Source organism: Crinia signifera, chromosome 1, assembly GCF_055691185.1.
Source record: "Crinia signifera chromosome 1, ASM5569118v1, whole genome shotgun sequence".
NCBI lineage: Eukaryota > Metazoa > Chordata > Amphibia > Anura > Myobatrachidae > Crinia > Crinia signifera.
The window spans coordinates 137,321,044-137,373,046 of NC_139217.1; the positions used below are offsets into that span (position 1 = coordinate 137,321,044).

The window sequence follows — 52,003 nt, forward strand, 5'->3', positions numbered from 1 at the left end:
GTCAAGCGGTGTCCACCTATATATTGAGATACTTTAACTCTCCATATACTGAAATATAAGCACAAAATTTGTGTATTCAGACACACATAATACATGTTGTAATGATATTTCCCCCTACTGGTATAACAGTTACTATAATACTGTGTGAAGACATGCAAATGAGCAATTATACCAGTTTCCTCTTTTCAGTTTACACAGATTATAAATAATAAGATATCTGGCAGTGAGAAAAGGTCAGTGATCTCTTTAGAAAGGTATTTGCATTCACTATTGTTCAACTTCTTACCCAGTGTCACTGAATGTTTCTTAAGTATATCACCATAGCGATGTCTACTTGGCTAACTACACAATCTTTTCAGAGTAGGCAGTCTGCTGCTGGCACTAGCCTGTACAGCTGTCCTGGGCAATACTCAGTGCTGTTCATTCCGCTCTCTGTAAGCCTGTAAGTATTCTAAACACATGACCGGTATTAATTCTTTCACAAAGGAGAGAAGTTTGCTTGTGGGGATTAACACATTTTTCTGATATCTATCTATCTATCTATCTATCTATCTATCTATCTATCTATCTATCTATCTATCTATCTATTCTGAAAATATGTATAATATAGATAATATTTAAAAATAGAGGCCAGCATTTGATAGACCTAGGACTATTGCTGTTGAATGAATTTTATGCATGGTTCTTGGAAAGAGTTCTATTTCCCGATTGGTTATATACAGTAGCTGCATATACGGTAACTTTACATCTCCTCCAACCAATAAGGATATCGGAAGCAGTGCTAAGCTTCTGTCACCATATAAAGATGGTCATAGATTGGTTGCTTTTATATAGGGCATGGAAATCCATGGGATGTAATATATAATGTATAAATATAGAGCACATTATTTATTCAAATACCAATGCGTATATACATTATCAGAAACATTTTCATACTGTATAAAGGGAAGAAAGTTTTCCGGGGAAAGACAATTATTACAAACAAATGAGATACTGTACCAATTGTTTTAAGGTGTCAGAGATCATATCACAGATACTGTTCTACCTGTATAACACCAATTATACTAAATGGTCATCTAGCTGTTTGCTTTACAATTGAAGGACATGTAGGCTATAGACATGATGTTCCATTAGTATATGATTCAATGTAAGGATTAACATGGAATGGGATCATTCGTCAGACTGCATTTAGGTCTACAGTCATTAGGTCGACCCCACTAGGTCGACTGGCAGGAAGGTCGACCTGACTTAAGGTCGACATGGGCCAAGGTCGACATGACTTAAGGTCGAATTTGCATAAAGGTCGACATGAGGAAGGTCGACTGGTCATAAGGTCGACATGGGTTTTTCACTTTTTTTTTATCCGAATGTCAACACAGTCGACATGGACACAGTTGGCAATGAGTTGGCAATGAGTTGGCAATGCTTCGGGCACGGTGCCTCGCTGCGCTCGGCACACTATTTTATTCTCCCACCACGCCCTAGTGGATGGTAGGGCATGAAATACCGCCTGTCGGCACATGTCGGCTCAAAAAACAGTGAAAAACCCATGTCGACCTTATGACCAGTCGACCTTCCTCATGTCGACCTTTATGCAAATTTGACCTTAAGTCATGTCGACCTTGGCCCATGTCGACCTTCCTGCCAGTCGACCTAGTGGGGTCGACCTAATGACTGTAGACCTAAATGCAGTCTGACGAATGACCGCATCCCATTAACATAATAAGGGATAAATGTACTAAGATTCATGTTTTGCCTGAGATTAAACTGCAGATTGATTTGGTTTTTTTACTGGCAGGTTGGACACATGGAAGCCCAGGAGCCTCTGCAGCAGCATCTTCAGCAGCAAAAGAATAACAATGTCTCCTTCAACCTTCCTGCAATAATATCAGATACACCACACAGGGAGTCATTTATCCAGATATCTCCCATGCCGGATAATGCACTTCTGGCAGTAGGACAAGATGGTTTAGTCTCTGTTTGGACACAGGATCTTAAGCTGAAGAAAAGTCGCTGTATATTGGTGAGTCTGTAATGTGATGAATAACAGGTTAGGCATGTCCTGTGTTAAATACCTATTTATAAAAATACATTGGGGGTGGATATTTCCCAAAAGAACTCTCCATGATGTATTTAGTGGGCAGCAGATATCAGAGATAGTCCACATTTTTTCAATTGCACAAACAGCCCCACTGGGATTTATATATAGGGCAATTTGTGAGATTTACTAAGATCTGATATTCATCGCATTCCAGAACTTGGCCCCAGTAGCTAATGCCAGATTTTGCCATTGTAAGTTCCCTCCCATGAGGACCTCACATAGGCAGTAGCACAATGGGCCCCAAATAGCAAGTAAAGGGATTGATCACAGCAATTACTTTACTTTTATACATCACAAAGACAGATTACTATCAGGGCCAGATGATTAATAACTAGTAAGCACGCTCAAAGCAAATGCTTCGAAAGCTAGTCTGCTACCTTGGGATTGCCTCTGTGTTTGTTCATGTGTGAGAGAGAAAGATATGTAGTTTCACTCCCTGACAACAGATGGCAGTGTTTCAGAGACACACAAACGGACACTAGGCATATATAGACGATATGTCCCTTAGCCGTAAGGAGTTTTATTATCTCTAATTAATATGGGGACAGTTTGGGGTAAATTTACGAAGATGGGAGTTCTACTGAAGATGTGATGTTGCCCATAGCAACCAATCCGATTCTATCCATTAGAGAAAAGGTAGGTGAGGTGTGCAATTATCAGCAGCTGGCAAGGGATTCTATACATTATCTATTAGGAGGTGCTAAATAAATAAGAAGTAGAATCTGATTGGTTGCTGTAGGCAACAGCCGATATTCAATAGAACTCCTATTTTAGTATGTTCACCCCTGTGGTATGCAATAGTTCCCATTATTTCTGAGTTTTGGAAATAATGGGATTTGACTATTCAATCCCAGCAGTTTCTGTAAGAGAAACGGCAGGGATTGACGACTGCAGATCCAGCTTTTTGAAAAGCCAAGTCTGCATTTGTGAAATCGGACACTAACTTTTCGAATTAACTGACGTTTTTGCAGAAATGGATGTTGATTTGCGGCAAATACTACCATCGAAAGAAGTGGAAGGTGCACGAATATGTAAGGTTGCACTGAGCATCCTTCCATACAGTATGTGTGCACGCTCAGGGGTAAGTGGGTGGGCAGCTGACATCCGGATGTCTGTCATGGGTGCATTAGCATGAGAATGCTGGGCGTTCCCATATGCTAATACACCAAAGCCCGGCGCAACCTGCAATCAGTTGCAGGCACCCAGCGCAAAGCACAAACATCGGCCCCATGTGAACGCACGCGGGCCAACAAACTGACCTGAATAAGGTCCAATGACAGCTCTTCTCCCTTGGCTTGTTCCCGAAACCTTTATCCAGAATTAAGAGGTGTATAGAATAAGGTTTTCTTGCTATATATTTCTACAATAAGGTTGAAGGGCCGATAGAGAATTGAATATAATGGCGTCTGCTTTTTTTGCAAACCACATGTCTGTGACTTTATACAAGTAGAGCTACAAGGCCCTCAGTAGTGTACAGCCATCATCTGAGTGGACAAGGGCTAAGACAGCCATGTTGAGCATCTTTAGAGGCTCTCTGTACATCTGCTAAGCCACCTCGCTGTCACCAGGTAGAGATGCTCAATATATTTTCCAGACATTTCTGAGATTGTTCATCTCTGTGTGTCTCAGTAGTAACTGTGCTTCTGTGTGCATGTACTCTGGGTGCATGTGCAGTGTGACTTAGTAGTAGATGTATGAAGCACTGATAAGAGATGAGAAGTGATAAAGTGTCTGGTACTTTATCACTGGCCAATATGTATGTATGTATGTATGTATGTATGTATGTATGTATGTATGTATGCATGCTCTATGTGCATACCTCCCAACTTTCCTTGGTGGTCCAGCGGGACCTTCGCCACGCACCCTCATGGTGAGGGGGTGTGGCTTTCAAATAGCCCCCCCCCCTTTTGCCGCTGCTGCCCCTCTGCCTGCAGGGAATAGATGCTGTGCCCATGTCAAGCGGGTGGCAGCGGTGACTCCCAACTACCCCCCCCCCCCCACCACCACCACCGCGGGACACTGCTGGCTGTATGTATTATTTGTATGTATTTATGCAATCATTTTACTTTCAGGTTCAGGACCTCGCCGCACTACTGTCTGGTGTGCTATCTGTACAAGAGCTGGCTGTACTGGGGAGCGGTGGCACATTTTACTTTTGGGCTGCATGACTGCAGCCCACAGTCAAATTTGCCACCTCAGCGAAGCCAGATGCAATTTGTGTCTGCATTGCTATCCCTGTGACTGGCAGTGACTTCCTATTAGAAGTCATACCTGTCAGTCACATACACTACAGTCAGTCCCAGTGGAAGGTGTTTCCTTCCTCTCTGACTGCCAAAGTGGGCAGCTATAAGCAGAAAGCTGCATTCCCGTAGGAAGCTACTACCTGCCTGATCGTAAGTCCTTGCCATCTTTTGTGGGCTGTAACCAATGCAGTCCATACAGGCTGGGGTTTTGCGCAGACTTAGCATTGGTATCTGTGCATGCCACAACTATTGCACAGGTGCCGGCACCAAAGTCTGTCAGCTGTCTGCTCTCCTACTACTACTAATAAGTTAGGGACCATCGCTGCTGGGATCTCCCAGTAACTGTTGTGATGTGTACAACATAAATTATAATGGGAGTTGGGGGAGCTCCGGCCATCTCAGCAGAGCAGCCCCCCACCCCAGATGTGCTTAAGTATGCACACTGTACACCAATAGACTACAGATCGGCTAATACTTGAATTGTATATCTATTAGACAATATACACATTTGTGTGCAATGCTTAATGAATTAAAGGCATCACAGTTAACATGGAAAGTAATATACTGTATGAGACAAACATTATAATGTACCTAACACTACCGTACTCAGAGCCGGCCTTAGGCATAGGCAAACTAGGCAATTGCCTAGGGCATTTGGAATGCCTAGGGGCATCAGTAGCTTCTGCTGATTACAATGATATGCAGCATGCCTATATTTTGTGTGTGAGCGAGGCTGTATCTGCATATGAAATAGTGTATTCATGGAAATCACTGTAACATAGCATCCTATATGCAGGTACACCCACAGTCGCACACAGAATACATGCATGCCGCATATCATTTTAATCATCGGAAGCTCCTTGTGTGTGCTGGTCATAACAATGCAAATAAGACGAATTTTCAGCAAAAAAGGCACCCAACGTTAGCAGAACTGGCCAGGAGCTGCATGGCTTATTGAGTCAAGATGTATGAGGAAACATCTGTATCCAAGCAGAGGCAGAGGTCTGCGGGTGGGTTGGTTGTGCAATAGTGTTCGGCATATGTGTAAGGGGCATTATGTGTGTCATGTATAAATGCATTAATAATGTGCGACATGTGTAACAGGCATTATGTGTGTCATGTGTATAAGGGCATTAATAATGTGCAACATATGTGTAATGGGCATTATGTGTGTCATGTGTATAAGGGCATTAATAATGTGCAACATATGTGTAAGGGGCATTATGTGTGTCATTATGTGTATGAAGGGCATTAATAAAGGTTGGCATAATGTGTAAGGGGCATTATGGTTATAAGGACATTAATAATGTGTGTCATGTGTAAGGGGCATTACTGTGTGGTGCCGAGAGAAAGGGGTAGGGGGAACAAATTACCCAGGCCAAAGTCTGATGGAAGGGCCCAGTGGGCCCCCTCCCCTTAAGTGACAGCAGCAGCTGCAGCTCTTCTCCTCTGCCCAGCGCACACTACTTTGTGCTGGGTTGCAGTGTGGCCATGGAGGTGCTTAAAAATACAATATTTTCTCAGGATTTTTCTCTAATGTGAATAATGTGAGGAGTAATGTATATAAGGTAAAGTGGTACTACTGTGTGATGTAACGTGAATAAGGGACACCATCGCATGATATAATGTGAATAAAGTTGCACTACTGTATGGCATAATTTGAATTGGGGGTACTATTGGGTGGCCATGCCCCTTCCCAGCAAGATCACACCCCTATTTGGGCTGCGCACCGAATGTGTGCACTGTTTCTATTTAAAATATTGCGGGTAGGAGCACCAAAATGATGACTGCTATGATGAGGGTTGATGGTGCTGCGAAAGGGGAGCAGGGTCAGAGGCGGAACTAGTGGCGGTGCTAGGGGGCACCAGCCAAAATCTTGCCTAGGGCGTCATTTAGGCTAGGGCCGGCTCTGACCGTACTATATCTGGAGTAAACCACAACTTTGGCAATAACAAACAAGTTACACAGTATCAATAAAACTAGATTGAATGTTTACGTGGCAGTAATTCCTATGTACATATGTTTTACAGGATGAGAACAAACCACAAAACAGGACAATGAAATGGATTTCAGATTTCACACTAATGACTCAGTTTAATAAATTGGTTGTTGGAACATGGTAAGAATACCTTAGAATAATCTGTTGTGTAATTCAAAGACTATTACATTAGCCAGTACAGGTCTGCGATATCGATTGCACTACAGCATCAGACCTTCAGTAACTGACAGTGTGATGCCATGTAGGGCTGCGTTGGGGGAGGGAGGTGGTGCGTCTATAGACAAGGAATCACCTCAGGAATTAGTGTAGCTGATTTTTTAATGACTGGATCAGCAGTTGATGGTAATGTTACTTTTTTAATTACAATATTATTATTTTTTATAGTTCTTTTGTGCGCCCGATTTGTTTTTTCTCCTTTCTGTGTGTCAAAAGGATGTGTCAAAATATATTATACATACCCAGAGGCACACAGAAAAAGAGAAAAAATTGGGTACTTGTTTCCTAGCACGGCGCCACCGATTTTAATTGTATGCAATCAGGTTGCAAAAATTGGGTCAATCGCATACAATGCGATTGACCCGACCGATTTTTTACATTGGAACCAATGTTAAATGGTCCCTGAGACCCGATTTTACATTGGCTCCAATGTTAAATGCCCCCCAGACCCCAATTGTTAACTCCACGCCATGATCAACGTGAACCCGAAGCGTGTCGAGCGCAGTGAGCCCGCGAGGGGCGGCGGTATGCGTCCTCCGACCTTTTCATACCCCCACTATCCACATCGGCGCGGAGTTGATTTTATATAGTGTGGCGAGCACAGCGAGCTACCGAGCCCGAAGCATGGCGAGCGCAGCAAGCCCTGCGAGGGGACGCGCATTGCTTCACAGGTATTACGCGTCCCCACGCGGGGCTCGCTGCGCTCGCCGCGCTTCGGGCTCGGTGGCTCGCCACACTATATAAACTCAACTCCACGCCGACGTGGATAGTGGGGGTATGAAAAGGTCGGAGGACACGTACAGCCGCCACTCGTCACGCTTCGGGTTGGCGTTCATCTTGGGGTGGCGTTAACAATGGAGGGGCATTTGACATACAAATTACCCATCAGGGTGGGTATACAATCAAAAATTTAACATTGGTTCCTATGTAAAATCGGGTCCATCGCATTAGTCGCATTGTATGCCATTATAATGCCATACAATGGACCCGATTTTACATAGGAATTTAACATTACATACAATGCTTACAATGTAAAATCGGGTCGGTCGCATCACATGCCATTATAATGGCATGCGATGGACCCAATTTTACATTTGTCGGGAAACCTCAAAAAAAGCCCGAAATTGGGTCGGTTGGGTCCCATCGCATACCTTAAGTTAAGATATGCGATGGGACGCGATGGGACCGATGGGCGCCGTGCTAGGAAACAAGTACCAAAAATGGTATTAATTTTCTTAGGGTAATGTTTGTATCATTAAGTAAATGTAATGACATAAACATTTCAGTAATTGATGACTCCCAGAAAATATGGCAGACATTTTAAAGGTACCTTAAATACATCTCTTTCCAGTGACAGAGAGATACGACTTTACGAACTCTCCAACTTTGAACCATATTGCCAGATAGTGGGTTTGGAGACGATGCCTCTGCACCTAGGTTACAGGTAATCTTCATGTATTGTTTAACTACGGTAATAAGAACTATATGTAAGTCTACAGAGCTCCATATTTCTTTTCACCGATGTAGCCAGACACATTGAGCTCCATCATGTTGTAGGTGTGACATGCATACTAAAAGGTGCATATCTGCCATGCACATGCACCTTAGTTGCACCTGCGTCTTATTGAAAATACATTAGCTGGCAACTGAAAACAGCTCAGCATTTCTGAGGTGCTAGCAGCCGTATAGCAGCCACAATGAGCTTGGCTACATTTGTATTTCCTTTGAGACTGGATTTTTTTAATCCCTGCATTTTCAAGGAGAACATTTTGGGATTAACATCTTTTGTCTTTCATTTTTGTTTTAAAAAATATTTTTTATTATTAAGTAATTTTATTATAGCTCAGTGCAACTGTTAACTGAGAATAAACTGAAATTAGGAATAACCGTGATGAATGTTTAACCTAATTGAGGCTGTACAGGTACAAGATGGCATAAAGCTAAAGCCAGTCTGCTTGCCACTTCAGGAGACTGGGCGTGACTGTCAGCCGCTAGGCCCTGTCACCAAAATGTAGTCCTTTTTGGGTCTGCAAGGACGGTATAAGGGTAAATTATGCAAATTTGCGTAATTGAACCCTACCCCTAACATGGCATCGCATTTCCCCAGAAAATCTCACCATCCTTCCCACTTCACTAGGAAGCAGGTGGGATTTCAAGAGATCCGGCCTCTCTTGTGTGCGGGCACTGCCCAAAAAATCTTCAGTTTCCTGCAGTTTTCTGGATTGGAGGTTAGTATGAACTAAAGAGATACACGGGGATATACGTCAATGGAGAGACACAGATGGGACAAGAGGCTTCAGAGACACAGGAGATGGCATAATACTGGTGAGACCCAGGGGGTGGCATGATGTTATATAGAGAGACAAAAAGACAGGGGAGGGAAGATGCACAGGGCGGGCATGAAGCTGGAGAGAACATTAAGGGATTAGGCTAGAGGGGTACATTTGGGCTATATGATAGGCACAATAGCTAACAACCTCATAAATGATGGGTCAACAAATACTAAAATGCTAACATTTTATGACTAAAAATAAATGACAAATGGGCCTAGTTTTTTCAATTTTCACAATTTCTTTTGAGAAAAAACAATTCTTCAAAAGAAGGTACATGTGGAGGACCAGCTATTATTAACATTTTCTGTTGATTAAAAAACCACAAGATTGCCGTTTTTGAGATAGGGTTGCTCAGAAGCCCGGTGGTGCGGATGACGTCCACTCAATGGTGCACACCACAGCAGACTCCCTAATGCCTAGCATCTACATCTGATCAGGGCAAGAGTGATATTCCACAGGCAGATCCCAAATCCCTAATGTGGATGTGCCGCCAGGTGTGCATGAGGCAAATTAATAAGTGATTTTTGCAAATAGAATAGTTTTTTGTTTGTTTGATTTTTTTGATAGTATTATACCATTTTATTTGGAGCAGTTAATATTATATGTTTATCATTTCCCAATATTTCTATATTTATTTTTATTTTAGTCTTCGTGATAAAGACGAATGCATCATTTATTTTGGCGATGAGCAAGTAAGTCAGTACTTCTCCAAATGTTTTATTATATTTATAAATAACGGATGTTTTTAAAATTGATCTAGGTAAAAAGAACAAATGGTTTTGTTACATTGTATTATAATATTTCTTACTTTTGTCTTGTTAAATTACACGTGTGTGTGTGTGTGTGTTATGTAATGAAGAAAATAGCTTGTTTTATTAGTGTTCACTATTTACTAGTGCGAATAATTGTTGTATTGCAGGGATGTGTCAACATCATTCTTATTTCACACATGGCAGAAACACTTCGGTAGGTATAGCACAATTATCATTATACTTATATATATTTGTACATTTATCCAGTGGTGTAACTAGAAATTTTATGCCCTGACAAAAATAGTTTCTTACCCTACCCACCCCCATACATACATTTTCATTTTTTTACCTATATGCTTGTTACCAGGTGTTACATGCTCGTTGCCAGAGGTCTCTTGCATGTAGCCAGCGGCTTATACGCTCATTACCAGGAGATTACATGCACGTTGCCAGCGGTCTCTTGCATATTGCCAGCAGTTTACATACTCAGTTCCATGGGTTTCTTACTCATTGCCAGGGGATTACATGCTTGTTGCCAGGGAATTACATGCTCGTTGCCAGGGAATTATATGCTCATTGCCAGGGGTTCAGAGCTACTGAAATATGGCACTTCCAGATAGCGCTATATGCACTGAGCTCCAGTAAGACCTCCAGCGTCTGCCTTCTCCAAGACGGGCCATTTTTGGAGGGCCGTTTTCAGCAGAATCCATGCAGAAGGCCAGACTCCCCGCTACAGCTTGGACTGCGTTGCCATGGTTACACAGCTGCATTTGTCTCAGCGCAAGCTGCACTTCTCAGCAAACCCCGATCAGAACATGAATACTAATATGCACTCAACAAAGATATTTTCTCTTTCATGATGAAAAGTTATGATATTAATTGATGCAATATACATGAACAATAATTATATATCAGGGAAACAACAAAAATAGGTTAAAAATCAATATTCACCCAAACCATGATGCAAATAGCATCGCTCATAGGACAGCTTCAGTGAGATGTAACAATTCTAAGGTTCTATTTAAGGGAAATGGTTGCTAGGTCGACACTATGTAGGTCGACATCCATTTGGTCGACCACTAAAGGTCGCCAGGGCTAGAAGGGCAACACAAGCATTAGGTCGACAATAAAAAAGTTGACTGTCAAAAGGTTGACGTGACATTTTCATGTTTTTTTTTATTATGCGTGTGTCGACCTTACGACCCTGTCGACCTTAGCCATGTTGATCTTTTTCATGTGTTGACCTAAGCCCTGTCAACCTTTATTAGTCGACCTAATGTATGTTGACCTTCATAGTTTTGACCCTATGGCCCATACCACTATTTAAAGAGACTGTGATCTCAGCACTCTGCCCCTCTTCTGTCTCGCACAGGGGCTGCATATGTTACACCCACTTCTATTCTGTCCTGCCCACTGTCTGTTTTCCAGCTCTTCTTTGTTACTGTATATCTGTTTCCAGAACCGCCTATATCTCCAGTTACATCACACAGATTCTAATGTATTGTGTCTTATTATCACACATCAGTAATGTTCACAGTAGGGATCTTACAGTGTAAAATGGTTTATAGACAAGTCTGACTACTCTCGGGGAGATAATGCTCTGTTCCTGGACTTCCCTGGTAATGTATGATTGTCATCACCTGTGGTGAAAGCCCTTTCTTATCAATTACCTGGCTCCCCACAGGTGATGGCAATCATACATTACCAGGGAAGGCCAGGAACAGAGCATTTTCTCCCTGAAGGAGAGGGTAAGGTAGGCAACCATGCTATTAAATAGTAAATTAAATATATACAAATAAAATGTAATTAGGTTATTTCATCACATGTTGTACATTCATTCATTTATAATCAACAGGAACTGGACAAAATGCCAACTGGTAGATGAAATCCCCAGCATTGCAATAGAGAACATTGCAGAGCTAAACCACATGACATCTATACGTTGGAAGGTGCATAATGACTGGGTCACGCAGGTAGGATACCTCAACAACCTATTGCCACAGTAGTAGCCATTAATCCCTAGCCTAGGAGTACCACTGACCGCTACCACAGCCCTCATTGAGTATGGTGCCAAGAGGTTCAGCTGTACTAATTCAAATCATCTACTACACCTTTCCCTTTCACCTACATTTTCATCTATTCTGCCCATGTACACATACACAACACCAGTGTTATTATTAGTGTCCTTTATTTATATGGCACCACAAGGGATCCACAGCGCCCAATTACAAAGTACATAAATCAGTAAGCAAAACATTGACTTACTGTACAGTTGATTACAATAGAGTACAGTGTACATAACATAGCTGACCACACTAAAATAAATCAGGGTGGCAGAAAAACGCAAGATTTGGTGCCATTGAAGATGGTTTAAGTAAAAGACACAAACGCACATGAGGGCCCTGCTAATGAGAGCTTGCATTTATTTCAGGAGCCAGTATATCTCCCAGTATATTGTGGGATGAAACTTTTTTAAATTTCACCCCAGGACTGATAAGGCAGACTTAGCAGCCACCCATACATTATACTGCATGATTGGCTCACCCCTGGACTGATACAGCACCCCTGGTATGATATGGCACACTTAACAGCCCTTGCAGTTAAAAAACTAATAAAAAAAAAAAACTAATAAAAAATTGTGGGGCAGTTACCACAGTTATCCAAGTAACGGGGACGAGCGATCAAAGGAACCATAACTGATTTAATGACCCTTTCACAGTTTCACTGATACGGGACATTGGGTAGCACAGCTGTACTGATATGGGGCAGCACTGTACTAAAAATAAAATAACTTTTTTTAGAGAGAGCCCTTTAGTTTTCCCCAACAGCAATACCATATAACAGCACCCTTATTAGTGCCCCCATAATAGTAGCCTTAGTAATGCCCCCTTAGTAGTTGTACCTTAAGTAGTTCCCCCCTTAGTATAGTTTCCTCCACAGTAGTTCCCCCTTAGTAGTTGTACCCTGGCCTTTACTAGTTTGCGGCTCAGTAGTTACCCCTTAGTAGATGTACCCTTTAGTTTCCCCGTCAGTACAGTTGTCCCCCCTAACCCCTTCAGTGGTGGGGTTTTTTCTTTTCGGGAGCGCTCCTCACTGGGCAAGTTTTTTCTGGGGAGCGCTCCTTAAAAAAAGCCCCATCACTGTCACCCCAGGTCCGGGCAACGCAGCTGAACAGTCCATCAGCCGCTGTGTGTTGCCCCTAGCAACCAGGGGGAAGGAGGCAGGGCCAGGCAGCAGGAGCTGGGCAGCTGCTGAAGCCGAGTGCAGCGCTGATCTCAGCCCCTTAGACATTATGCCACTTACTGTAATGCTTATTACACATTATCCCACACCCCATAATGCCCCTGACACATTATGCCGCACATCGCAATGACCCTGACACAATATGCTGCACACTGTGTCCCACAGTAAGGTTTCAAATTCATTTTAAATTAACTGTTCATTGCCAGGGGTGCTATGCTCATTGCCAAGGGGTTGCCAAGCTTTTTTCCTTCTGCTCCGTGGAAGGTTTCTGTCCTCCCTGAGCTTGCCTTAGTGCAGTGCTCATTGTGAGGGGTCAATGCTCATTGGGGGTCTCCTGGTATAAGATGCAGCTTTGAAGAGAGCTGCATCTTTCTCCATGACAGGTGGCATCAGCGCTAAGCTCTCCCGGACCTGCAGGCAGCGCTGTGCTCCCTTTCAGATGCTTGAGTTCAATTATGACCTCTTGTGTCTGTCTCTTACGGGGCTGAAGAGTGTGGATGGGCAGGCGGAGGAAGGCTGTGGGCGGAGGAGCAGACAGTGAAGGCGGAGGTTGGGGGAAGGCGGCGGGCAGAGGAGTGGTCGAGCCACCTGGAATGCTGCGACGAGCTACCAGTAGCTCGTGAGCAAAGAGGTGGTGACCACAAAATATTCTAGAACATCATACATTGTATTGATTCCTTTCTTTACTCATCCTCAGATCAGATATGACCGATCAATTGAATCAATTCTCTCAAGCTCAAATGATGATTACACAGCTCTAATAATAGGTAGGTGACAGACCCTGCTGTAATATATAGCACCAGCCGGCATGTAGCATCTGAACCCAGGAATGCTGCCTTTGGTTTGGGCAATAGTGATATGCAGTATTTTTTTTTGTTTTTGAAATGTTCTTTTATGGAAGTATTATATAAATGTACAAAGTGTAATCTTTGTGTACATTAAACAAAATATGATTTTATATGCAATACAAAAATAAATATATACCATTGTACATTTAGAAAAGTGTATTTCATTACAATTATCTAATACAGTAGATTAAAGAAAAATTGGATAAGTCTGCCAGGATCTGCTCCCATCCCACCAGTCTTCGATATGTAGTATTTATCATCACACACAACTACAATGTTCTAGTGCAGCATTTCATGTTCTTCTTATGAGACCATGGATGTAGCTGCTCTAACCGCTATACATTTTTTATGTGTGATTTTTAGAATAGCGTGGCTTGTATTTTTGGCCAATTGATTCTACCTTGCACTTAAGTATGAAAATATAAAATGTTCCAATATCATCAATGTATGCACAACTATTACATAAAATACTCTACAATTAAAATAGATCCTTTTCTGTTTAGGAACTCACATTATAATGTGTTGGATTTTGGACAGGTTGTGTGGAGGGAACCAAAAATCTGCAGAAGCGCCTGAAGGAGATAATGGAATCTGGCAGTATGAAAAGCAAGCGCTCCGTGATGTCTGGAAGTGGCCCTCCCAAGAGGAATATCAGTGACGAATCTGTATTCAGGGTTAAAAGAGGCGTCAAGGCCTTTGATTTCTCCAAGGAAGCCAAACTCCTGGTAACAGGAGGACTAGACAGGATTGTTCGTATGTGGAATCCTTATGTGCCTGGGTAGGAAATATGTTATATACTTTGATAGCCCTGATTATTTGATGGTCTAATCATAAGAGGCAGTGTCGGAACCTGTGGGTGGTGTGCCCAGGTGCAAAAATATAATTTGGGCCTCCATCCTCCACCCCAACCCAATCTCACAATATTCAAAACAGCAGTGGGTGATAGGGAGAGACTGGGGCTGACAGAGAGGGTGGCATGGAAAACAGTGGATGACAGGAAGAGGATGACTAGTGCTCAGTGGGCCCCTTAGTCCTCAGGGCCCTGGTGCACTGCACCTGCTGCACCAATGGTAGTTCCGCCTCTGATAAGAGGCATGACTACACCCTTTTCATGGGTATAGATCATTGTATAGACAGCAACTAGGTCGACAAGCATTAGGTCAAACACTAGGTCAACATGACAGAAGGTCAACATGGGGTTAGGTCATCAGGGTCATTAGGTAGACATGGGGAAGGTCAACAGTCAAAAGGTCGACATGGTTTTTTTCACTTTTTCTTGTCCCGAATGTCGACACAGTCATCATTGATGCTAAAAAAAAATGCACCGCGTCCTTGCTACGCTCGGCACGCTATTTCATTCTTCCACCACGCCCTAGTGGATGGTAGGGCATGAAATACTGCCTGTCGGCACATGTCAGCTCAAAAGAAAAGTGAAAAACCATGTCGACCTAATGACCCTGTCGACCTAACCCCATGTCAACCTAGTTGTAGACCTAGTGACCATATCCCCTTTTCATAAACAATGCATGACAAACAGGTCATTGAGCAGGGTCGCTCCCTGTCATCCCAACCTTCCACCCACACACAGAGGCTGTTGCAGTTGCTCAGCAGCCTCACTGCAGTTCAGCACACACCAGTTGGACTGGGGAGAGAAGCTGTTACTGTGCCAGGTAGGGATGGCCATCAACCATCGATGATTTGAATCATTGATGTCTATGACCATTGTACCATATTTCCATTAGTTGGGGAGAACCAAATGGTTTGCCACCATCCAAAAACTTTTAAGTATAGGGACACAGAGGCTAGCTCCATCCCTGACACCTATGAAGCCCCGACAACAGACTCTGATTGACCCGCAGCTCACCTAACAGTAAAGCAGTGGTGACCATCGGTATGAAACCATTGATGATTCCTAGTGCCAGCTAATTGTGGCAGTAATTGTGTACTGAGGGGTATAAAGTATTGGCCAATCTGCTCCTAACTGCTGTTACAGGCTGTGTTTGAAAAATGGCATTTAGCAGTTGATTGGTTGGTAGTTTATCTCTCTTCACTTTATTGTAGTTTATCTCTCTTCACTAGAAGGCTTAGGGGGTATTCCATTTCGGCTGCTATTTCTGCCTGGGGAAATAGCGGCCGTCGTCTGTTTAATGCTGCCGTTTCTGACATTGAAGGCATATTCCAGACAAAGCATCTGACTTTAAAACAAGTCGGATCTGTTTTGTCGGAAACAGGCGCAGATTGTTGAATTAACAATAATACGGGGCCCCGACACGCCCACTTTACAACACCTGACAGGTGGAACATTGAATCCGGCTGTCTAGATTCAGACTGTCAGGGCATTCCGGCAGTCAGAAACTCGAATTGAATAACACCCTTGGAGGTCTATCCTATTAGGTGCGGAATCACCCGCGAATCATCACGGCGAAGGGCGCACTTTATGGCAGACTGAATTTGCTTAAAAGTGCCCGCACCTCCATAGGGGTGCAAGCAATTTTAAGCAAATTCAGCTCTGTGAAGGGTGCAAGTTCGGCTTAATTCCGGAGCCGTTTTCAGCGGCACCGGAACGGCAACTCGCACCCTTTGACACTAATAGGATCGACCCCTTAGTATATAAACCTCACAAAAGTATGGAGTCCCATATAGTCTGTTCACAGGTGCTTGTGGCATGGATGGGTGTGCTTTTCTCTTCCAAATAGTAAGCTTATCTAAACATATAAATGCTGCTGGAATTTTTCTTTTTATGTGCAATGAATTTGCATTATATGATGGTTATAAAATGATTAGAGCAACTGACTTTGGTTTTGCGTGGTGCATATTTCTCCACCAGTGTACACTTTTCCTTATATGTTTGTACCATCTGCTGTAGCTGGCCCACTGGATTACTGCGCGGACACTCCTCACCAATTACCTTCTTGCAGATTGCAGATGAGAACTCCAAGATTTACTCTGTGTCTACAGACTGCACTGTGATGGTAACAGCTTTCACTTTTTTCCTTGGCACAATATGAAAATATACTTTGTATGAATGACAAGCCCACTTCTGAGTTAACTATGCATCACCAACACAACCGTTCTGCATGAAATAAAAGATAGCAAAGTATTCTGTTATACAGACACGTGCAGCAAACATTAGCCCACTTAGACAATTGTTCTTTTCCACAATGATCATTGTGATAATAAGAATGTTTTATATACACAGTCACACTAATAGCAGATTTCCATAGCTTGCAAGTCAAGGCATGTGAACTTTATCGATGTTGCAATAAGCCTTTTCTTCGTGGGATTAATTTTCTTATGTGAATAATTCAAGATGCTGTTTCATACTACATGAATGCATTTTAGGTTAATGTCTATTAGTGTCATTTATGATCAGTTAATAAATCATCATTGTATGTACACAGTAAGGTCCTAAGGTCTTATCTCTTCATATCACTGTCATTAACAGATATGGGACATCGAAAATCACAACTGCCTGATCAGTGTCATATCTAAAGCTAGTCAGATCAAAGGAGATATTGCAGCATGCTACTTTTCACCACATCTCCGAGCTCTCTACATAGCAACAGACTCCCTCGCTTTACTGCAGCTGCAAGAAAAGTATGTATCCCCTACTGGGAGATATGCCAATGGCAGAATGTCCATTTATTCACTGTATATTCACTTTTTATCCCCATGAATCAATGTTGTTCCTCTATTGTTGCTTTCAGTAACATAAATTCCAGGTACTTACATTGAAGCATCAATGGAAATTACATTATGAGCAGTGGCGGCTCTTACCTCTAGGGAGGAGAGGGACTGCCATGATGCAGGCCCCCCTCCCGGCCCTGCTCTTGTGGTCTCTGCCGCTGCTGCCACCAATCCCAGTCCCGGCGTATGTGCAGTAGCTTCTTCGGTACTGCGCTTACGCTGGCCCCCAGCCTCTGTGGGCTGCTTTTGCAGCAATCCCCAGAGGCATATTCAGGGTCCCGGGTCCGGCGCATGCACAGTATCTTTCTCGTACTGTGCATGCATGGAACCTGTTTTTTATGGGCTGCCACTCAGCAGCCCATGTAGAGGCATCACGAAGGGAGGAAACAGCTCCTAATGGGACTGCCTTGGGTGACTGGCAGTAAGACATCCAATAGGAAGTCACTGCCAGTCACAGTGAAGCCAGTGCAGTCTCACAGACTGCATCTGGCTTCACTTAGGCAGAAAACAGTGGCAGATTTTACATGGGGGGCTGCAGCCCTGCAGCCCATAGGTATAAACCGCCACTGATTATTAGGGCTTATTTAAAAGTGTACATATAGGCTGGCAGCATATAAGAACCACATGGTCCATCCAGTCTGCCCTTTGGGGTTGGGGGATTGGGGTTAAGGTGGCCATACACTTATCCGAGATATAGCATGCAGCCTCACCTGCGATACCTCAGCAACTGGACCGATCCTTTCCATACAATATAAGGTATGCGACCCCAGCAAGTGCTGCTGAATCCTGTGCGATCTGATAAATCTTACGTGCAGCACTTGTGATCGCTGGTTATGTTCCGATGCGCATGGGACCGCGCAATCGATTGGAAGTTAGGCACATGTGATTTGGGCACTTTCTCGGCCCGGTTCGCCGAAAGCGGGTGAAAAGTGCCCAAATCGTATGAGTGCATGGGCACCTATAGAAAGTTAGGTTTAATTCAGGGCTTTGGGTTAGAGGGTTAAGTAGTGTACGTAAGGAATCTGAAAAGCAGCGATAAATCCTGTTTGAGTTTTAGCTTGTGTTTAGTGTGAGAGAAAATGTTCTTCTTTTTACTGGTTGCCTTATCCACTGCAGAAACTTTACTGTACAACCATTACAATTTAACTTCATATAGGCAAGATCAGGTAAGATTATTCCTTCACCTGTCTGTTTTTTGGATTGCTGTTACAGATCCACAAAGCATGAACTCCCATCTGTCTCGCACAATGAGCCTGTCACCAGCTGTCTGTATAACCAGCTCCATGAACAGATCATTAGCTGCTCGGAGGGCTCTGTAAGTAACACACCTGAGCTAGTCCTAGGGGTCCTGACACCTGCCATTAATAACATGGACTGCAATTCATAATAAACATGTTCCTCATTTTCTTTTACATTCAAATCTCAGTCTTGAAGCTCAGACTAGGGTCAGATGTATCAAGGTTCAAAAAGTGATAAAATGGAGAGTGATAAACAGCCAGCCAATCAGCTCCTACCTGCCATGTTACAGGCTGGGTTTGAAAAAATGATAGGTAGAAGCTGATTGGCTGGTTGTTTATCACTCTCCATTGTATCACTTTTGAAGCTTGATACATCTGGCCCTTAATTTGTTATGTTTGTTTTCAGTGTTTGTTTTGTAAAATATATAGATATTTTAAGAAATGCATTCACATACAGGAAAGGGTACCATGGGATAGTGTGTGATGAGAGAGAATAGGGTCTCATAGCTAGGGTTAAACGAAAAAAAGAGAAAGAAATCAGTTTAACTAGGATGCACTCCTCATCCACCTTGTCCGGTAGGACCTAAAAAATTTTTTTATAATGCATGATAGTATCTTTATTAGTAGATGATTAAAGGTAAAAAGCCATCCTTATATTTTTATATTGGTCAATTTTATTAATTGTTTCTGACCTGATGTATTTTGTCCCTGTGTACGGGATATCGATGGCGAAGTATAAAAACAAAGTAATGAATATAGAATAGAAAGAAAATGAGAAGATTAAAATCTGTAAACTGTTATTTGAATCTGATTTATTCTGGTACATTTGTTAATAAGTAGCAGTGTTGTTATACCAATGTGTGCCTTTCTGTGGGTAATATAGAGCCACTGTGTGTGCTGTAATAAGTGCTAGATCTGTATCATTTCAGCCTGTATGGCTGGTTTGGTAATAGTTGCGGTTTTAAAGTTATTGGTAAATACTGTTGCAGTAAACTTGCATACACTGTTGCAACCAATTCTGATATTGGTCTCTTTGAAGCCACAGTCAATCTATCTGGCTGGAAAGATTCTCAGTCAGACTTTATAGCAAGAAGTACTTTCTTTTACCTCATCAGGGTTGTCAGGTAGTATTGTGAAAGGCTGTGCTTGGTGTACACCTTTTATTTGCACATGTTTTAAACCTGATAGCCAGATGTTGGTACTTGATACACAATATGTCTTTGTAGGTGACACTTGGAATAAATCTCTTGTATATGCAGTGGTTTAGTGCACAGTCTGTATTTCAACTGTGCATAATAGCCGCAAATTACAGACCGCATCTACAGACACCCAGAGCGGACTGATGGTTCCTATGGGTGACACTTAAGGTGCTATCCCCAATGTACAGGTAGCAGTTGGATACACAGTCTGTATTTCTAGTGTGTACCCTGGTCGTAGATTGCAAGTCGCATCTATAAGCATTCAAAGCAGGCTGGTAGTTAATATCGGGTGGTGTTTAAGTTAATATCCCCAATGTACATGCAGCTCTTTGGTGCACTGTTTGTGTTTTAATGTGCACACTGGCCGCTCGTTGCAGATCTCATCTATTGATGCTTAGAGTCGGCTAACAGGATTTATTACAAGAAGTACTTTCTTTTACCTCATACGGGTTGTCAGGTAATATTGTGAAAGGCTGTGCTTAGTGTACACGTTTTATTTGCACATGTTTTAAACCTGATGGCCAGATGTTGGTACTTGGTATGCAATATGTCTTTATAGGTGACACTTAGAATAAATCTCTTGGTGTATATGCAGTGATTTGGTGCACAGTCTATATTTCAGCTGTGCATAATAGCCGCAAATTACAGATCGCATCTACAAACACCCAGGGCGGGCTGGTAGTACCGGTGGGGTAGTACTTAGAATGCTATCCCCAATGTACAGATAGCAATTGGATACACAGTCTGTATTACTGGTGTGTACCCTGGCCGCAGATATACTTATTCAGAGCGGGCTGATAGTTAGTATCAGGAGATGTTTAAATTACTATCCCCAATGTACGTGCAGCTATTTGGTGCACTATCTGTATTTTTGCTATGCACACTGGCCGCTCATTGCAGATCTACTCTATCAGTGCTTAGAACCGGCTGACAGTTCAGGGGTGGCGGGCGTTCAGCGCTATCGCAGCCTGGGGAAGTGTTCCCATATAATGACTGCGTGCCGGCGTGTATGCACAGCTCAGTAGCGGAGTCTCTATGTGAGATCTCCGTCTTCAGCACCTACACAGCACAGGGATATGTTCCCATATACTTGCTGTGTGTGCTAGCGTGTTGCTCACGCTTACTCAGTTAGCAATAAGTCCCCTGACCCGCGTACCCTACTGCGATCTGAGGTTATTTAAACATGCAAGTTATAGCAAACACATGGTATAACAGTCAAACAGTTTACAGCGATATGCCAATGCGCATTTCGCTCTCTGTGAGCTTTGTCAAGGCTCAATCTAAGTCATATTCTTAATCAGTTGAGAGCACCCACAATTGGAGAGGAATATATATAAAAACCCTCTCTTTTGAAGAAGAATTATTTCCATCCACAAATAATTGGCATTCTTGCATACCATATGGTGCGGGTCTCTTTCTGTGTTCTCATAGCTAGGGTGTCACCATCTGTAGCTCCCCAGTTACTCATGGGTGTGGGTGCTGTATAGTCCCTCAATTTACCCGCAAGTATGGGATGGTGCTCTGAAGCAAAGTTACCCCTGTAGGGCCGGACTCTTTATCTGGCACTTTTGGCAAATGCCAAAGGGACTGACGGCCTGATCCAACCACACAGAGAGATGGACTGCCCAGCCATCAAACATACTGAAATTCATGAGCCATGCTCCTGCTGTGTAGCCTTCAGTATCCCCTGTGTTGTAGGGGGAGGGGGGGGGGGGGTGGAGTGCTGTGGTGTAGCCCCCAGTCACACCTGTGTTGTAGGGGAGGGTGCTGCTGCTGCTGTGTAGCCCCTAGTCACCCATGTGTTGTAAGGGGAGGGGGGTGCTGCTGTGTATCCCCCAGTCACACCTGTGTTGTAAGGGGAGGCTTGCTGCTGCTGTATAGCCCCCAGTTTCCCCTGTAGGGGGAGGGGGTGCTGCTGTGTAGCCCCCAGTCACCCCTGTGTTTTAGGGGGGGGGGTTTACTACTGCTGTGTAGCCCCCAGTCATACCGGTGTTGTGGGCAGAGGGGATGCTGCTGTTTTGCCTCCAGGCACCCCTGTGTGGATATGGAGGATGCATTGTAGCACCCAGTAACCCCTTTTTAGGCATGTCACAACCAGTTTGAGGGCATGTCACATCTAATGACTACAATCCCGTATGCAGTCTAAATGGCTCTTGTGTCTCAGGGTGGCTGACTATTTTGTCAGTCCTGGGCCCCACAATTTCTAATGGCAGATGCATATGTTCTCTTCTACTTGGGGTAGATTTTGCAATGACGATCAGAACCGGCAGCTTTTGGCCGGTAGGACAGACACAAATAAAACTAGGTACACTACTGAGCCTTGTCGCCACTTCACAAACACACAAACATCATTTATAATCTAATGCTGTACTTGTGTGATGCAGGTGATGAAGACTTGGGATCTTCTGACAGGACAGCTCATTGGTGAAGTGCCAGCAGCTCATGGACACCCAGCTATTACCTGCCTAGCTCTGGACTCCAGTGGTACCAGGTATTTATTGCTATACTGTACTTTGTCTAACTCCACCCTATACTTTACACGTGAGCTTTCCATCTTCAGATATTACAGTGTATATCAAATAAAGCAATGATAAAGGTGAGTGCACCCTTTGGAGCTTTTCTAAAAATGGCGCAAAGAAAAATAAAAATTGATGTAAAACATAGCAACCTATCTGATGTTTATCTTTCCATTTACAAATTTTGTTCAGATTAGCAAACAAAGCTAAAAACTTTGCACCTGGAAAGACCATGCTGCAATGCAAGGTGCAAATTAATTTATGTATTTTTTTGCAACAGAGACAATACTGCCTGCTTTCACATGTAGCCACAAATGCTTGGCAGCTTTGGTTTTACACTTATGGTGCTCAGATGCGTAGTTCATATCGCAAGGCAAAAAATTATGTGCAGGAAGTTTGATTTGGTCCTGAACCACCAACACACGGCACCCAGATTGGTTACCACTGTCCTACAGTATATCTATAAAGGAATGTGATTGGTTTCTATGAGTTACAGGATCGAAAAAAAAAACCTTGAGCACACAGTAGGCATAATGCAGGATTGGTGTAGGTATTTGGGTAATAACTTCCACAGGTTGTGTATTCCGCCCTCACAAGGGGGGTTATTCTTGTTCACTCTTTCTGACAAATTCCTTCTTAGATGGACAAAACCATGTGCACTGCAGGTGGGGCAGATGTTATTTGTGTAGAGAGAATTAGATTTTGGTGGGGTTTTACTTCAAAGTGAGATCTATATTGCAGTGTAAAAATAAAGCAGTCCCTATTTTCCCTGCACAGAAACAAATAACTCACCCAAATCTAATTCTCTCTGCACATTTTACATCTGCCCCCTGCAGTGCACATGGTTTTGTCCATCAAAGAAGGAATTTGTCAGAAAGAGTGAACCAAAATAACCCCCAAGGTACCAGATGAGGCAGCCATGTTGGGCACACTGCGTAGGATTACCCTGGGTGGAATAGTCCACCCCTAGAAGAGATGACACAAAATAAGGTGAATGCAGCATCCTAATGCTCTGAGTAGGGTCTGAGTAGGGTCCCAACAAATCTGTCAGGTCCATGTATTTTTTTTTATATCTGTGTCTTCTGATTCAGAAGTGACCTTCCCAGTTCAGTTACCCTGGGATGTAGAACTCACATATTGCTGGGGCAAATGTACCAGGCTTTGATTATGAAGATATGTGAAGATTATTTTGCAGTTTTGCCGCAGGTTATAAATGGACTATTATTTTTCTGAAAGTTAAAAACAGCTTGTTTTGCATAAAGAAAAAAAAATCACAATTTGGAACCCTACAGCAGTGTTTTTCAACCCCTGTGCCATGGCACACTAGTGTGCCTTGAGCTGTTCTAAAGTGTGCCCCCAGATCTAGAGATGCCCAAACCTGTTTACAGCCACCATCAGTTCTAATGTTATTTACTGGTCTTTTTTTTCCTGTAAAGAGCCAATGTATTTTATTTTTGTTACCTGTGGGGACCAGTGTGATTTTTTCTAATATGGGACCAATAGGTTTTTTTTTTTCCTGTGGGGGCCAATGTGTTTTGCCCTGTGGGGATCTCATGGTGTGCCTTGGCAATTTTAAAATCTTATTTAGTGTGCCGCAAGGTAAAAAGGTTGAAAATCACTGGTCTACAGGGTTAATTTACTAAGAAGGGGGTTCTATTGAAGGTGGGATGTTGCCTATAGCAATCAATCAATCTTATTTATTTAGCACCTTCTAGCAGATAATACATAGAATCTGATTGGTTGTGACGGGCAACATCTCATCTTCAATAGAACTCCCAACTTATGCTGGGTACACACCAGGACGACTAGGGCCCGATCAGCACAATCTAGATCCGATTCCGATCAATTGGATGCAGAGTGTGTGCTGATTGGGCCCTTTTCTGAGCTGGTGTGGAGCGATTCCGATCCGATGCGCGGTCCCGCGGGTCGGTCGGTCGTTATTGAGATCCTACCTGCTGCAGGTAGGATCTCAATGACGACCATACAACCGGGTGCGGGTCGCCATCGGATCGGACCCGCTCACGGTGCACATCGTGAGCGGGTCGTGCCCTCCCGCGTCATCGTGAGCGGGTCGGACGAGACACTGACGACCCGCTCACGATGTGCATCGTGAGCAGGTCGTCCTGGTGTGTACCCTACTTTAGTATAGTTATCCCTACATCCAAATCACAAAGCTATCAGCACTTTTGGCAAATTGGAACCTGTTAATTCTGTCCCATTGTGTGGTGGCTTTGGAAAAGGGGCTGATTCAGCAGGGATCCCTAATTAGAGAAACAGCAGTTCTCTGCGAGCAAAAAGTGCTGCCCAGAAAGACAGAATAAATGCCCATTGTGATTTGTGATACATTCGCAGATCCATTTGCAAATCTCAACACATCGAAAAGTACCTTTCATCAGAGTATGCCTGAGGCTTCCACTAATCTGCGACAGAAACAGGCCAGAAGGCACATACCCCAGAAAATGCCATATTTCTGGCTCCCTGTCAGTCAAACTTTGACTGCTATGTATTTGAATATACAGTCATAATTTTCATGCACATGCGCAATGCGAACGCGCCACATGTGCAGTCGTTAGATAATGGCCTGATTTGAATTAGCGATCCATCAAGCTCCAAATGTTAAACTCCATGGATGTGTAAAATAAAAGCATAAAGAGTAAAAAAAAATCTAGACTTCATGCATTTGTATATAATTTCATATACACACAATTTGGTAGTACCTGTTTAAGCAATATGTGTAGAATCTCTATAAAACTCTATTGTCCTTCAAACGATGTCATTAGTGTCAGCTGTGCAAGTGCTCACGTAGCAACATCAGTTTAGGCGGTTGAATGTAATCTGTAACCTGTAATTATCCACATGCCCACTTACAGTGTCAGTTAGTGGACATACTGTATTCTCTGAGAACAGATAACGGTTTGTTTTGAGCTGTTGATCCCTCATTAGGATAGTCACCTGTATAATTGGTACATCCTCAGCTGAAGCAGCCTCTGGAGACACAGACACAATGAAATGTAATGCTGCATTATAATTGCTCGGCTTTCTAGAAAATGTTTGGATTGTCAAGGGAAATACTCCATGGATACAGTTTGGCAGTAAATCTAGGTACACACTATCGAATTGTTCTTGAATATGAAGACAAATGGGGATTTTTTTGGCAAATTGAAAGCCCCAATATCTTTCCAAAACATTATCCAATTTTTATTAGAATTTGTAACTCCCTTCAATGTGTGTTTTGGTGCAAGGTGCATTTGGAATGCGATACCTCCCATTGCTCCAGGCTATCTCTGAAAAGGGGGTCCTTGCACATGCAGGCTTTATAATAGTCACACATATAAAAACTGGGATGCACAGTGATGCAGCAATAGTTCCTGATGAAAGGATTTGGGCGCCAAACCTTCTCTTATGAAAATATACGACATTATTTCTTTCCTCCGGCACATGGATTTAAAGGACGTGAATGTGGTTCTCCTCTTTCTGCAGACCGGTGCCCCTCCAATGAGCCCCGGCTTGGGTAAAGAGTATTTAACCTAGCCCCCCCCTTCTTGGTGCCTGTTAAGCTGCGTACACACGGTGCGATATATCGCCGAGCGATATATATCACTCCGTATTCCATTTGCATCAGCGACCAGAGATGAAAAAGAAACTGCCGGGGGAGCCTCGCAGTGGAAATCAGCTAGTCGCAGGAGCATGTTCCTGTGACCAGCGATCACTACGGGGGGAAAAACGGGAGCCCGCACCTAAACAACTCTCTCTCTAAAGGCGGGTTACCTCTACTCCTTGTAGACTAGGTTTCACTGTGCCTCTAGATAATAGCGAGTGCCCTTTTTTCGGTTCCTGTGATTTGGCCATTCCTCTTTTCTGCTTCTCAGACTTAAATGGATACACACTATAAAATGATCTTTCCAATCTGACTGGTTAGAATGAAAATCTGGTAATGTCCGGGAACAAATTACAATCAACCATTTGCTACCAAAAGCTGAAAAATTTACAAAAACAGTAATTTGAATAAATTGGCTAAATCAAAATGCTTTAGTTTAACCATTTTTGTCTGTTTTCCATGTTTGGAGGCAAATGGTTGATTGTAATTTGTGCCAAGAAATTACCAGATTTTCATTCAACCAGTCCAATTGGAAAGATAATGCAATATATATGCAATAGGCAGCTGCATTTAATGGGGTATGGTCACTAGGTCAACAGCATGAAGGTCGACTTACATTATGCCACCACTAAAGTGGTTGACAGGGCTTAGGTCAACACTTACTGTATAATAGGTCGACATGAGTTTTTCAACTTTTTTTTTCAAAAACTGGCAGAATGTCATACCATGCCATCCACTAGGCACTAGGGCATGGAGGGAGAATAGAATAGGCGAGTGCAGCTAAGCACTGCGATTGATTACTGAATAACTGCATATGCATACGGATCGTAGCGCCCATGCAACAAAAATCAGGGATTGCTCTATTTGCAATGCCCTCACAATTACTGACAGAAAGCTGCCATTTGGGGGTGGTAACCGTCCATTTTCTGAGTGTCCACAAAAATGCAGGTGTGCCTAGGCGTTTTCAGGTCTGAATTAGGCCCAATGAACGGTAACTGACACACAGCGCTCATTGTTACATACCAGTATGCTTATGTCAGGAAGAGGAGTTGGGTAGGACTCTATTCTAATGTTATCCATCTAGAATAGCTACAGCTTAGTTGTCAATACATCTTTTATCATTAGAAACTACTGATATTGAGTTTGTTACCTTGATAAATGGAGCTCTTCACTTTGAAGAAAGAGATATTTTGGCAGTTTGTCTTCATCACTTCTCTGTTTATTGATAGACTGGTAACAGCCAGCAGTGATGGAAGCGTGCAGCAGTGGGACTACACCATAAATTCCCTCAGGTTCATAGCTACAGTCAGACAGGGCAGCTCAGGTAAGTGTAATGCTGCCCGTTGTGTGCATTGGTCATTTATCCACAGTATCAGACTACAACTAACAACACACTTCATTTTGTTGTCCTGTTTGTTATGCTCAGAAAGCTCCAGAGACGGAATCAGTGACCTCACTTATGTAAAGCACAACAATAATCGGTATGGAATCTCAACATTAGGTGAAATGGCCTTTATTCTGCAAATAACTAACTATGACAATATGTTCCACTTACCAGGTATATAATAACTGCCTCCCATGACGGACAGATCAGAATATTACCAGTAAGTTTGAAAATGTACCAAGACTGTAAGCTTGTGTGAAGGGCCGGCCTACCTACCATTTTGACTGTCTAACTACCCAGTTTGCTTTATTCATATTAAACAGCCTAATTTGAGCTATTGTTTCCTACTATTCTCCTATATTTACCCTATTTTGTCACTGCAGGGGACATTTTCTAATATGGCGTGTGGATGTTTTGTGAAATATTCACTACTTGGGTGGTTGAGCACACTTACCTTCAGTTTAGTGTCACAATGCACACTAAGGTTATAAGTCTAAGCATACCTCCCAACAGTCCCCGGGTCAGCAGTGCCCCGTGGTGGTGGTGGGGGGGGGGCAGTTGGGAGTCCCACAGCAGTGAAATTGGGGCGTAGCCTTGCGGGAGCGTAACGGGTATAGGACACGCCCCCTTCTTGCTAGACCACGAAAATTTTTGGACGCACCTTTAGTGCGTGCCAGCGTCCTTCCTTCTCCCTCCTCAAGGTTTGTAGGTATGGTATAAGGTATTGCAGAGCATGACCGCACACCCAACATTTTCATATTATCTATTGCATATTGTGGTGAATTAGAGTTCTGTATTAAGTAAATCTTTTTTTAACCTAACAGGATCAACACAGTGCAATGAGATCAACCACTGAACACCCACAATGCACTTGGAGCAACAATATAGTAAGTGAATTGTGCCTTAAATACTGTTTGCTCCAAATGTCTTTTATGAGTCAGCATTAGAAGAGATTGCTGACTCCAGAGTGCCATTGGCGAAGCCAGGGGTATCTCCAGTAGGATACCTCTGACTGATTGCAAGCTGCTTTTGAGGCTGAAGCTCTGTCCCAAACCACTGTGAATGAGTGGTTTGCAGAATATTGGCAAGGGAGATGGTCAGTGGAAGACCGGTAGTGCTGCAGCTATCTTCCACTTAGATGGCTGATGGCTGAACTAAAGACGAAGCTGCTATGTGTACTGCATCCCCTTCTGAATCAGCCCTTTGTTCTGCTTTTTTATTGGATATTTCCAGCATGTATGACTTTAGATTGGGATATGTTATACATTAGTTAGTACTGCTCTTATCTAGTAACTACGGTATCATGCAGGGATAACAACCCTGTTACAGGTCTGTCACTTATTCATCTCCTTGCATAACCCAAATACTATCACTAGGAATATGGTAACACATGTCTGCCCTGAACTAAGAAATGTGGGTACTTATGTAGTATCTGGGCGTCCGATTTTAAAATCAGGTCGGAAAAATCGCATCGAGTCGCATGCGATCTGATGTGATTTTCCATAGGATTCAATGTTAACATGGTCCTGTTCATTTCCCTACTATCCAAGTGGGCATAGAGTTGATTTTATAAAGCGTGGCGAGCGCAGCGAGCCCGAAGCGTGGCGAGCGGCCGCGGATTATGTAAAATGTTTTTCGCGTGCGCTCGCCACGCTTCTGGCTCGGTGGCTCGCTGCGCTCGCCACGCTTTATAAAATCAACTCTATGCCCACTTGGATAGTGGGGAAATGAACAGGACCTTGTTAACATTGAATCCTATGCAAAATCGCATCGAATCGCATCTGATTGTATGCCTTAAGGTAAGGCATACAATCAGAAAATCGGCAGCCCAGATACTACATAAGTACCGAAATGTGTTTTGATTGGGTGCCTGTTCTGGGCATCTTGGCATTTTCTGGGTCTTATAGGGAGTGTTTTTTAATTGATTTTCTGAGAAATAAATGTAAACATTATAGGGTCTAATTCTGAGTCAGACACAGCCATTGCTGCTTTTCCGTTCAGATGTGACAGACTGCTTACTGGATTGTGTTAGTGTGACAATCTACCTTTGGGAAAAACATGCATGTGGAAGGCTTGTGCGCTAACTGTTCTTACATCTTCATTAGTCATTAGTATTGGGACATAAACTAGCCCCATGCTAAGTCCAATCTCCGTCCCCAGGCTACAATAGAGCAAGAGAACCGTCTGACAAGTCCATGACACTCCCACTTCGGAACACTGTACATTTCATAGATCACAGATCAATGTTTTTTCTTCTTTTTTTTTTATAGATCCGGAGAAATGAGCAAGAGAATGGGAAGTTCTGCCTGGCTTCTTCCACTTCCAATCTTGTGGCTATATCTAATTGTAATGGTGAAGTCCTTGTGTGGAGTCTTTTGTCTGGTGAAGTGTTCTGTCACCTTACACCCTCGGAGGGAGAAGAACTGTACAATGGAACAGGTGCATTGAAATGACAATACTGATGCCATGATTTCCTGGTGCTATGGTTTTTTTTCTTAACTCATGTTCTGAATATTTCAAAATATAAAATGAATCATCCACGTCACTGTAGCTGGGGGTTAGGATCATTGGGTAGACACCAAGTTGGTCAACAAGCATTAGGTGAACACCATTAGGTCAACATGCAGGAAGGTCGACATGATTGAAGGTCAACATGGGTTAGGTCGCCAGGGTCATTAGGTCAACATGGGGAAGGTGGACAGTCAAAAAGTCGACATGGGTTTAAAAAAAAAAAAAAAATTGTCCTGAATTTTGATACAGTCGGCATGGACACTGAAACGTTGTGCTGCATGCGCTCACCCTGTTTAGGGCACGGTGCCTTGCTACACTCGGCACACTATTCCGAGTGGATGGTAGGGTATGAAATTACCCTGTCAACCTAACCCGTGTTGAACGTCAGTAACACGGGTTAGTAATTTCGACCTTCCTGCATGCCGACCTGTCGGTGTAAAAGGGATAGATGAAAAAAAACACAGGTCCATTTTCCCTATGAATCCTACCCTGACCAGGGTGGAACATAAGCCCCCGCTGCTGTCTGCTGTACTGTGCAGACAGCAGTGGAGCTGGGGAGGAGGTGAATGGATGCCTGTGTGCGGCGTCCATTCACCTCGCGGACAGGAGGGGGTTAGTGTTGCATGGAGGCTGGGTGCTGGGCTTGTCCCCAGCACAGCGATCGGTGGTCCCGGTGGGGCGATTAGCGGTCCAGACGCTTGGAGATGATGTCATCTCTAAGCAACAGCCCATTTATACGGCGGATCAGCACCACAGTGTAAACGGGAAAAATCCCGCATCCGACCTGGATTGGAACCCTGTTCCAAATACTGAGTCGGATCTGGGATTTAGGTGTAAAAGGGGTATTACTCACCATTGGGCGACTTGCAGCATTTATGGGGATGCCCAAGCTGCCCATCGCAAATCTGTATGGAGCTCACTGGCCTCTTGCTATTTCTCCAAATAGCAGCGCTACCCTCCATTTGGAAAAATTAAGGCTGTCCCCACCCTCTCATTGCCTTCTAACGGCATCAGACTGTCAATCACTGACAGTCTGATGTGGTAGTGTCCGTTGTCACATGACTTGTTCACGCATGTGCAGAATGGTTCTTGTGCATACATAAAGTAGCAATAGTTCTCTGCATGAACAGCAACTTAATACGCATCTGAATAGCCCCCTATGTTTGTAAATTATCAACAAAAAGTACTCTGCAAAAGACATACTGTAAGTTTATTTTTTTTTTTAATGATACAATTTTTCTTTAGGATGACATCTAATTTTAATAATCAAATTCTTACATACTGAGGATAAAGAATTTTTTTTAATGATTGATATGTCAATTACTAAAGTGTATTATAGCAGCTATGTCTCTCTACTCCGTGTGTAGGTGATTTCCTGATCAGCAAAGTGATAATCATTTCATCCAGGTTAAAAAGAAAACCTGAATCTGCTGTTTTACTTGCCAGTGGCCCCAGCGGTGAGTCCCGATTTAAAAACCCTCCATGTGTGGTCATGTTGTTTTATTCTCGCTGAACAAGAAACAGAAAATATGGTTTTATTTCTTCAGCCAATATTACTTTTTGGAACATTGAGGGCGGAGGCAGAGTCTTTGGAAGGTTTGCAGGCGTAAGTATCTTATGTCAGTATTTTACTGTAAGAAATATATTTTAATATTTTTTAAGCTTATTATTATAAATATCGTACTTCTAAGGACAGCAGATCCATATAAGCTCAAAGCTTTAAACGTTTAGTAATCAATCTGGTCTTATTTTCAATCATATACAATGTACAATTTAGGCATAAAAAGAGGAACACAACAGAGGTAGGGCCTGATCCAGAGATGGTTGGAGGAGGCTTCTAGTATGGTAATTCAGCAGGAGGTGTTTGGTAGAAGTAAGCACCAACACCATTTGCCTTATGCGTGACTCATGCTGTTATTGCATGCTTTAACTGTGTCAGGACATGCTGGAATACATACTTGCCTACCCCTCCAGAATGGGCGAAAATCAAGTCCCCCTCCCGGCCCAGCAGGAAGGAGGGCAAGCCCCCTCCTCCCCCGAACCCGCTGCAACAAATTCTGGAATCCGCAAGATAGGGCGGGACTAAAATGACACAAATCTTGCAGTTTGTGTGGCTTGGGGGGTGGGGCTTTGTGACACCAGCCTTGTCTCCACCCCCCAAATTGCAAAGGAATTGCAAAAAGGAATCTTCATAAGTCGGCAAGTATGGTGTAGCTCCACAACAGCTGCCTGCCCCTTTGCTGTTTTCCATCTGAGTGAATCTGCATAAACCTTGCAGTTTAGTACAGTAACCCTATAGAGATTGGCACTCAGGGGCCGATGTACAGATGAACACAAGTTGGCTGTAATTGCACTCACATGTAACTAAGGGCCTTAATCAGCATGGATCGCTAATTAAACAATCCGCAAAACAAGCAATTATAAAATGACTGTGCATGTGCACCAAACAAATCACACATGCACAAGGGGAATTGGCAACAGAAAATGGAAGCTGGCGTTTTTTGGTGGTAACCTAACCTTTTATGGGTGCGTCTGAAAAAAGGCAGGCATGCCCAGGTGATTTGAGGAGGGTCTGTGACATCAGTGATGACCACATCTAGCCTGTCACTCTTACAGATTAGAGGAATCCTCAGACCTACTCACAGTTGCACAATCCTTTGGATTATTTGGAAATTGTGAATGGATTCGCAATAAAAAAATAGCAATTAGCGATCCATTCTCAGCTCTCTCTGAATTTTGCAAAGGGCATGTTCTCTTTCTGTCTGGGTTGCGGCTTTCTCCATGCAGTTCCATGCAAAACCTCCCAGTAGTGATCCATGCTGAATTAGCCCCTAACTGTATATAATTGCATTAATGCAGACCTAATGCTGTGTACACACGGGGGCGATATGGGCTAGAATCGCTGGGAATATGGTCCCAGGCGACCATATTGCCAGTGATGGGGAGTGTGCCCCGGCGATAAATCACCGGGTGCGCTCTCCCGTTTTCTGCCCCATTGTAATCGCTGGTCGCAGGAGCTTGCTCCTGTGACCAGCTAATTACCTCTGCGGCTCCCCCAGCAGAGGTTCCTTCTCATCAGCGACCATCTCTGGTCGCTGATGAAAAGGAGACACTGAGCAATATATTGCTCAGCCATATATTGCAAGCAATATATGGCTGAGCAATATATCTCCCCCCCGTGTGTATGCACCTTAACTCTGCACTTAGCTTCATCATCATTATCAGTATGCAGTCACCAGCTCTGGCCTTGATGCAAGAGATCTATCTAAAAACAGGCATAATTACATATATGCGCAACTCATAGACCACAGTTCAGTCATTATACAAACAACAAACCCTTTCTATACTTAGCCTATCTGCAACTGCCATTATTAGGCATGGCGACTACAGCAAATTAAGATTTCTACCATTTATACTTAACATCCTTACACAAGACATACCTCCCAACTGTCCCAATTACAGTGGGACAGTCCCGCTATTTGGAGGCTGTCCCTCCCGCAGGTGGCAATGTCCCGCTATTTGGAGACTTCCCTCCTGTGGGTGGCAATGTCCCGCTGGCAGGGGGACAGCTGGGGGGAGCAACTGCAGGGCATCTCTTCAGTGCAGGGAGGGATAAAGTGACGGAGCCAGGCGGTTGTGTAGTTAGGCACTCCCCCGAAAATGATCAAAATAGGGTTAATGGTTAGGGGGCCGGCAGAAAATGACATGGCATTTTCTGACCCCTGGCCCCATATAAGTCATGGAAATGTGGCAACGACGCAGGACACAGCAACGCTGCACATGTGCCTACTTTATTTAACATCAAACTTTTAAAAGAGATTTGGAGAAAGAGGCTTGTGATCTGTCATCTTGGCCCTAGAGTATGTTCTTGTAAGTCCTGCAGTATCGCTGATAATTGTAGTTTTTGTATCATTTCAATACAAGCATGTTTTGTTGACATTTGCAATGTCGAGAGTCATTTTGTATACCATATGTAAACAGGTACTCCGTGTCGACAGGGTACATGCTAACTTGGAAATTGGACCCTAAAAAATGTACATGATCAATATATCAGCACCCGTTTTGAACCCAAGCCCTAATGTTGATATTGTGACTATGTAGGCGTGCAGTATTTAGCTATTATAAGTGTTTTAACAGTTTGAGTGTTGATCCATTATAACAGTGATTTTTAACTTTGACACTCCAGCTGTTGTTGAACTACACATCCCAGCATTCCCTGCATCCGTTTTAGCATAACCAACTAGTAAAACTGATGCAGGGCATGCTGGGATGTATAGTTCAACAACAGCTGGTGTGTCAAGGTTAGTCATCACTGCATTATCAGGTCGCTTTGGTAAAATGAAACATTCTGGCGTTGACCGTTTGAACATCAGACTGCTTGGAGAACTACTCTGGAGTTGCTATTATGTGTTGTGTATTCCCCATAATCCTATATCTCATATTTGCAACTTCCTGCCAGTGTTATTCATTTGTATTAAGCCTCTAAATATCCTGTAACTTGAGGGAATCTGCTAAATGCCAGTCATGTGTAGGCTCGTAGTGCCCTAAACAAGATACCGGTTTGGGGCCCTCCTTGCTCAAACAATCCATAGTATTATATTTTGCTGCTGATTGCAGGTGGCATTGATAGAGTACCTTGGTGCATGCACCGTCTACCAATAAATGCTCAGCTGCGAGAATATTGGCATTGCCTACAAATCTGAATCAGGCCCTAGTTCTTTTGGAAGAAGGCTGAGCACCTGTGTCACATTTCAAGTAAACTGACTGCCCACATACAGCAGATGAAACCATTTTGTGCGTCCAAACATTTTTTATCCTATTAAAAAACACCAAAGGCACTTTGGGAGTGTGGGCAGGTCCATGTGATGTCATAATGTCACACGGTAGTCACTCGATGCTCTTGTGGCAATGTTTTGGTCCACCAGGGTATCTTTATGAGGCCCCTTCGGATCTGCTGGGCCCTAGGCAGGTGCCTAGGTTGCCTTGTGGAAAATATGCCTCTGGGTAGGCTATAATTGGGGATGGGGCATATGAGGGAGTGTGGGCAGACACAACTACTAAAATCTACAAATAGCCCCAATAGAGAGATAACCAAAAACTAGGAGATGTGTTTTCCTCCCATACTAGGCACAGTGTGGTCTGTTGTTATTTGGTGCTGTCATTTCCAAACCACTTCCAGGAAAATGACCTGTTGATCATGTCATTGCAGTCACATTACAAGTCCATGGTGAGTGACATGGCTGTCAGTGAAGATGAATCCCTTCTTTGTGCAGCTGACCAGCAATTCTATGTCTATGTCTGGGATATATCGCATTATGCGCTGGATGGGCCGGAGGAACAAGACCCTGTCTGTGAGTTACTGCTTGAACCAAAATTATTTTGAAAAGAACCACCATTTAAAAATGAGATTCTGTAAAGGGAACACTAAGGAAATGTTCATAAGAAGGGATCCCCCTTAAAATGATCCTTTATTAAATATACATTAAAAAGATAACATACAAATTATTCTCACATCATAAGTCATACGACAGTGAAGTGAAAACATGAATAAAATAATCAACAGACAAGGGGGGTTTATTCTGGTTCACTCACAAAGGCACAATCACGCTCTAATGGACAAAACCATGTGCACTGCAGGTGGGGCTGATGTAACATGTGCAGAGAGTTATGTTTTATTGTTTCTGTGCAGGGTAAATACTGGCTGCATTATTTTTACACTGCAATATAGATATCAGTTTGAAGTACAAACTCCACCCAAATCTTACGCTGGCCACACATCAGACCAACTTTCCTCCAACAGTTGCTTGGATGGAATAAAAATATGTTACTGGATGAGAGCAAATGTAATAATTACTTCAGAAATTTGCTCCCAAAATCAGGAAAAGGACAAAAACTGTCGCTCAGACACGGTACTGTAGTTGAACCTGTTTGATTTAAACAATTTGACTGAATGTTATTGTCCATTTTCCTGGGTTTGTGAGCAAATTTCTGATTGTCCTTTTCGCCCATATAGTAACATATTTTTATTCCATCCAAGCAAATAGTTGGATGGAATAAAAAGCAGAGGAAATTACTGTATTTGCTGGCGTATAAGACTACTTTTTTCCCCTGAAAAACATGCCTCCAAGTGGGAGGGTCGTCTTATACGCCGGGTGCACTTATATAACTCTATATTTTAAGTGGAAATGTTGGGGGGGGTCATCTTATACGCCCAGTCGTCTTATACGCCGGCAAATACGGTAGTTCCGGCTCTATGTGCTGGCTTACAGGGGAGTGAGGAAGCTGTAAGGGATTATCCTCAGTATTCTATGCAGGGCAGCTAGACACACGCATCATTGTATAATACATAATGCTGCTTATTAAAAAAATATATATGATTACTAAAATATAAAGTGAATATGCACTTAATATTTATAGACATAACTTGTTTGTTATAACATATGCAGTGTATTTACTGTGTATAATCATTTTGTCTTCCCAGTGCTGCACTGCTGGAGAGCACACCCATGTGAGGTTACCAGGTAAAGCTGTACAGTTCTATCTGGTAGAAAGTAACCTTAAGGCAAACCTTTTATTATAGAACTACCGTCTAGTGATGATTATTGTGTTCTTGTAATCTGTCCAGAGTGATCCCAGTGAAGAAGCATGAAGTGATTGTCACGTCCTCTCAGGACTGCACTGTGAAGCTGTGGTCAACGCAGGGGAAATATATTGGTGAGGTTTGAAGATTGTATAATTATATAAAGGCACTGCAGCCATTTCAATATTTCAGACCATTACAATTACCTACAATTTTGTACATCACTTTAGAATGGCTGGATAATAAGGGTGTGAGCAGAAGGCCCAATGGGAAGATACAATTTCTTTGTTTGAGCTTATTTGTCCTCCCATTAACACCCTCTCCAAAATGTCACTGGTTGTGAGGCTAACCACCAAGGCCCGGGAAAGACAGCTACAGTTCAGTACACAGTAGGCCCCTATGCTCTGTGGGGAGCAGAGCTATTGTATTGCAGACTGTAACAACTCACATTAAGTACATGATCTGGGACAGTTATTCTTTTCAGTACAAAGAGGTCACCTACTTAATGTGTATAATAGCTCAAAATCATAAGAAATGTAGGAACCTAATTTTAAAATGTGATGTACAGTATCAGGACTTTAGGGACATAGCTACTTCCTTAGTACATGGTAGAAGTAATTACCCATACCTGGGAACCAGTTAAGGGGTGTTTTGCTTTATTATATATTGAAGATATATAAAATTTGACCACACGTAATTTTATTTTAGGGACATTTGGACAAAATAAGCCCTGGTGCATCCAGACAAGTGCATCTAGTGACAATGATTCTAGTAGCCAGAAACAACCATCAAAGGAACTCAAACAAGATCCAGAGGAAAATCTGGACCAATCGCAACAAGTCTCTGAGGTGGGTGTGGTAAACAATGTGGACAATATCTAGGTCAAATCCAAACAGTTGACAATGGGGAAAGGTCAACACAAGCATTAGGTTAACATGAGTTTGTAACTTTTTTTGGTATCAATGTCGACACGTGAGGACGTGGCCCCCACTTACTGTACCATGTTGCTTGCCATACTTTGGGTGAGGTGCCGTGCTAAGCTAACTGCACTCAGCACAAGTTATCATTACCACTCATAGTCCATGTGGATGATAAAGTAGGAAATAGTTCCAAAGATGGACCCCCCCCACGTGTCGACCATAACCATGTCAACCTTTAGATTGTGTCACCCTTTTGACCAGGCCGACCATACTGTATGGTGTTGACTTATTGACGGTCAACCTAGACAATGGGCTACAATTACTAAACTGGGAGTTCTATATCAGATGAGATCTTGCTACGGGCAAGCAATCAGATAATACATATCTTCTAGAACAGCGATGGCTAACCTTGACCCTCCATCTGTTGAACTACACATCCCAGCATGCCCTGCATCAGTTTTAGCATGGGCCACATAGCAAAACTGATGCAGGGTATGCTGGGATGTGTAATTCAACAACAGCTGGAGTGTCAAGGTTAGCCATCACTCTTCTAGAAGGTGCTATGTCTATGAGCCACCTGGATACCCTCTCAGGAGTGGTATTGGCTTTGCCAAGATGAATTTCATAGTAAACAGTTATTTCATGTTCTTCAGCTACACATATTCATAACCTTTGAGGAACATATTACACATATTGATGTAAATGACTGTCCTATGATTAGTACTACTGCACTTCAGTCAGAAAACACTGTACATGGCAGAGAAGATAAATGCTAACCTTGAAAAATAATAAAACATTAAACATTCATCACAGTATTCTACTAATCAGTCCATTCAGCCTTCTAACCCCCAAATCCACTCACCCTTTATTGTGTTGGCTCATAAATTGCCCATTTTCCCTTTGCTCTGCTGGTCATATTACCAGCCTATAAATATAAATATTCAAGCTCTCCAACAATTGGCTGTATTGTATTTTGCACAACCAACCAGCAGTCCAATCAGTGTCCAGTAAGAAAAGACCAGATGGCAGATTTGCTGAAACTGTGCCTCTTAAATCCATCCAATTTGTTCATTGCCATGGATGGCTGTATACGACTGAGATCTGTATATGTATCAATAGCTTCAGCAGGAACTCCAATAAAAGACTAGACCGCTATAATTGCCAGGGGACAAAGAAACCGGACTGTCCTCTATTTACTGGTGGATAGTTAGTAATCATAACTTGTTTGTTTCAGGTGGAGGCTACTTCAATTCTAATAGATGACAAAGATATTGCCAAACTACTAAGGGAAAGAAACAGGTAATTTGTGATTAGTTACTGTTCTTCAATGTACCCATTGCTTGTGTACAGTCAGTGCACTCAGACTAATTTCCTAATGGAAGCTCAGAAGTATAAATAGTCTCCCCGCTAGGCAGAGCTGGATTATAATGGGGGCACAAGGGGTCAGTACCCCTGGGCCCCCCTCTAGCTAGGGCCCCCCTGTGGTTGGCATGTATTTAAAAAAAAAATTGTGCATGAGAGTGGGGTAGTGCTGCAGCTTCACCTATCTGCCAATGTGACAATGATTAATAGTGCGGAGCATCAGGAGCCAAGGCACACTACTGGGAGTTGACTAAGTCCCATAAAACTTTGCACCAGAGGGCAGAGGCTGAGAGTTTTGTGCTGAGCTCTAATTGGTGGAGCTCATTACATGCTCCTCAGGCCCATGGAGAACAGCAGCAGCAGCCTAGTCATGGGAGGGTTTTTAGAGGCAGCACTGGGACTGTAAGGTGCAGAGGGACAAACACCACAGGATTTTCATGTGGTATGTATGTATATGTGTGTGTGTGTAATATATACTATATATATATATATATATATATATATATATCCCCTGCAGTTACCCATTGACCAAGTTTATACTGCCTTTACTCTGTGTTTTGACAGTGTAATATTCTCCCATGCAGTTTGCGGCCAGTAATGACAAGTGCAAGGGGGCCCCCCTGTCTAAAGTGCCCCGGCACTGCCGCTAGGAACCACAATAAGGATGTTATTTTTATAGCCTACAGCCTATAAAAGATTTTCAAAGCCCTTGTACGTTTATCATGAACACCAGGGGATAGTCGTGTTATTCATAATGGTTCTCTGATTCTTGTTCTCTCACAAAAGCAAACTCCTTTTGGACCAAACCATGTGCACTACAGGTGGGGCTGATGTAACATGCAAAGATAGTTAGATTTGGGTGAGTTATTTTGTTTCTGTGCAGGGTAAATACTAACTGCTTTATTTTTACACTGCAATATTGATATCAGTTTGAAGTACAAACACCACCCACATCTAACTATCTCTGCACATGTTACATCTGCCCCACCTGCAGTACATAGTTTAGTACTTTAAAGAAGGAGTTTGCTTTTGCAAGTGAACCAGAATCAGGCCCAATGTAGTATATCTCTCAGTAAAGTGGTCTAAACATCTCTTATTTAATTTCCCAGAAAACAAACGGCAGGCCAAAAGCAAGGGACGCTCCAGCAAGGAAGTGGGAAAACGAGTCCTTACAAATCCTTACAGATCTGTGATTTAATGTCTGTGTCCGCAACAATTCGGAAGCCAAACCCGGCAGCAGAGCTGAATGACCCATATGACCTGGCCTTTTAGTTCTGACTGCTAGGAGCATTGCAGAAACCAGCACTGCTATGACTAGATGGACCATTACTGCTGTCATAAAGCTCTTCATTGCCTGATGCTTACAGCTGGAGATACATTTAGATGCTCTTACTACTGTGCATTTTCAGCAGGTGCCATTGAGACAGCCAGCGGGGCTTGTTGAAACACTGGTCAGATCTGCCTGTAATTTAAGCATTATTTGCTTTTGTACGAGCCTATCACCCATTAGTTTGGCACATTCCCGGAATAAAATAAAGCAAGCTGTAAATGGGGGGAAATTGGAACCCACTAAGATGTTTATGTTGTCTCCTAAGGTGCGTACACACGGGGGCGATTTTGTCCAAAATCGCGGGAAATATGGTCGCTGAGCGACCATATTGCCCGCAATGGGAGTGTGCACCGGCGATATATCGCCGGGTGCGTGCTCCCGTTTTTGCCCCTGTGGTGATCGCTGGTCGCAGGAACATGCTCCTGCGACCAGCTGATTACCACTGCCGGACTACCCCCGGCAGTTTCTTTTTCATCAGCGACCATCTCTGGTCGCTGATGAACAGGAGAAACTGAGCAATATATGGCTGAGCAATATATCTCCCCCGTGTGTACACAGCATTAGAGTTAGGAGATCGAAGATATACTTTGTTGTATCTCTGTGTAGGCACCTGATATTTTGTGGATACTAATAACTCAGAGGTGAGTCCTACAGAATTTGAATAGTTTAGAACCTGATCTGTTATGTTTTGTTTATGGAATTTAGGGATGTGATTATTTATAAATAAAAGTAAAGTTTTAACATTAGTCAAAGAGTTCCTCCTCTACAAGAGTTTTCTTTTTCTTGGTAAAAAGTAATTTCATCTACCAATCATTTCCATTTTCTTGGAGTACATTATCCTGTGACAATAGGTGTTAGGTGCAGCTTCACATTATTTGGAGCAGTTGCGGTAGGTCATTGGTAGAGCATAGTGTGGCCTAAAACATATTTAATGATTGGACCTTATACATGTGCCCCACACCATGTTATATGAATTGTGTAACTCGTGAGAATTTAAACAACCACTAATTTATTAATGTTTAATATTATTTGTACAGATCAGTGAATTCTCAAACTCGGTCTTTAGGAACCCACACAGCTCACATTTTCCAGGTCACCCAACAGTTAAGGTGCCCATACACGTTACAATTATTGTATACAATATTGTATACAATATCGCATCTCATCCGATCTCGGTTTTGCGATGACATCAGATGAGATGAGATCTAGTACAAAAAGTATGTGCTGCACATACTTTTTGTACTAGATCTCATCTCATCTGATGTCATCGCAAAACCGAGATCGGATGAGATGCGATATTGTATACAATATTGTATACAATAATTGTAACGTGTATGGGCACCTTAACACAGATGCACTCATTATACACTGTATACATTGTAAAAAATCCACATGTGGAGCTAATTATTTCACTTGTGATTCTGAGGGCAGTATTCAATGAGAAAAGTTCTCCGTGTTTTGTGGAGAACTTGTGCTTTGTTCGCCTTGGACGGAGCATTTTGCCCTCCAAAAGCGAGCAACCCTATTCAATGTGAAATTCTCTCCGTCTTTCTAAGTGATGTTCTCCGTGTCTCTCCGTGTAGCAATTCTCCATCTTTTGATGGAGAGCTGGAATGTGAACTTTTAAACTAAAAGGTTTTTTTCTTAAATTTTGGTGTCAAAAAAATCAGTTTTTTTTTTCTGTGAAGGGGCATGTTATTTTTATTCATGTGCTTATAGCACATGAATATATATTTAATTTTAAAAAATATATATATATTTTTTTTTTTACACAGTGCAGCCAGCAGGGGGCCGGAGCGCTCGAGCCGCTCATTACATATTCATATATTCACTGCACCCGATCGACAGTATGCACGAACGGGTGCAGTGAATACTGGGTCCCCCGCTGGCTATAGGGGGGGGGGCAGCCTGTGCTGCCTGGGTCCCGGAGAGCCCCCCTCCTCTCCACATTCCTCTGGAGCAGCCAGGGAGACTTTAATCTCTCTGGCTGCTTCCGGCTCCCTGAAAGCTCCCTGCTCCCTGCAGGGGTTAAGACTCTCCGCGAGTGGCGGAGAGTCTTAACCACATTGAATAGAGGGAGCAGGAGTGGCAGAGAGCCCTCCGGAACACGGAGAACTTTGACATTGAATACTGCCCAGAGAGGAGACCTGGATAATGTGCACTGTTTAGGATCCTGAGAACAGGGTTCAGGTTGTTAGGTTGACAGTTAATAGATCGACAGACAAAGGTGGACATGGTTAAAAGATTGATATGCACAAGATCAACATTAACAAAAAGGACAACACAGGAAAAGGTAGACAAGTGTTTTGCCACATTTTCATTCAGATAACTTGTTCATACTTCAATTCACGTGGACTATAATTGAGAACAGTAAAGTGTGCCAAGCAATGTGTGGCACCATTCCCAAATCATGGCAAGCAAAGCAAGGGTACACATTACATTTAATGGGGTTTTATGTCAACATAGACACAAAAAAAAATGAACAAATGCCAACATTTTAAACATTTTCATGTGTGGACCTTTACATGGTCAACCTTGACACTGTTGACCTAGTGATCCTCTACCTGTGGACTGAGTTAGAAAACCTGTAGTATAGATCTTTAGTGTAACTACCCAAAACAGCAATCAGTGGTTGTTAATGTACTGCAGGAACAATATGGTAGTAAAGCTTTCAGATCAGGAAGGGTCCCATCATTCTGCAGTGTGGTTCCAATGTAGTGGAATCTTGTGACCAATCCTAAAGTATGTAACTGAAAGGGGCTCCAGCCAAAATGCTGCCTTAAATTATTTTTTCTCTACATATACTGTGTGTGTGTGTGTATATATATATATATATATATACACACTGCATATATATATATATAGTTGCGCTTGGTCCGGCTTTTTGCACTTTTTTCAATCAAAGACCCGGAGTGACATCATTTTTTGTATACCGTATATATATATATATATATATATATATATATATTCATGCACCTCTGCATTATTGTTATATATTATAATGCACTAATCATGTACAGCACAAGTGAAAAGTTTAGCGCAGTGATATGTTAATGAATGCTGCCAATAATCTAAATGGGAAACATGCAGGAGAAGAAATTGCCAATGCCAACTGAAGATGCCGTTGATTAACCCCTTCCCGCCGCAGCCTGTTTTTGCCTTCCTGACAGAGCCCTTTTTTTCAAATCTGACATGTATCACTTAAGTGGGGATAACTTTTTTTTGCTTTTACTTATCCCAGTGATTTTGAGATTGTTTTCTCGTGACACATTGTACTTCAAGTTAGTGGTAAATTTGGGTCGATACAGTCTGTGGTTTTTTGTGAAAAATACCAAAATGTCGTAAAAAAATGGAAAATTTAGCAATTTTCAAAATGTTAAATTTTCTGCTTGTGAGACAAATAATCATACCACTCAAAATAGTTAATAACTAACAAAGACCATATGTCTACTTTATGTTGCCATCATTATTTCAACCTCCTTTTAATTTTTTTGGACACTAGGAGGCTTAAAATATGAATAGCAAATTCTCAAATTTTCAAGAAAATTTCAAACACTGATTTTTTTAGGGACCAGTTCAGTTCTGATGTGACTTTAAGGGACTTGTATGCGAGACACCCCCATAAATGATGCCATTTCAAAAACTGCACCCCTCACAGTATTCAAAACAGCATTTTGGAAGTTTGTTAACCCTTTAGGTGTTTCACAGGAATGAAAACAAAGTGTAGGTGAAATTTCAAAATTTCATTTTTTTTGCAGATTTTCAATTTTAATACATTTTTCTAAGGAACACAGTAGATTTTACTAGAGAAATGTGACTAAAAATTGATTCCCCCAATTCTTTTGTTTTCATAAATATCCTATATGTGGCCCTAGTGTGCACGTTGACCAAACCACAGGCTTCATAATAGAAGGAGCACCTACTTGATTTTGGAGCCTCCTTTTTATGAGATTATTTTTTAGGCACCATGTAGGTTTCTAGGCACCATAAGATGCTAAAAGTTAGGAACCCCCCCACAAGTGACCCCATTTTGCAAACTACACCCCTCAGGGAATTCATCTAGGGGTATAGTGTACATTTCAAACCCCCAGGGGTTTCACCAATTGTGGTACAACTGGGCTGTGAAAATGAAAAATTACATGTTTTACACAAAAATGCAGTTCTGGCTCAAAATTTTTCATTTTCACAAGGAATGAAGGAGACAAAGCACCCCAAAATCTGTGCCCCAATTTCTCCCGAGTACGGCAATGCCTCACATGTGACCAAAAAATACCATTTGGGTGCATGGCAGGACTCAGAAGGGAAGGAGTGATATTTGGATTTTGCAGCACAGATTCTGGTGGAATGTTGGTGGGTGCTATGTCGCATTAGCAAGACCCCCGAAGCACCAATACAGTGGAACCCCCCCACAAGTGACCTCATTTTGCAAACTACACCCCTCAGGGAATTCAACTAGGGGTATAGTGTACATTTCAAACCCCCAGGGGTTTCACCAATTGTGGTACAACTGGGCAGTGAAAATGAAAAATTAAATTTTTTACACAAAAATGCAGTTCTGGCTCAAAATTTTTCATTTTCACAAGAAATGAAGGAGTCAAAGCACCCCAAAATCTGTGCCCCAATTTCTCCCGAGTACGGCAATGCCTCACATGTGACCAAAAAATACCATTTGGGTGCATGGCAGGTCTCAGAAGGGAAGGAGTGATATTTGGATTTTGCAGCACAGATTCTGGTGGAATGTTGGTGGGTGCTATGTCGCATTAGCAAGACCCCCGAAGCACCAATACAGTGGAACCCCCCCACAAGTGACCCCATTTTGCAAACTACACCCCTCAGGGAATTCAACTAGGGGTATAGTGTACATTTCAAACCCCCAGGGGTTTCACCAATTGTGGTACAACTGGGCAGTGAAAATGAAAAATTAAATTTTTTACACAAAAATGCAGTTCTGGCTCAAAATTTTTCATTTTCACAAGGAATGAAGGAGACAAAGCACCCCAAAATCTGTGCCCCAATTTCTCCCGAGTACGGCAATGCCTCACATGTGACCAAAAAATACCATTTGGGTGCATGGCAGGACTCAGAAGGGAAGGAGTGATATTTGGATTTTGCAGCACAGATTCTGGTGGAATGTTGGTGGGTGCTATGTCGCATTAGCAAGACCCCCGAAGCACCAATACAGTGGAACCCCCCCACAAGTGACCCCATTTTGCAAACTACACCCCTCAGGGAATTCAACTAGGGGTATAGTGTACATTTCAAACCCCCAGGGGTTTCACCAATTGTGGTACAACTGGGCAGTGAAAATGAAAAATTAAATTTTTTACACAAAAATGCAGTTCTGGCTCAAAATTTTTCATTTTCACAAGGAATGAAGGAGACAAAGCACCCCAAAATCTGTGCCCCAATTTCTCCCGAGTACGGCAATGCCTCATGTGTGACCAAAAAAATGGCAGGACTCAGAAGGGAAGGAGTGATATTTGGATTTTGCAGCACAGATTCTGGTGGAATGTTGGTGGGTGCTATGTCGCATTAGCAAGACCCCCAAAGCAACAATACAGTGGAACCCCCCCACAAGTGACCCCATTTTGCAAACTACACCCCTCAGGGAATTCATCTAGGGGTATAGTGTACATTTCAAACCCCCAGGGGTTTTACCAATTTTGATACAACTGGGCTGTGCAAATGAAAAATTACATTTTTTTTACACAAAAATGCAGTTCTGGCTCAAAATTTTTCATTTTCATAAGGTATGAAGGAGAAAAAGCACCCCAATTTCTCCCGAGTACGGCAATGCCTCATGTGTGACCAAAAAATGGCAGGACTCAGAAGGGAAGGAGTGATATTTGGATTTTGCAGCACAGATTCTGGTGGAATGTTGGTGGGTGCTATGTCGCATTAGCAAGACCCCCAAAGCACCAATACAGTGGAACCCCCCCACAAGTGACCCCATTTTGCAAACTACACCCCTCAGGGAATTCATCTAGAGGTATAGTGTACATTTCAAACCCCCAGGGGTTTCACCAATTTTGATACAAATGGGCTGTGCAAATGAAAAATTAAATTTTTTTACACAAAAATGCAGTTCTGGCCCAAAATTTTACATTTTCATAAGGTATGAAGGAGAAAAAGCACCCCCAAAATCTGTGCCCCAATTTCTCCCGAGTATGGCAATGCCTCATATGTGACCAAAAAATACCAGTTGGGTGCATGGCAGGACTCAGAAGGGAAGGAGTGATTTTTGGATTTTGCAGCTCAGATTCTGGTGGAATGAATGGTGGGTGCTATGTGGCATTAGCAAGACCCCCGAAGCACGGTGAAATGATGAACCTAATAATCCATAGATGTGTGGTATATTTTAAAACACTCCTTTATACATAGGCCGGGTTTGTCGGGGCAAGTTTCACAGTGGAAAATAGTATCCTTTCTTATTCCCTTTTTATAGCAAACTTTGCACCTTTTTTGTGTCCTGCCCTTTTTTGCAGTGGAGGGGATTTCGTTAGGAAAACGCTGCCCTGGTACAATACGGGGGCCAGTACTAGAAGTACTGGGGCCCTCTGCCTGCTGGTTCCCAAATATTAGGCCCTTTATGACTTCCTCTTGAAAGTGCATAAATGTCCCCCTCTGGCTGGTAGAACGGAATAGCACGTAAGCGTTATACAGTGCCATCTGGATGATATACACGGCCAGCTTCTTGTACCAGATTTTTGTTTTCCGCAGGGCACTGTACGGCTTCAGTACCTGATCTGAAAGATCCACTCCGCCCATGTACTTATTGTAATCTAGGATACAATTAGGTTTTGAGGTGTGGGTACTGGTACCTCGTACAGGGACGGAGGTGGTACTGTCTCCATGAATTGTTGTCAGTATAAGGACATCCCTCTTGTCCTTATATTTGACCAACAACATATTTTCGGTGGATTGTGCCCTGCTTTCACCCCTTCTCAGTACTTGGGCAATGTGCGTTTTTGGGAGGCCTCTTTGGTTCTTGCGCACAGTACCGCAAGCTGCTGTACCTCTTGAACCAAGGGCCTTAAACAGGGGGATGCTAGTGTAAAAGTTATCCACATATAGGTGATTACCTTTATCCAGGAAGGGGTGCACTAAATCCCAGACAATTTTTCCACTAACACCTACGAGGGAGGGGGGGCATTCTGGCGGTTCAATTCTTGAATCCTTCCCTTCATATACCCTAAACCTGTGGGTGTACCCTGAGGTGCTTTAACACAGTTTATACATTTTTATGCCATACCTTGCCCTCTTACTGGGAAGGTACTGGCGGAATTTAACCCTTCCTTTAAAATGTATAAGGGACTCGTCGATACAAATAAATTTTTCAGGGATGTACATCTCTGCAAATTTGGCACTGAAATGATCAATGACCGGCCTGACTTTGAATAGCCGGTCAAAGGTGGGATCATCTCTGGGTGGGCACTGTGCATTATCGGTGTAATGTAAAAATTTAAGGATTGTCTCAAAACGAGTCCGAGCCATGGCCATACGGTAAAGTGGGGTGCTGTACAGAACATCTGTACTCCAATATTGCCTAATTTCTGGCTTTTTTACTATGCCCATATGTAACACCAGACCCCAAAACGTCATCATCTCTACTGCATCTACAGGGGTCCACCTAGCAAATGATGACGTGGGGTTTTGAGCAATAAACTGCTGGGCATATAAATTACTTTGGTCCACCATTAAATTTATAAAATCATCAGAGAAAAATAATTTGAAAAAGTCAATTTCTCTGAGACCTGTTGAATCAAATTGGATTCCTGGGATGGCCAAAAACTCAGGAACCTGGGGCTCAAAAGTGTCTGGTGGTGGGGTCCATACGGGATCAATCATTTGGGGGGGGGGGTCTCAGCTGCTCTACGGGGGCGTCTTTGAGGGGGTCCCTCATCACTAGAGGAGGAAGATGAGGTTAAGACGAATGCTTCAAATTCCCCGCTTGCATCACTGGCTGTGTCAGAGTCAGAGGCAAGCATGGCATATGCCTCTTCCGCTGAATACATTCTTCTGGATGACTGGGATGACATTTGGGATGCCATTTTTATTTTTGTGTTTCTGTAAGTGTAATGTTTCAACACGTGTATAGTGTAGGGGGGGTACAAACTTTATTTCAACACGGGGGGTGTGTAGTGTGTATGTAGTGCAGAAAAAAAAATACTTTATACAGGAATTTGATCCCAATAAAAAAAAAAAAATGTGCCAAAAATGCTGTTCAGTGATGTACGTCACTGATCAGCGCTCAGCGGCCACAGGACACCCACAAAAGCAACGTGGTTGTAAAAACAATTTAAAAAAAATAAACCACAGCACTCTCCAAAAAAAAACAATTTAAAAAAACTGCAGAAAAAAAATTATATCAACCCTGTGCCAAAAATGCTGTTCAGTGATGTACGTCACTGATCAGCGCTCAGCGGCCACAGGACACCCACAAAAGCAACGTGGGTGTAAAAACAATTTAAAAAAAATAAACCACAGCACTCTCCAAAAAAAAAAACAATTTAAAAAAACTGCAGAAAAAAAATTATATTAACCCTGTGCCAAAAATGCTGTTCAGTGATGTACGTCACTGATCAGCGCTCAGCGGCCACAGGACACCCACAAAAGCAACGTGGGTGTAAAAACAAAACCCCACTGCACTCTCCAAAAAAAACAAACTGCAGATCAGTGATGCAGTGATGCAACACTGATTAGCAGTGAGGGGCAGCAGGCACACAACTGTGGGTGCAACCTGACAGGGTATATATAAAAAAAAACAACCTGCACCCCCAAAAAGTTGCTGATCAGTTAATTTATACTGATCAGCACAAAAGGGGGGGCAGCAGTCAGTTGCACAGGCAGCACAACCTTTGGTGCAACTGACAGGTATATATATATATATAAAAAAAAAAACTGCACCCCCAAAAAGTTGCTGATCAGCACAGATATACTGATCAGCACAAAAGGGGGGGCAGCAGACACAAAATATAGCACTCTCTATCACTATCTGTCACTCTATGACACTGCAGCAGCAGCACACAGAAAGTCACAAGATCCAGGAAGCATCCAGCTGCTGGCAGCACGCTACCAGCGGTGATCAGGTAAGTATCAGGCAAGGATCAGGTCAGTATATCACGACAGATTGGCACGGTGACCGCTCTGCACGCAATTCCAGACCGGAATGGCGTCTGCAGCGCAGTCACCGTTAGTTTAAATCACGCGCCATGGCTGTGATCGGTCCGACGGACCAATCACAGCCTTGGGGGCAGGTGGGGTGAGGTGTGGTCATCACCGGTGACCCCCTCACGCCCCCTCACACCCGGCGGTGATTGATCCCTGTGTTACCGAGCGTCTGATTCGCCGGTAACACAGGAAAACGCTGCGATTGGCTGTTCACATTGAACAGCTAATCGCAGCGATCGCCGACGGGGGGGCGGCATCGCCGCCCCCCCCGGGCATGCTGGGACATGTCTGCTGTCAGGGACAGCAGACATCGTCCCTCTGTCACCGCGTCCCTAGACGCGGTGACAGTTTAAAGTCATGACGTATATATACGTCATGTGTCGGGAAGTACATCCCGGCCATGACCTATATATACGTCAAATGTCGGGAAGGGGTTAAAGCCTGAAAGTTCTGGAAAAACAGCATTCCCGGAATTTGATATGCTATTTGTTGCCATTGAAGAGCTGCAGTAAAATGGCAGTATGTAGACCAGTTAAATATTTGCTAACCTCTACAGTAGACTGGAACAGTTTCCACTAGAGGGCACCAAAGTAGTCGGTTGTGAAAATTCCTGAAAAGGTATTTGCAATATGAATCAAATAAAAAGAGCAAAAATGTCTCTTCCTACGTCCCATGACTTTTCTGATCTGAAATTTAGATCCTCTAACCCCTGAGGAAGTCCCAGTATAAGGAGAAAAGGGACGAAACCGGTTGGGTAAATTACCTCTCCATCCCCTACTGGCATCAATACCAGATAAGCTACAAATTCTTTTACCTATGTACGGGTTCACTTGTTACTGTTTTTATGTATTTTTAAACCGCTATATGTTGTTTTTTGAATAAATGTACTTTTTACAAAAGCAATATCACGCTATGAGTTCTTCCCTCTCTGGGAGACTTTTTTGGTTTTAAGGCTCTTGGAGAACACTTGCTGGAAACGATACCAGAACCGAGATACTCCGAGTGTGAGTCTGACTTTTAAGAAAGTTAATCTATTTTTTTCACAAGGTGATTCACACGTGTATTTTTGTATACACCACAAGGTGGCGTAGTTCACCTAACTATTTTTCTCATGCACAAAGCACTCATGAGAAAAACCTTTTTCAAAGTCACTAAATAAGCACTTATATTAATAAATCCTTCCTGCCACTTTTCCCATGTCCGGAATGGTCCACTGAGACGTGCCGACAGGAGAAAAGATGAAGGAGTGACATCGTCTGATTGAAAGACATTGCTACATGCGAGCACCCACCTACTTGCTGGTACGCATATATCAATGTTTGAGAAGGATTACTGTATCACGAATTGTGTAAAAACACTGAAGGCGCAGAGGTCATACCACTTTGCTATATGAAATTTAGATGTATTAAGATTTTACAGTTTATTTTGCATTTGATCAATATTCCCAAAATGTCAGGTAATCTGCTGAAATGTATAGTAACTCTTCACACATCACAAGGAGGATTGATTACTTATTGAGGTACTTACTTAGTTCAGATTTATTATAGGCCAAATGCACCATTTCATTCTAATCTTTTTTCCTCTCTGCAATTTTTCTATGATTCAGAGATGTATGTGAAAGCCACAGCAACTGTGATTTGTATGCAGCTGTGCAGAAATCTATGTATATAGGAGCCATTCTCCTGTAACCTACGACAGTGTAGGCACGAAGATCAATTACCATAAATGTATTGTTCAGGTGCTACTATGGTGTTCTGTTTAGCTGCTGCTACAAATGGGACATTATTTATAATTATTTATTTACAGTTTCTTATATAGTGCAGCATATTCCGTTGCACTTTACAATTGGAAAGAACAGTGTTTAAACAAACTAGGTAGATACAAACTGACATGGAGGTAGGAGGGCCCTGCTTACAGTCTATAGATTCAATATCAAACAGAAACTAATAAAGCAGCGCTGATATAATCAAGTGTGAAGAGCATAAAAATATTAAAAAATATATATTTTTATTCTACATCATATATAAAACATATAGAGACTAGAATAATCGGACGTACATATGCATATTAAAAGTGAAATAGACAAACATCACCCAAAGATTGCACGGACGTGTTTCAGTGATAAGCAGAAGGAGATATATATATATATATATATCCCTGTCCCAGCTCGTACCTCCGGAATCAGACAGCTAGTTAAGATGGTAGGTGTAATAAAGCTTCTCTGTTTAAGAAAGGGACTGTCCCAAGGATAATATATTTACCATGACCAGTTCACAGGTAGAGGGGTAATACACCTTGTGCACATATATATCGGACATGCATGATCAGAGCTCTCAAGTGGGTGCAGTGTTGTAGTTGGTCCGGTTCAAAACTGTAATGGTACTACATATTGCTGGAAAGTCCAGAAGTTGGTCCAATCAAACATTAACATTCTGCAATCACTGTAGATGGGTGAGGTGGCTGCAACTAATGTGTTTAGTTGCACAAGAGTTCAAGATTTGTCCAAGGAGGTTCAATACTTGTCCAGGTTAGCAGCTCATATTGACCTGTCAATATGATAGCTCATTAGCTAATGTTCACAATTGGTTAAACATCTATAATTGTTTATTAGCTATAGGCTATCTTATCTTTTACAGCATTTATTGCTTAATGTCACATAATTCCATCAATAGCTCAGAATAGAACTGCACATGAGAATGCATAGGAAGTAACCTTTGCAGACTTTTTCCCTGTTCTTTGTGGAGGAAAAAATGTCTGGTTTTAGAAGATGCA

General features: G+C 42.7%; 1 protein-coding gene across 1 annotated transcript; it reads left to right on the plus strand.

Moving 5' to 3' along the window:
- Positions 1-376: 376 nt before the first annotated feature.
- Positions 377-40,287, plus strand: LOC146060673 (cilia- and flagella-associated protein 337-like). Its single transcript, XM_083174141.1, has 26 exons — positions 377-442; positions 1,799-2,023; positions 6,375-6,463; positions 7,911-8,003; positions 9,539-9,584; positions 9,812-9,858; positions 11,500-11,617; positions 13,585-13,654; positions 14,273-14,513; positions 16,602-16,707; positions 17,181-17,332; positions 18,635-18,737; positions 22,244-22,350; positions 27,203-27,297; positions 27,400-27,454; positions 27,532-27,577; positions 28,182-28,244; positions 29,628-29,796; positions 31,236-31,325; positions 31,416-31,474; positions 35,078-35,219; positions 36,350-36,389; positions 36,494-36,582; positions 37,157-37,296; positions 38,603-38,667; positions 39,840-40,287. Exons 2-26 carry the CDS (start codon positions 1,808-1,810, stop codon positions 40,000-40,002), a joined length of 2,604 nt encoding a protein of 867 aa, XP_083030267.1. The 5' UTR covers positions 377-442; positions 1,799-1,807; the 3' UTR covers positions 40,003-40,287.
- The last annotated feature ends 11,716 nt before the right edge of the window (positions 40,288-52,003 follow it).

What these genes read in the sequence shown, in the direction of transcription:
- LOC146060673 (XM_083174141.1), top strand. Translation starts at nt 1,808, where the DNA reads ATGGAAGCCCAGGAGCCTCTGCAGCAGCATCTTCAGCAGCAAAAGAAT. An exon ending in CACATGGCAGAAACACTTCG is followed by an intron (nt 9,859 to 11,499) that starts GTAGGTATAGCA and finishes TATAATCAACAG; the next exon opens with GAACTGGACAAAATGCCAAC. An exon ending in CTACAGACTGCACTGTGATG is followed by an intron (nt 16,708 to 17,180) that starts GTAACAGCTTTC and finishes TGTCATTAACAG; the next exon opens with ATATGGGACATCGAAAATCA.